The 72,089-nt window shown below is 35.3% G+C and overlaps 2 protein-coding genes across 3 annotated transcripts; both read right to left on the reverse strand.

Annotated features, from left to right (window-relative positions):
* Window positions 1–1,973: 1,973 nt before the first annotated feature.
* LOC104889064 (mitochondrial import inner membrane translocase subunit TIM50) lies at window positions 1,974–18,493 on the reverse strand. Of its 2 annotated transcripts, XM_010674205.4 has the most exons (10): window positions 18,112–18,483; window positions 17,418–17,512; window positions 16,784–16,820; window positions 8,080–8,141; window positions 7,871–7,984; window positions 5,657–5,761; window positions 5,472–5,570; window positions 4,078–4,237; window positions 3,879–3,981; window positions 1,974–2,428 (listed from the first exon to the last, which is right to left on the reverse strand). In XM_010674205.4, the coding sequence occupies exons 1-10, from the start codon at window positions 18,353–18,355 to the stop codon at window positions 2,383–2,385; spliced, it is 1,065 nt and encodes a 354-aa protein (XP_010672507.2). In that variant the 5' UTR covers window positions 18,356–18,483; the 3' UTR covers window positions 1,974–2,382. The 2 variants fall into 2 exon arrangements, with proteins under 2 accessions (XP_010672507.2, XP_048497180.1); XM_048641223.2 differs by lacking the exons at window positions 1,974–2,428; window positions 3,879–3,981; window positions 4,078–4,237 and adding an exon at window positions 4,721–4,933 and having other exon boundaries at window positions 18,112–18,493.
* A 3,087-nt stretch (window positions 18,494–21,580) lies between these two features.
* LOC104889067 (probable thiol methyltransferase 2) lies at window positions 21,581–57,763 on the reverse strand. The gene is given in 9 exon segments (XM_048641224.2): window positions 21,581–21,899; window positions 24,067–24,145; window positions 24,600–24,646; window positions 33,641–33,674; window positions 33,676–33,723; window positions 35,851–35,951; window positions 49,962–50,048; window positions 56,074–56,207; window positions 57,469–57,763. Coding segments are annotated over 9 exon segments (702 nt in total). The 5' UTR covers window positions 57,596–57,763; the 3' UTR covers window positions 21,581–21,854.
* Window positions 57,764–72,089: the final 14,326 nt, after the last annotated feature.

The raw sequence follows: 72,089 nt of genomic DNA on the forward strand, positions 1-72,089 counted from the left end.
ATCACAAGCGGCCAAATTGATCCTCATCAATTCCATACTGTTGGCTTCGATCGCTCACATTCTATCGTATTCTTGATTCCCACAACCATAGCAAACAAGCCATTCAATGCTTACTCGATTTTTCTGGTCTACTAGCTCTGGTAAAGGATTTCTTGGCGAAGCAAGGACATATTACATTTGCCCAAGGGTGCTGGGGGTCTGGGATTGCGGAGTATTACTTTGCACAATCGATCTCTATTGATTAAGAAAGTTTGGCGTATGCATCGGAATCCCAATCTGCTATAAGCAAAAATTTTCTGTTCAATTCCAAGGGCTAATGCCAGTACACTAACTAAGCTTCGGCCTTTACGAGGACAATGCTCTTGGGCTCGAGGGCTGCATCAAGCCGAGAAGGTTCTCTTAACAAATTATGTTTGGAAAATTGTTCTAATTCGGGGCTACTTGCGGGAAAGAGTGATGGGTCAATGGGGCAATTCCACTATTTCGGATGATGTCCCTCTAAGTACCGTTGCTTTGACAACAGTGGCATCCCTTTTGTTGCCCCAACGCCAAGGATGGAATGTGCCTCGTCTATGTCAACTTTTTCAGGCATCTACAGTTAGCACTATTCGTGGATTAGAGATTCCACGGTTCACTTCTCCTTCTGACAGTATTCTTTGGCCTTTCACAACTTCTGGCCAATATACCACTAAATCTGGGTACTTTTTCCTTCTCGAAATACAGATATCTGTAGCATGAACGTCCCTCTAAATTGAAGTTTTTTCGAATTTTATGGGGACTGCGCATCATGCCTAAATGGAAGATTTTCCTTTGGAAACTTTACCACAATGGGATAGCGACATCTGCTAATCTATCCTCCGGGGTCTTGCAATATCTGATACTTGTCCACAGTGTAACATGGCTCCCGAAACATCCCAACACATTTTCAGGAGATGTCACTTGGCTACCATTTTATGGCAATCAGGCCAACTGGGTATTCACTCAAATTCAAATCCTGATGTTGATTTCCAAGACTGGCTTATTGCCTGGGTCCATCATTCTACAACAAGATGGCTATCATGGTGATAGGCTGCCGATATTTGTGGCCACCTTATGGGGCATTTGGCAGGGTAGGAATAAGTATGTGTTCAACGGAGTAATTCAGGATTGGCATGTATTCGCTCTCTAGTAATCAAGGTATTCAGCAGCACTTCACGTATTTGGCTCAACCGATATCCAAAGTCCATGCTTGGTCTGCTGACTCAGGACCTCCAGGGTTCCTTTTCGCTCATTTTGGAGCATCGTTCTGCGGTAGTCCACAAGCATATATCCAAGTGGATGGTTCTTGGACTCCAACTTCTACTTCGGCAGGTATTGCATGGGTAGTTGACCATATTTCAAGCCACATTCGGGAAGGTCAAGGCAGTTGCATTATCGCTCCTTCGGCTCTATCTGCGGAAGCCAAAGCTTGTTTGGAAGCTTTGATTTGGGCTCAAGGACATGGCCTTCGTCACATCATGGTTTATACGGACTGTGAACAGCTGGTCCAGGGTTTACGGCATCAAGGCTCCCAACCAAATTCAATTGCTTGGACCTTGGACGACATTCGAACCATTGGACAACAGTTTCAATGGTGTAGGATTACAAAGGTTTCTCGTCTACTAGTTCAACAGGCTCATGAGCTGGCTACTCATATGCGGAAAGACAAAATTCCGTTTCAGGCTTTTTAGATTTGCTTGTTTGGTTTTACTTCTGTATGTTTTTCCGGTGTCCAAAAAAAAAAAAAAAAAAAAAAAACTATGAAATTTACATATAAAAATTAGCTAAGCACGAATTAACAATTCAGACATATTGATGCCCTTACCATTATACATGCCCAAACCATTACATGATGATGAACTGTACTTCAGAGAAAAATAATAATCTAAAACTACTGTTTCTACTGCTGATGCTGACGACTGTTTGTCAAATTTGCAAATGCAGTACTCTCGTAATTGCCAAACAGAATATTTATTGATAGATAGAAAATAAATCAGAGCTGGGTGGTCATATAGAGCTCAACCGGCTCCTTCTCATACTTGGCATGACTAATCAAAATGCCAATATTATCTGTACTCAGCTTCGGACCAAAGCACATCATTTCAATCCAATTTTTACAAAAAAGAAAACAGAGGGGAGGGAAGCAAATTTGTACAGCACGGTAACATTGCGCCAAAAAATAGTGCAAAAAATTGCCCTCTTGGGTTAGCTATTCAACTACTTGTGTCAAAATGGTTCTGCTTTGCAAACTAGATACTATGAAGCAGCTCATACTTGGTGTCTATATTATCCCTAGCTTTAATTTGCTAGGGATTATCAACTGTATCAAGAATAAGCCTCAGCGTCGGCATAAGACACAGTCGTTCACCGTCGCCAAAAACGTCCATGCTGTTTCGTTTCTTGCATTCGCCTGCAACATGAAAGACAAAGTACACATTTCATAAATAAAATAGGCTTTTCCTTCTTTTATATTCTTAACATAATAAGGTTTGGTGATTTTCAGGATATTAAGGTTGTGGAAAACTTGCAGACAACAACACGAAGGACCATATTGAGATATTTCAAAGTGTCCCAGATAGACGGTGCAGATTATCGGATGGGAGGAAAAGGGGGGTTGGGGCAATACCAATCCACCATACAAGAGGTCCCTTCAAATTATTGTCACATCCACAGTAAATCTTAGTTTTGGAAGCTGATGGAAACTTAATCTGATTTTTTTTAAGGTGCGAACACAGAAATAGTATCCATAAGAGAACAGAACGCAAACTCGCAAAGGATGTCCAGTGGAAGATAAACAATATTCTAATTGGCTATGAGATCTAGCGCATTTGCGCAACCCCACCACCTTAAGCAAAAGCTATGGACCCCACTTTTCCCTCTCTCTAGATGAATACTCTCATATACCAAGGACAACAAAGGTAAAAAAAGAGACAAAAGGAATATGCAAACAATATAATCAATAGTTTCTATGATGGTCTAGGTTCATATATTAGCCATTCTCAAGAGAATTCTCTATTTATTAGAGGGGAAGATAAGCTTACATCTCTTCACCCTATATCATGCCTCTGGGAAGTAAATGTCAAACTTCAGTACCAATCCAAAAGTCTAACATGCAAAATTATCAACATAATGACATACATGGTTGATAATATCTATATGCAGAATATAGATACTGAGATAGGAACATTAGACTGAATAGATGCATAAATTTAGAGGAGTCTTGGGTCTTTTATCTTTTGTTTTTTTTGTTTAATGTGGAGAAAAAGGAGTCAAAATCTAAAATAAATTGAGGCTACAACGAACAACAGATAAGAGACAGAGAACCCAAGCTTCGTGATTATCCCAATTGAATCTTCTGATTAATCCCCTCAACCCCACTACTGTTTCCATTTTGTCCCCATATGTCATAACTCATCACTATGCTTTTCTTTCTTTAATTCTTTTTCTTGGTTGGGGAAAAGCCTTGATGATTTCTCTCTGGCCACAGCAGGCCACCACAAGTATTAAAAACTCTAATTTCTCTTATTTCTTGACAAACGTAAACTTTAGGTCTCCAAAATTAAGTGAAATCTCGGTGTGGGAGTCATAGTATAGAGTAAGAACTATTACTCTTAGTTACTGCCCCAAAAGGGGATATTCTTTTATTCAATATGAGACCACTTTTGAGTATGTAGGGAAACTAGAGATAAGTCCAATTTCTATAATCAAAATGTGTCACATCCCCTTTAATTACGCAAGCCTGAGACATATACACTTATATCTACCAGGTCGTGTCATGTTGACACAGCTGAGTCCAGCCACTGCAGCTCCTAAGTTCAACACAACTACAGTCGCACACAATTACAAGGTTTAAATCTGACCTCTGGTGCTCTTTAGAGCGTTCTATAAACTCCTTTGGGATATCACGCCCTTTATAGGATGCTAGCACTTGGCGAATATCAGGTGGACCACTCCGAGCCACAACTGCAACCAAGCCAAACCAACATTTTAACAAGCTGAAACTGACTAGTAAGCTGAAACACACACAGACAATGTTGGAAAAGCATAAAGCATACTAACATTCAAGAAATGGAATAAAATCCAGCAAAGTAGTATCATTCAAATCATCACTTTTCCATGGCTTGATTTCAACACAGTTTTCCGGCTGAAGACAGTTCTCCAGGGCGTGGCCACTTAGATAAATAACCTTTGAAGGATCACGGTTCAGTTTTGAAAGATCCTGCACAGGAATGTAAAATTATAATTTACTCGCATCCTTCATAAATCTCATATGTTAACGAAATCCATAAATCATGGTAGCCAATTGAATCAGACAAGAGGAATGTCAGAGCTGACATGTACAGTGGCCTTGTCAAAGGGAAGATGTGTTTCCCAACAAAGCCTCCCCAAGAACTGCCTTTTAAGATGATTATCAAGCATTGCCCATACAAACTTTTTCCACTTACGGTGAAGCACAGAGCTACAGTTCTATAAGCTCAATCGCAGATGAGCGTCTAATAAATTACGGAGAGTTGTCCGGTACTAATCAGGTACAGATAAATCTTGCAACTGAATTTTGTCCCAAGGTACCATCTCCTTCAGACTCATATCAGGCAAAATGTGCTTTCGCATCCCCCATGCCATTATTCAATTAAGGGTGTCCTAATTTTGGTTACTGTGGGATGACAGGCAGAATCCTTTCATCTTACTGTGCCTTCAAAACAAAGAGAGCAGAAACCGGTTGACTTGCTACAATGCATAGATTCAAGATCAGGTACACAGAACGAAATCCCAAACAACTGACAAAAAAGCCCACGAAGAATTAACACTTAACACCTTCTGAGCAGTGGCAAAGAGAGGAAGGATAGAGAAGGAAGTAGGAAATTCTCTTCTTTTCACTTGGGAAAGGGGATGACTGAAGATGCATGATATCAAGCTAGTGAGAAGGGCAAATATAACTTATTAGATCAAAGAAAATTATATCATAAGCAAGTCAAAAGCAGCAAAATAGATAGAGGACAATGAGCCCGCTAAGTAAGATCGTTTAATAAAAAAAAGTACCAATCATATTTCACATAATCAAAGAAGGCTCCAGAAAAGCCTCGTACAAAATGACACCATAGAGATGGAATCACAAGGTAAACAACTCTGTACCACTAGGCTAGCTACTCATGTAAGGTTTAAATACAATGAGTTTAATCATTCCTCTCTAATCTTAGAAAACAAGGCAAATTTATAGAATAATAATCTAATATTTTTACATCCTTAAAACTTGTTTGCAAGGAAGCAAAAGCTGGTAGTACTTTCTTCCTCAAAATTGTTGCAGATGTTCCCTTCTACCTTAAATGTAACCAGAGAAAACATACAACAGATGATCATCCCTTAAACTGTTCTTTCCAGCATATTATAACTCAAAGGATCAGAGCATACTTAAAAAAAAAAAAAGAACAAGTAGATATATGATAGAGTCCTACCCTATAATGTTTCCCTCCCTCATATCTTGTTGCAGCCCTTGATAGTCGATGAGCTACGCAATGCTTCTCATCTAATCTCTCAAGAACCGGGTCGACATACTGCCATAAACAAATCCAATCTCATGAGCAATATTCAAACCAACACAGTGAATCAAGCAACAAGGTAACAAAGAGAAAAAAATCACCATTTGCAAATTGTCAGAGTACACAACAATTTCATAAAATTGTGCTAGGTGCTCTAGAAAGGAATCGACACCGGGCCTTTTAAATGTTCTCCATCCCCTTTCACGCTGCAAAGAATACAGAAAAAAAAAATGTTACTAAAATCAAACAGTTGCTGATAAAGACTCAATTTCTTGTAATGAAATTCCACCTCACTCTGACGATGGAGAATCGAGATATTTCTGTCTTCACTAAACTAAATATGTTTGGTTATAAAAAATTTCAGCAGAAATCAGAAACCCACCTAAACAATTATTTGTGATCTTGACCGAATTTCCACAGAAGCAAGCGAACCATAAAGTAAATACTAAGCCCCACCAGATTTATTCAGAAATATGCCACATAGCATGGAACTCCAAAAGATACCAATCTCAATTTTGAAATGTATATTTAGTAGAACTGTAGAACATAACATACATACTTTAATTAAATAGGCAATAACACCATACACTAAGTGTGCCTTTTTCCTCTTATTCTAGTTATGAGAGGAGGCTGGGGTAAGGTTTGGCAGCTGGTATTTCTATAGACACAATTTTTTTTAATGTAAGTGACAGGAATTTTATTGACAACAACTGTCTCACCCCTATAAAAGAAAAGGGGTACCAAGTAGAGACAATGAATCAGGCCCTTAAGCACTACAATTAATTTAACTACTGAAGACTGGAGAAAGAACTAACAATGGCACAAAGCTAAGAGTCACAAATCATATTTAGAACTCCAAGAAAGATGGTGATAACAAGGATCACATAAGACCAACTATTAGAAACCTCGCAAAATATCTATTTTGGATGTGGAAACCTAGGCACTTAAAATGCTATTGGTTCCTTTTCTTCTATGTAGACCACCAAACAGCTGAAGAGCGAACTTCCACACTTCAGAAATATAGCCTTCTCAAAATATTTAAGCCATATAGAACATTTGTTGAGCTTTGTCCTCAACACCAAAAGACCTTTGGAGAGAAGAGTACGTCACTTAGTCATGATAGTATGATACAATAGAAGAAAGCATTGCACCAGATACACTTTCAAGTCATATGACCTTAAAATCTTAGCAAATATAATTTCAGAGCAGCAAAGTGACAAGACCATAGAATTATCTCTCCCTCACTTAACCACTAAGCTAACATGAATGAACTATACTTTCTCTATTCTTTTTCTATTGCAACATATTGATATACCTCTTTTGCTAGTTTCATATCTATTGCAGCATTTCCTCTTTTGATAACAAAATCTACCCAATTGCCCTTACTAAGTCTACATAAATCCATCATTACTTACCCACCAACCAATCATATGGATTCATTTTGCCACCCCACCATCTTTATCATTTTTCTTAAAATTTTGTCCAAACCAAATGTTGCAGTAGAAAAAGAACGGAGGAAGTAAGTAAGTTTTCCTTTCCACCATTATTCTTCTTATTGGGTAAGACATTTTATAAGGGAGAGCATAGTTGGGCTATTCGAAATGGATTTAATTTCATTGCAGTGTTTGGTTGGGCCTTTTGCCACTAAAATCTTATACCAAGGACTTTTTAAACTTCTAAATCCATCGCAACCCCCTAGAATCTCAATCCTAAGCCCCCACATCCCACCCCCCCTCCCCAAATATTCTAACTCCTTACCTCCTAAATTTGAACCCTAATCACTCTTAGAGTGGTTGTTCACAGTTAAGCCAGATAAGAGGTGGCCATGGTACTTCAGCTCTTTGTTAGTTGTCACAATGGAAGATACAGCACGGAACCTGGCGGTAGTAGCATGCAGAAGAGAATGGTGGAATATTACATAAAAGAAAAGTATGGAAACTATTAAAAAGTATAAGGACTTTAAAGCCAAAAAAATCCAAAATATATTGATTCCATTCCAAAATTGAAACAAACTGTTGAGATAGGATGTATAACCCATTCCATAGTCAAAGTCGAACCAAATATATTAAGAAAGGTATGGACCATGGGGTTCTCAACCAATAACTCCCTGGTATGAATTTCCATCTCATTCCAACTTCATGAACCAAATGGCCCCTAAGTTATCCCTTTTCTTTTCTCTAGAACCCGGATGTGTAGCTGGTTCAACCAGTTTCTTCCACTAGAGTGGAGTGGTAGACATAAAATCTTGCCTGTGCTAGTTAAGAGCCACAATAGAAGTCAACTGCGTTAATTTGATTTCATCAATTCAGACTTACCTTCCAATCAGAGTATACTAAAGTCTCATTCAGATCAACAACAAGTGTAAACACATTCTGCATTCCAGGGGGTAAATCAGGAAGCAGCTTATCCGACAACGGGTCTCTGAAAACCTGCGATGGGGCGACAAAAAATTACGAAACAGATGACAAAATTTTTTTAAAAAAAATAACAAAAAAAAAATAATTTGAATTACAAAGTTGCTTACTCTAATATGCTCCTCTGTAGATCTCCTCAAATCTAGATAAAGTTCAATTGCTTTCGCAGGCACTGGAATACCACAGAAGATTGAAGCCTATTATTAAGTTAAGGATCTGACCAAGAAATATGCAAAAACAGAAGCATATCACCTTCACTTTAAAGCACAAGTTCAAAGGAAACTATACGGTTTCCTCTCGCCACAAAGTAGTAAAACAACTGTTACCTCAACTACAACCGTGCTACAGATTTATGAAACTACGTATAAGATTCAAAGGGTCAAATGGAATTGGCCTCTACGCGGTTGTGGGATAGAAACTATGTATAAGATTCAAAGGGTCAAGTGGAATTGGCCTCTATGCAATTGTGGGATAGAAACTATGTATAAGATTCAAAGGGTCAAATGGTATTGGCCTCTATGCAATTGTGGGAAAAGCCTAAGCAACTTTTGTGATTGTATGAGTAAGATTTGTACATATGTGAAACAAACCCCCCCCCCCCCCCCCCCCACACACACACGAATAACAAAGTATGAACTTAACGTAGTGCGATATGCGATATAACAACTTTGTCCATTCCATATTATTAGACATGGAGATAAATGCATAAGATATTTATGTTTATCTTACTACTTCCTCCGTTTCATAATATTTGCAACACTTTCCAAATTGCAGACTCCTAGGCAATTTTTCTTAGTATACAATTAGATGGGAAGGGGTATGTAACTAGACTAACTAATAAAATTTCAAATACATTATATCAACACCTAGGATCCACCGTCACCACCCTACCACGGCCAGCCGCCACCATCCTGCCATCACCACCACCAAAACCACCTCGCCAACACCACCAGCAAAACCACCTTGCTAACACCACCAACCAAACCACCCCGCCACCACCATCAGAACCACCACCACAACCACCCCGCCACCACCATCTTCCATTTCACGAAAATTCACAAAACCTCACCAAGATCTTCATCTTCTAACCAACTTCGGGAAAAAAAAAAACAAATCTTCATCTTCTAACTAAGTATGTGAGCAAATTCAAAACAAAAAAGCAGATCTAATCTAACAAAATTATAGAAAGATCTAACCAAATTACAGATCTAACCAATAACCAAAAACATATCAAAGACGAAGGAAGAAGAAGGAGATCGAAGGAGATCGAAGGAGAGAGAAAGGAGGATAAGGGTCGCGTCCGTCTTCTTCTTCGTTAGCTTTTTGTTCATTCTTCTTCGTCAGTTCGTCTTCTTCGTCGGGTCTTCTTCTTCGTCAGTTCGTTCGTAGCTGTGGTCGACTTTGTTTGTTCGCAGCGATGGTCGACTTCATTCGTTTGTCGGTTCTTTGCAGCGGTGGTCGACTTTGCAACGGTGGTGGATTCATCCCGACTCCGCAACATGAGGGAGAGTGGCTTTAGTGTTGTGTCGAGGGTATGAGGGTAGAGAGAGAGGGCGTGAGGGAGGAGAGAGAGTGGAGGTGGTGGGGAATGGGTTGGGTTTTTGTGGTGGGAGTATGGGTGGTGGGGTGAAAGAATGGTTATGGGTTGTGGGAGAAGAGAAGAAGGTTGTAATTGGACATCATAGAGTAGTTAGGCGAAAGATTAAGTAGTTTAATTGTTTTAGAGATTAGAGTAGGTAATCAAGTAAGGGTATTTAAGTAATTTCACCCCCCAAAACTTACTAAATAAGGAAACAGAAAAAAGTGTTTCATTTATTTTGAAACATCCCTAAATGGAAAGTGTTGCAAATATTATGAAACGAAGGAAGTATATGTTCATAATGATTTAAGTGTCTTGATCTTTTGGGTTACCAGAATGAATAATATACTTTCCAATCACTACTCTCTGTTAGAATTCTTTTTCCGAGAAATATATTATTACTAGGAAAGGAAGATAAGTGATCTACTCTCAGTTTGGAGTATTATTGATTTTATAAGGTAACAATAGCTAATCACAGAAAATTGTTTGACAGATTAAGCCTAACTAAGATCATACTTGTTCGTATCGGTTGAGATTTACATTATGATATTAACGTATGACACTGACATTTTAATGGAGTACAATTTTTGTATGACTAGTTCATTGTCCATACTCAATAGGTAATCTTGTATAGTGTCATAAGTGATTAGTAAGTTCATTTAAGAGAGTGAACTATTGTAGGGGCATTGTAGTATGATAAGTAAATTTTGAGTGTCATTTGGAACCATGATAGTTCAAAGGAAGCCTTTGAATAATTTTTGAGAGTCTAGTTATTAATCTAAAGTTGATAATTCTTCATGTCTGATAAATTAGATTAGATAAGTGATTGGAATCTTATGATTACATTAACCTTCGATGTGGGTTCAACATTGTCAAAACTTAGTCCTTAGCTAAGTGGCAGAACATCATGTGATCATAATTTACTATTATTATGTTTATAATATATATCTTGCTTAGTCCCGGAATGGACAATATTCAATTCAAAGGGCCAGATAGCCAATTGGATATGGTTTATGGTTGCATGGCTTTGATAGTCTTATATTCTTATTGATTAGGTTTGTGGTTGGTTTGACTTATTGGGATATACCTAATAACCAAAGCAAAAGGATGGTAGCTCTTTTTTTTTTTTTTTGTACTTTGAGTGTTAGTGAGGAATGATGAAAAATTTATAATTTTGGGAGTAGCAAATGCTTATAAGTTCTACTTTCTGTAAGTACTTTGTTTAGTTTATTCATCTCAATGTTAGTTGTTGGTTACTAAGCTTCCAGTGATTATGTGTCATGGGAATTCGCTTCCACTCAAGAACTATGGTGAACCATTAGAAGTAGAAGTGTATTTAGGACAGTACATATTAAAATGAATTCTACTCTATCTAGGATTCATTTAGCTTGGGAATTAATTTGTATATTCACTGTGCTCCACTTTTTCTAGATGCCTAGAAACATAAGTAATGAGATGGGAATGATGGGATTGTGGTGTGAAACAAAAAGATGTGAGCGCTAAGGTGAACCGCAGATTAGGGCTTGGTCAAGGGGATCTTTTATGACCAAGAGGATCCGAGTTCTATAGGAATCAGATTAGATTAAGGGAAATCTTAGAAGCATTATTACTTACGTTATCATACACATTGTAAAAAGTCCTAGTGCATTATTTGGTGGTTTTTCTCCCGATTCTCATGCTCCTATGTTGAATCTTCATGTGATGTTTTTTGTGTATGTTTTGCGTTATTATTGCTTGCTCATACATAATCTGATAGGCTACCGATCCTAACAATATGGATTCACAAGCTTTTGAGTTATTCAGTGGCTAGAGATTGCTAATTTAAAATATCAGTTATTAGTTGATGTATACTTTTTCTTTTATTAGTAAATTGTAATAACACAAGAGGTTCATTTGGGTTGTACTTACAAAAATTGTTGGTAGCGTTAGCACTTGACACTTATTTATGCTATTGTTTTCTCATAAGGGAAAATAAGAAAAATTGTTAAGAAAAATCCTGTGGGGCGTCGTCCTAGATTAATCCCAAGTTTTGATTAATTTTGAATAAATCCCAAATGTGATGAAGATCTTCTCATATTAGTCCAAGTGACGACCCACTCCGGTTAAAAAATGTGACGTGGCACAAAAAAAACAAATTCTTATATGTAGCTGGCGATACCTATAACAATCCGTGTGGCCAACCCATGTATAAAGACCAGCACGATGAGTTTCAGGAGAGAGCAACCTAACCCCGTGTCTGTCACTCCTCTCTTTCCAATCTCCTCCTCCCCCCCCCCCCCTCCCTCCTCATCACCATTCACCAAACCTAATTCCAAAATTAATCTACCTAAAGCTTTTATTTTTTATTGTCTGAACTAATAATTCTGATCTTTTTCCCCATATTACGTTCATTATTGATGCCATTTGAGTAACTTCACTTATATTGAACATATCTTGCAAATTACTACCAAAATTATGAGCAATTTGTTGATCATTTCAGTAAAATGGCAGTCTCCGAAGTTCGGATCAGAACTCCATGCTTCTGACGAAGAAGAGCTTTCTAAGGATGATAAAGGGTTTAAATATTATTTCACTTGTTTTTTTTTCAACAGATAATTTGATTTTCATAGTTAAATTGAGTTTATGAAATGAAGATTTTGAATGGCATGCTATTTTGGGGATTGTTAGGATGAAGAATTTGAGTAACCTTGTTCAAGGAAAAGTGATTTTGATTGCTATTGAAGATTGCTTTGGGGTCAGAGGAAGGTGCGAGTTAGAGAGAGCATTTAATGGTTTGGGGTTTTGACTTTGGCTTACCCTTTTATTAGCTTGGAAACCTCACTTAGTGATATAAGATAATGGCATATTAAGCTTTAACAAGTGACAACTAATCAGAAGAAATCCATAACCCTTTTTTTCAATAATGTGATAAAAAAAACCAGTAACCCCTTCATTTCCAGTTGAAACGTTTGAAAGAGCTCATGCTAGGCTTTGCCTCTTGTTTCCTTTTCTTTGTTTTACCAAAAGATTTTCAATAATGTGATTAAAATCCATAACCCCTATTAAGACAATAGAAAATACGTATGTATTTGAAAGATTTTTAGTAGAGTATAAGACCCAATTAACCTCAATTGTTCACAATAGTAATGCATGTATTCATACTAATAACCACATACATTTATAAGAGTGAATTGATTAGTTTCTAACTTTGTTTACAAAAGCAACCCCACTTTGTTTATATGAGTAATCCTTTTTATTGTTATGCGTAACCTTAAAATTTTATGAGTAACCCCATTTATTTTTTGGCGTAACCTCATTTAATTTTAAAAGTAATCTTTTTTCATCATATGAGTAACCTATTTTAATCATATCAGTAACCTAATTTAATCTTATGAATAATCCCATTTAGTCATAAACGCAACTTCATGTATTCATACTAGTAATCTCGTTTAATCATACTACCACAATTGTTCTCAAAAGTCACCACATTTGTTCATGCGAGTAATTTCATTCGTTCACATGAGTTCCCTCATTTAATCATACAACGACCTTATTTAAACAAACGAATAACCAATTGTTCACAAAAGTAACCCCTGTTTATCAGCACAAGTAACCTTATTCGTTCACAAGAGAAACCTCAAATGTTCACAAAAGTAACCCCCATTTGTTAATACGAGTAACATCATTCTTTCATAAAAGTAACCTATTTAATTATATGAGTAACCTCACTTAGTTCACAAAAGTAACCCTTGTTTACTAATAAAGACTAACCTCATTCGTTTATAAGAGTAACATCATTTAATCATACGACGATCTTATTTAGTCATATAAGTAATAATTGTTCACAAAAGTAACCCCTATTTATTCTTACAAATAATCTCATTCGTTTCATAAGAATAAAATCATTTAATCATACAATGACGTTATTTAATCATACGAGTAACTCTAACTGTTCACAAAAATAACTCATTTATTCATATGAGTAGCCTCATTCATTCACAAGAGTAAACTCATTTAGTCTTAGTATGACGACTCTATTCAATCCTACAAGTAATCCTAATTGTTCAAGTAACCCCCATTTATAATTACGAATAACCTCATTTATTCATACGAGTAACCGCATTTGCTCATAAGAGTAACCTCATTTAATCATATGATGACGCTATTTAATCATACGAGTAACCACTTACCGTTCACTAAAGTAGCCTCATTTATTCATACGAGTAAGTAGTAACCTCATTCGTCAATTAGAGGAATCTCACTTAATCATACGACAACCCTATTTAGTCATACGAGTAACCCCAATTATTCACAAAAGTAACATCATTTCTTCATACGAGTAACTTCACTTAATCATACGACAACCCTATTCAATCATATGAGTAATCCCAATTGTTCACAAAAGTAACCTCATTGTTAAGAAGAGTAACCTCATTTAATCATACGACAACCCTATCTAATCATAAGAATAACCCAATTGTTCATATAAGTAATTCCATTTCTTCATACGAGAAACCCCATTTGTTCATAAGAGTAAACAATGTATTCCCTTTTGCTATAAAAGTAACCATATTTGTTTATAAGAATAACACCCTTTTATTGTTAAAAGTAACCACATTCATACAAATAACTCTATTTGTTCAAGTGAAGGGATGCACAGACTGCAAGGAGGTTTGCCTAAAAGCAACCACCCCTGGATACAGCGCTCTCGCGCCGAAGATGAACAGGGTTAAGCGGTTTGTCGTGGGATGTAGTAAAGCATTGGTTGGGGAATGTTCCGTTTTAGGTGGAAGCTTCGGCATGACCCTAGACTCGAATTCCGCTGATACTATCAGAGAGTTACATAGCTTAGGTACAATATGACTAAGTACCCTATGAAAAGTTACAAATCCTTGTATAGCTTCTTCAATTTCTCGATAAAGAAATATGACCAACAATAGTTCGAATGTATGTAAAATATTTTCTTTTTTTACACTTCTTATTATTAGATGGTGCACATAAATCTCGCGATAAGTGCCTAAAGACTAACAGTGAACTTCAATGGGAGCTTCTCTTGGATCTATAATGCGTTGATTTAGCCGCCACCGCAGCCACAAAGGACTATCTAAATGGAATCTTTTCTTACGAAAGGTCTAGTTACATCATAGGAATTAACTTCATTTGTTCATAACGGTTTGTATACAAGGGTCAACTTGAAAATGCTATATCTCACAGTGTTAGGAAGATTCGAGTTGGACATGAAAACTTGGCTCGATGGCTTTCCAATGCCTTGTCAAAAGCTCGATTCCGAATGAAAAACGAGTGAGGTATGACCTTTTGAAAATGACATGACGCATTGATATGCGTGCACGCCCCCGGCCAAACCTATATTTATGACTTTGGGTAGTCATACGCAAGACGGGCTGGAAAAAAAATTAGTTTCCCTTTAAGCCTCATGTCACCCTACAACGACCTTCACCACCATCCACCATATCCACCGCCCTTGCACAACCACCTTAACTATCTTCAACCCTACTACCCTCCCTCACTCCCTCTCGTTTTCTTAGTCACAACCACCAAAACCACAACACCCAACCACCACCCTTACTCACCACCTCCATCAAACCAAAACCACCACTAGCCTCCTTCCCTTCCTCTCATTTTTCAGCCACCAAGCAGTCCACCTTCTCTCTTTCTCCTCATCCTCCAAAAACCTTAGCCACCACCCTCGATAACCCACTCACTACTCTTGAAACCCCCTCCACCCCAAAATCCACCACCACCGCGAAAAATATAAAGATATAGCTGGTGGGCCGTGGACTGTGAAGGAGGAGGAAGAGAGAGAAAAACCGTAAGGATGGTGTTAAGGGTGGTTCAGGCGACGATGGTGGTTGTGGGGTAGTGAAGGGGAAGGAGAAGGTGACAGAAAAAGAAAAGAATTATGAAGGAGGGTGGAGAAAAAAAGAAGACCAATAACAATGCGCCACGTTGCAAGTTAACCTATATTTTCATAAGTTACCAACCGCTCGTTTTTCACTAGGGACCAATATAGGAAAACTACTCACAAACTTAGGATTATTTAATAATAATCAAATTTTAGGATTAATCTTGGAAGATGCCCCAAAATCAGGATTTTTCTTAATAAGTTTTCCAAAAAAACATATGCTCTATTAGAGGTGTTATAAATAGCCTATATCAGGTTAACAAAGTTTAAGTAACGTTGCGCATAGTTATACTTCGCCTATCATTTGGACGTATGAACACAAGGACCAGGCAAAATATATGTTTTCTTATTAAAAGTCAATGTCCTAAACCTTACGAGACCAAGTGTTATTTAAGAACATTAAATTGGTAGCATCTAATTTACGAGTAAATGAAAAGAAATGCAAAGTTAGACGATTAGCCCATTCTTTTACATTTACTCTCGAAAAGTTAAGTGGACAACCACCTTAATTTCGCAAAACCATTGTGCCAAGCCTACTACGCAAAGTAAATGGGATGAACAGAGCAATAATACACTTAAAAAAAACATTTTTAGTAAAAGCTCATTTTCTAGCGCCCGTCATGTATATTGTGCATGATCTTTCCAAAATCTGGATCAAAGCATGGCAAATGTGCCGGACCATGCTAAAACATGATCAATTATGCCATTTGTGATGTCATACCAAGTGTCATGTATATCCTATATCAATAAAACCACCTTTTATAGTTCACCACTTCACCTACTACTACTAGAGCACAATATACTCCTCTTCCTAAAAACTGTTGAAATAATCAATAAGTAGAAACAATAATACAGTCATTCACAATACTTACTGCATAACACACAAGAAATAGTCACCATAGGACCAAGAGACCAATATCAACAGTTTGGTATTGTTCCATCAAAACAAATATTTGTTACTGTTCCATCAAAAAGGAACAGTTTCCCATTAACCACATAAACTGGCATTAGCTTGCAAAGGTATGATGCAAAGCAAGGATATATATTCCTCCTTCAACATATATTGCATTCCTATGTATGGCATAACTCGTAAGCATAGCATAGTCAATAGACAGGGTTGACAAGGTAGGTGAAGGATCCTAGTAACATATTAGTTAGCTAACTTAGTTTAATTAACTTGCACATAAAGAAAGCAATTTTAGCCTAACTTTATTCAAATATGAAATACCACACCAATTTAGAAATGAGAAACATCAAAATCACAAATTCAACTTTTTGCTTTTAGAAGATAATCCAATCTGAAAATGACAAAAGTGAGGAGAAAGAAACATACCACTTAAAGCAGCAGAGCGCAATGAAGCTTGAAGTTTCTACATGGGAAAACATATTCAAAATGTTTTTCATCAGAAATGGCCAAACGTTTTCACATCACTAATTATCATGAGATAAGTATAAAGCAGCAGAGCGCAACGAAACTTGAAGTTTCTACATGGGAAAACATATTCAAAATGTTTTTCATCAGAAATGGCCAAACGTTTTCACATCACTAATTATCATGAGATAAGTATTGTTAACTGAACATTTATGATGAGGTATGGAGGAATGATCTTAACCCCAACATAATAAAGATTAGATCACACGGACCCATGTCCGGGAATCCAAACTTCTCTGCTTAGTTCAGCATCATTGCCACAATCAAAACTGTTTATATCTCAGACAGCCTAGCTTCCATTATATACAAGCACACATTTCACATTTTGGACATGATTATTACCATGGCCCAATGTTACCTAATTCCCCCACGAATTGCGAATTGAGAAAAGCGAATTGTGGTCGGTTTTGGTTCATTTTTGGCTCATTTTGGGTGATTTGTCGAATTCAAAAGGCGATTTAGATAGCGAATTAGGTAACACTGCGGCATGGCCATCAAAAGTGAGAACTAACTAAAAATGTACTTTTGTACTCACATTAATAGTAGATTCATCTTCTAACTCTTCAATGGGATAATTTGCAGAAGCTCGGATTGATTTTGTCTTTTCATCTACTTCTTCTGACGTGTATGCTGCAAACAAAGATTACTTTTAATTCTGTATATTATAGAAGACGATTGACTATCATAAATTCATAGCCATATTTCCTACCTGCATACAAGTACCAAAATGAAAGCGCAGATTTTCATCTTAATATTCAATATTAATGTTGCTTTGTTGATTTAATACATATTTCACGCCGACTCTATAGAATGATCAACATGTTTCCAACACGAGGAAAACAAAAGCGGTACATAATTTTTGAAAAAAAGTGTGTAATTGGACTACCCAATAAACACGACAATGCATCTAGCATTCAGAGCAATAATCCTCTAAATCCTTATCTCCATTGTCTGATTTAGTATCTTTATGTTGAAATTAAGCCAGAAAACAAACCACCATTATATACATTCCCGTTGAGTTCAACATCAGAGAGGGTTTACAATTGCACAGCTATATTATAATAATATATTGCAACGCTAATTTAATACAAGCAATAGTGGAGATTTTCAACTTTGGTGCAAACAAAAAAACACCAAAACAAACTACAATTGACAGATAATCCAAAGCAAAAAAGTACACTAAGACAATAATTGACAAAAAAAATATTAAAATCAACGAGAAGACATACCGTAAGTAGCATAGCCAGCAGTTGCTGCAACACCGACAAGAGTAGCAGTAAGACCGAATTTGAGCGCAGTTAAGAAGGTGTTCTTCTTCGGTGGAGACGATAATGGAGGTTCTATAGGAGGTTTAGTACAGAAGAGTCTTTGGGAGATTATAGTGTTAAGATTGTTGATGTTGTGGCAGTTGTTAATGGCGGTGTATTTCGAGAGTCGCTGAGAAATCCGAGATCGTAGTACGGAGAACGACATTACTGTTGATGTTCGGAAGATCGGAGTCGATATACTGAGGGGCGGGGAATTAGCACTAGGGCTTTGGCGGAGAGGCAAAATTATGAACCGACTACTTACTCTATTCACGAACTATGGGCTATGGACTATGGTTATGTTTGGCACAAATAGCCGAAAAGAAGCTGAAATTGATAAGGTTGCTGATTGTTCAAATCGTTTGAAATAATAATTGCTTATGCTGGTAAATTATCTTGATATTTGTTACTTGTTGCATAAGAGTATAAAAGGTAATTGACAGTTGCTTTTTCTCTATATTTTCTTTTCCTTTATTCCCCTCGCTTTTTATTCTCATAATACGTTATCAGCAACATTGCAAATTGATTGATGAGATAGACAGGCTAATCTTCTTCGATTATGAACATGAAAAGGAAATTCAATCATCCATTACCAACTGATAGTCAAAGAGAAAAAAGTATATTTAATTTGATTGATAATATGATCCAATCTTTCCATGTTCTTGGCTTTCCTCTTTTACGCTCCACTATTATGTAGAAGAAAGAAATTAAGTATACTTGAAATAGGACCATAATAATTAGCGAATGTATTGTGTCAGACTCGTCCGACCATAATATTTGGTCGGGCGACTTTCAGTTGGTTTCAATTTTTTTCAGTTGGTTTCAAATTTTTTTCAATTGGTTTCAATTTTTTTCAGTTGGTTTCAATTTTTGTTCAGAAGACCAAATGAAAGAAAAACAACACAAGCTGAAAAAATTTACACACCAACTGAAAGAACACAGAAGACCAAATGAAAGAAAAACAACACAAGCTGAAAGATTTAACACACCAACTGAAAGTCAACAGAAGACCAAATGAAAGAAAAATAACACAAGCTGAAAGAATTTACACACCAACTGAAAGAATTCAGAAGACCAAATGAAAGAAAAACAACACAAAATGAAAGAATTTACACACCAACTGAAAGGCAAGTAATCTCTCACCAAATTATTACTGTCTTCTTCTCTACTCCTACCTCACACCAACTGCTATGTCTCACTCCCACTCTCTCTCCTCCAAACTCTCGGATCTACTGTGAAGATTAGCAAATGACGTGTCGTTACAGAATTCTTCTGGGTGGAATCCACTACAAGATGCGCTTTGTCGTCGTAAATTGGAAGTTTCTAGAATACTTGTTCAACATCATCATTTATCTACTTGGTCTAAATGGCGTCGTCATCTTCCTCGACTTCTTTCTGTTTTGAGAACAATGAGGGATTTTTATATGGAAATTCAGTTTCATTTTGAATCTTCTTTTGTTCCTTTTATAGGCAAAATTGCTCAATCTGATACTTACCGGTAATTCTTCTAGAATCTACTGTTTTAAGAAGAAGAAAGCCCAAAGAGGGAGTCGTCCGACGGAAAGTATTGGGTCAGACGGTCTGACCCAATACTTTCACTAATAATTAAGTATAGGATTTTATATCAAATTCATAATAATCATCAGAGTAATGGCGATTAAAGTCCATCCTCTTCTTTTAAATCAACTATAGGATTGTGCATCAAATTCATAGTAATGGCGGTTACTTTCATTCTTATCTTTTAATTTAACTATAGGATTTTATATCAAATTCATAGTAATGGCGTTTACTTCTAATTTGATATCAGTTGTATACTTGTATGGAATTGATATCATGGTTGTTTCTTATCATTAAGTTGCATTGTTAAGTAATTTCTATTCTTTTGTAAATTATTAGTTTGCTATATAGATATCATATGGGATGTGCAAATTGTTAGTTTTTCCTATTAATCTGCAATGTCATGTAATCATCAAAGTTTTTTTTTGAGAAAAAATAATGGTGAAAGTTGACAAGAACATATAGTCGTTTAATGATAATAAATTTGATACTAAACTTCCTTTAAGGTCAAAATATGAAATAACTCATGTAACTATGTAAATATCATTGTCGTCGTAATCATCTAACAACCCAAAAAAAAATTGTCAAAGCCTTAATACCAATAAGAAAGTAAGTATCAAGAAAACTATAATTTTCCTTCTCGCAGTAGCATATTTATGACAAAACCATGACAAAAATGAAGTCTAACTTCAAAGTTTACACTTTAACATTTAAAGTACACTAAAACGCTGATAAGTGATGAAATTACATACTGTGGAGGCTTTCTAAGGCTCTTTGTGATTTAGGTGTGAGTGTGGCACTTATGCCGTTGTCAATATGCATGAAGTTAGGACTAACTGATATAAAACGCACTACTGTCTCATTACAACTTGCTGACAAATCTATTAAATATCCTTTAGGAGTAGTCGAAAATGTATTAATGAAGGTGGATAAATCTATTTATTCCTGTTGATTTCATTATCTCTATTATATAAGCCAAGGGAGGAGGTGTGGTGTCCTCTTTTGAAGTGACTAAAATACCCTTAATGATCTAATTAATGGAATGCAAAAAATTACAAAAATAAATCATTTAAAAATTCTCATTCCAACTTGCCATTTAAAACAAGTTTAAAATGGTATATGCATCAAATACTTCAATCAAAAATTAAATGGACAAAATATTTATACCTCATAAAAAAAAGATGGCATACATAACGTGCACATGAAAAGTCTAAACATTCACATCCTTTGATATTCTTTAATTCAGTTAAACCAACTCATTATTTTTGTTTTTTCAGTTCAATATTCATTCACAAAAAATTAATGTTAACAATCACTCACAACCTTTTTATTTTCTTACATTAGCGAATTAATATATCTAAATTCATCTAACTGTTGAATTTTTCACATTTAAGTTTAATCATAGATAAAGTACGAATGAAGTATCTAATAGAATAACAAATTTTGAAAGTAACGCATGCATCGCGTGCATATGAAGGCTAGTTCTTGATATGGATGAGGATGTTAATGTACCTATAATTTTGGATAGTCCGTTTTTAGCTACGGCTGGTGCTATAATTGATGTTAAAATTTAAAAACGGTAAGTTAACCTTTAAAATTAGTGAAGAAGAGGTGCAGTTCAATTTATTCCAATCTTCTAAATATCCCTCTTTTACTGATCATGTATTTCGAGTTGATTTGCATGATGAATTAGATGCAGAAGAGTTTAATAAGGTTACTTTTATCAATCTTCTTGTAACTATTTTTAATAGGAAACAAATTCAAACGTATAAACACACATGATAGATACTTTACTCTGGCATTAACATCAACCATAAAATGTAAACTGTAACTATTAAAACAAATCCAAACGTTTGATTATTTCAAAGGAAGGAAATACAGGTGTGATTGTGCTTATATAAATATATAATATTCCACATAAGAAATTAGGAAACAAATTCAAACGTTTAATTATTTCAAAGGAAGGAAATACAGGTGTGATTGTGCTTATATATTCCACATAAGGAATACGTCTCTTTTATATTGATTCTCATAAAGAGCTTATTAGAAGAGTCTAAGAGAAATTATATTATAGTAACTTATATACAAGCATAACAAAGCCATGTAATTTATAGATTTGGAGTCCTCTTCCACCTGCCAAGCTTCTCATAACCCTGAAACATAGTATTAAATAAAATTGTAGTCATAATATGTATGTCCCAATAGCTTAGGCATAAAGAGATTTCTTTGAACATGTACATGTCAATTGAAAAAAAACAAAAGGATGTGGATAATCACTATACATAAACGATATAAATATACTAGAGGTGATCAATATTGGTCGAGCACAAAAACGGACGGGTTTCGAGCACATTTTTCCAACTTGTGGTTCGGGCCCAGCCCGACCCAATTTTTGGGAAAAATTGGGCCACAAGTAACTTTAATATGGAAATCAGGCTAAAATTTAATTTGACTCGAAAATGGTACTAAAAGCCCGCTTGATCCGGCCAAGGACGTTAGGATTTTGAAATTGGGTGCTCCTAACAAAACCAAGGAAATCTACAATGATCATAATACACAAATGATAAGTTGAGTTTTGACCATAACAAAACAAAACTTTATATTATTTGAGTCCTTTATTAGAAATACCTTCATCATATCGATATTTCCATACTATCTCCAATTTACTGTATTGAAGTTAGGGCCTGTTCTCTTCGGCATAAAACAGCTGAACTGAACTGAACTGAACTGAATTGAACTGAACTGAACTGAATTGAACTGAACTGAATTGAACTGAACTGAACTGATCTGAACTGAACTGAACTGAACTGAATTGAACTGAACTGAAATGAAATGAATAGTGATATGTGAGTGTAAAAGTATTGTCAAGAGCTGAACTGAACTGAACTGGTCTGAACTGAACTGAACTGATCTGAACTGAATTGAACTGAACTGAACTGAATTGAACTGAACTGAACTGAATTGAACTGAACTGAACTGAACTGAACTGAAAATAAGCTGGAGAGAACAGGCCCTTAATGTTGTGGGCCAAAGAAAATATAATGATAAGGTAAATATAATAGTAAACAATTGGTAGGACGATTCTTTAAAAAACAGAAAAAAAGTGCGTAAACTAACAAGGTACAATTCAAAAAGAAAAATGGGAGAATTACTTGTTATATTACAAAAAGAAGGTTTAGAGTTAAAATCTTCAAAAATAATAAAATGAAGATTTCAAATAGAAAAGAAAAAATGTAAAAAATAGAAAAAGAAAAGAACAAGAAGTATAAAGTAATATAGAAAAACAAAGGTCATCAAGTAGAGAAGAAACAAAATGAAAAAAAAATAAAAAATCTGAAAATGGTTTTTAGGGGATCAAATCCGTGCAAAAATTTAGCGCATGCAAGAGGTTGGTAGATAGTTGCCACTAGAGCAACTCGCATATTGTCGTATAAAAGCGCATATACTAAAGTTAAACAGTAGTCTTTATTACGTTAATAAATACTCCCTCTGTTTCATTTTAATTGTTACACTTTGACATTTTACATTATTCACAAAGTGCTCTTTAACCTTCATTTGTGATTTATACGTGAATAAAACCATAGTCATGTGAGATCTTGTTAGATTCGTCTTAGTATATATTTTATTAATATGTACTGTTTGGGCCCAATCTTGCCTGGTGGGCCACTACATGCTCCAAGGCTCTAAGGCCTGCTGCCGGCATGGAAGCCCTCCAGTGGGACCCACCTGCCTTAAATTCTGTGCCAGCATGGCAGAGACATTCTTCACACATTTCAACACCTATAAATACTGGGCAGATCCCCATTTATTGAGGTAAGGAATTCTAGACAATCCACTTCACAAATCCCAATTAGTACACGTCAACTGACTTGATCGTTGGAGGGGCGATCCCGGATCCACCCCGGGGGTAGTCTAACTCTCGTCCTGTGCAGGTCTCCCAGCAGTCTCCGAGCATCCGGCCCTCATTAATCCTAATCTCGATCCATCCCACCTAATACAAGTTTTTACCCGAAACATGTACTTTTTATACTTTTTACAAATACAAAACTAGAGATATATATCGTCAAAGTTTTGCATTGACATGCGTGAAAAATTTAAGTGTAACAATTAAAATGAAATGGAGGGAGTATATAGGAAGCTGATTTTTTTGATAGGATCTGAGCCATCCAGGACCTTTAATAGATCCCCTGTGGATCCGGCCCAAATTATCGGGAATTTTGGCCAGACATTTGGCCTGGCCGGCCGAGTCTATAGCCCGAGATGAACCACTTTTTTGGCCAAAGTTAGGCCCGGCCCGGCCTGATTACTTCTAAAATATACCTTGCGTGGTTGAACTGCCAGTTGGTTCTCTGTTACGGAAGCCGCTTTAAATCCAAAAGGTGCAAGCACTTCTTCATAGCTGCACAAAACATATAAATCGTCAAACGTTAAGAAAATTTTACTGAAAATTTTTACTAATATAAAACTTCAAAACACTATGATCATGTCGTGGTACTAAAATCATTCTAATTATGTATTTCCATATCAATACATACTTTTACAGATATATAATGAAAATATTAATTTTATATATAAAACATATTGCTCATATATATCCGGGTGTACCATATGCATGATACACTAAATTTTTTTTTTGCTCATTTACTCATTAACATCTCTTTCTTTTGTATATATCTTACTTATTTGGAGGATTTAAAATGAACAATGAAAAAAAAAATGAGTGTATCAAATTTACGATACACCCGAGTGTTTGGTAAAAGTTGCATACAATGTACTTAAAAATCGCGAAAAAAACTGCGTAAGCTAATTCTAGAACCTCCAAAACTGTAAAGAAGTAAATAGTATAAAATTACTCTGAAACAGAAACTTTATATGGAGGTCCACCAACGTGATCGCTTATCTGTAACCAAAAATAAAGATAGATAAGTAATTTAGTATATAGTCTACTCTAGCACTGTCAAGAACGAAGAATATGGCATCAATCCTTAGGTGAAAAGATGAAATTGTATTTTTAGTGAGAAATTATGCACCTTAATTGTTATTATTTTTTAAACAGAAGAGGAACAAAATCCAAAAAAAGATAAAGATAACTAACTTTTTAGATATTTAACAAACAAAAGAGTTATCCCTAGTATAACCTTCTTCCATATCATGGTTAAAATATGAGTTAAAGCAATTATTTGGAGTCCGCCAACGTAATCACTTATTTGTCTTCAACAAATTAAAGAAAAGAAAAGTAATTTAAGTAGCATATAGTCTACTCTAGTATTTTTTTTTACGTCAAATGACAAGTTCCTATTTTCTCAATTTAGAGGTGATTAACATGGACCTGTCTTGACTGCCCAATCCGACCTGACAACACATGATTGGATTAGAGTTACAATACTAATATTGAAACTCTCTTTTACCTACCTCTCTCTCTAGAAAAAACCTTTCTCTATCTCATAAGGTCTCTTTTACTTTGATTTCATGATGGAGCCACCTGATGTTGCTCCTTCTCATGAGGTTCTTATGGAGGAATTTGCTCCTTCATTTGTTCCTTCTAATGTTTTAATTTCCTCTTCTTTTTGCGAAGCTGTTGCAAATTCCAATCAGTGGTTTTCAGAAGCAAAGAAAATTATGCTAAATTCTCTTAAATGGGAAGACTCTTTCCCTCTTCCTTCAGAATCGCCTAATGTTATTAATTTCTCAAAAGAAGATTTGGAGTCTTTACGCAAACCATGGCAACTTACACTTATGGGTAAATGTCTTGGCATCAATATTCGATCCTCTTTCATGATTCAACGCATTAAAGCAATGTGGCGTCCTAAAGGGCATATTGAAACAATTGATATTGGCAGGATTGTGTTCCTTTTTTGTTTTTCTAAGTTGGATGATTTAGAAACAACGCTGTTTGGAGGGCCTTGGTTCATCCTTGACCATGAACTAATGCTAACCACATGCAAACCTAATTTTCGACCTTCAATGAATCTGTTCTCGAAGCTTATTGTCTGGAATAGATTTCCTGAACTTCCTGTTGAATATTTTAATAAGGAAGCCCTTTTCAACATTGCCAAAGTTGTGGGTAAGCCTATTCGTGTTAATTATGTGACAAATTCAGTTTCTAAAGGTCAATATGCTCGAGTTTGTGTTGAAATTAATCTCTGTGAAAAGCTTACCACCTCAGTTTGGGTGGGTAGTGAATGGCAACAGACACAATATGAAAATTTGCATTATCTCTGTTTCTCATGCGGGAAAATTGCTCACCTGTCTGACACATGTTCGATGAGCCCCCTAATGCAGCCGAAGTGTCTTCTTCTAAATCCCAGACTTCGTCGGCCCCCTCATCTGCTCCACATGTGGAGACTGTTTCAAAAGCTCCTGTTACTAGTATGGGCCCACCTCCTGTCTCTCCTCCAGAAAATTCCTATGGGTCTTGGCTTGTTGTTAATAATAAAAAATCAGGTAGGAGGCCCAATGAATCTACACGAGGTCGTACAACTCCTAAAGTCCACTCCACTATTGACACTAAAAAATAACCCACCAAACATTCTCTATTGGCTTTCTCAAAAAGTCTTCCCTCTTCTCCTTCTATTCTCAAAAATGTCCGTTCGAATTCCAAGAATCCTTCCCCCAAAATTACTAATCATTTTTCTGTCTTAAACACTATTTCCTCCTCTGATATTACTTTACTTAACACGATACTACCTTCTCCACCCCTTGTTACTTCCTGCTAGTTGGCAATAATGGATTCATCATCTCCAGTTAACTCCTCTCAGCATTCTCTTTTTTTTTACCCTTCCTCTCCTTCTCCTCTTATTTCTGGAACACCTTCCCCAACCCCCTAATTTACCACATTGTCCTAATGTTTGAAAACAATTCTCCCAAACTTCCTCTGCCAACCAAATACCTTCCACTCGTCCTCCACGTTCTCGTATGGAGAACGATCGCCACCACCATCACCGTCCTCCTCCACGCCTTCGCCGTCATCACCACTCATCGGCATCAACCCTCACTTGTGCCCTCCCTGACCAGTCATTCTCCTCTCACCTTGTACTCCCCCAATCAAAATCCCTCTCTTCAGACCCATCTCTTTCTCTCTCCATCCATCCTCAATTTCGGCCAATTTCCCATTGCACAACCTCTGATTATGCATACATGAAACCATCCCTCCCAATCCCCCACTCTCCTCAGTCTGTTACCTACTCACCCCACCCCGATGTTATGGGCATCTCTTCACATCCCTCCATCCCCGGAATCCATCAGTCTCATGCATCAGACTCTCAAGACCCTTGCTTCTTACCATTTATCCCTTTAACCTCCCTCCCCTCTAACTCCTTCTCCCCCTCTCCCGCCTTCATCACCCGAGCACCCAACATCCCCTCCTCCACCAAACCCCCCTTACAACTCTCTCAATCTCGTAAGTCTAGGTCACGATATGGTCCTTACCAAAAATTGGTTGAGCAGTTTCACAATCTAGGCAGGAGTGGTGGGTCTGCAACTGGAAACCAGGTATTGCCAGCTTTTGGAGAGACCCAAGGAAATATTCAAGTATCTCACTCCGCTCTCCGTGATGGAGATTTGGTCAATGGACCAGAGTCAACATTGGAATGAGTGGGAAGACTTTGTTCCAAAGTCTCATAGGGAAGGTAAAGAGGTACATGTTCTGATGCCTGATTTGAATATAAAAATTATTTTGTGGAATATTGGGGGGGGGGGGAATTCGGATACTTTTATTCCCCATGCACTGACCATCATCCGAATTCAAAACCCAACAATTTTCATTGTTTTGGAAACCAAATTTGATGAAAATCGAGCTAAGGTTGTTTGTCGACGTCTAGGTGTTGATGATTCCCGAGCCATTCCTTCTTCTGGGCTACGTGGGGGTATCTGCCTTTTTGGAAGAGTAATTTGACTTGATCCTCTACAATGAAAGATCAAACTGTTTTCACTCTCTTTTTTATTTTAGCCCTCATAAGCCTGAGTGCTTATTATGGGTCTTCATGCTCCTAGCTCAAGTACTGCCAGAAGAGGTTTTTGGAAGTCCATGTAACAGGACCTGCCTCCTGAAGATACTCCGTGGATAGTTTTAGGTGATCTTAATGAGGTCACTAATCAATCGGAGAAATCTGGGGGTCGTCCTTTTCGACACTCACAAAGTCACAATGCCAGGATCTTGACAATTTCACTGATGTTGCTTCTTTGGTTGATATTGGATATCAAGGTAATCCTTTTACCTGGAGTAATGCTAGAGATGGCCTTGCTTTGATTCAAGAGAGATTGGATAGAGCTTTGGTTAACCCTGCATGGCTTGACCATTCTCCTGATACTAAGGTAATCCATCTCCCTAAAAACTCACTCTGATAACTGCCCTATCCTCTTTTGTACTGATTTTGATAATTTGAGGGGCCAACGCCAGTTTCCTTTTCGTTGTAAGGAAGCTTGGTTGTCTCATCCTGAATTCAGAGATTTCTTCCTTGACAATTGGAATCATCCTCTTGTTAACTTCCTGCATGAAAGTGATAAATTCCAATCTTCTATCCCTCAATGGAACCAAAATGTTTTTGGTTGCATTCTCAATCAAAAAAAGAAAATTTTGGCTCGCATTAATGGTTTTCAGATGTTTTTGGCAAAAAAAAGATTCTAGTTTTCTTTTGAATCTGGAAAAGATCTTCTTTCTAAGCTTAATCATCTTCTCAATCTAGAAAGGATCATCTGGGCTCAGAAAGCGAGGCTTGATTGGCGAAAGCGTATGGACTATAATACTAAATATTTTCACATTTTAGCTAAAATAAAAAAACGAAAAGTAAGATTGCATGTGTCTTTAATGATAATGATACCCTAATCTCGGATAATAATACTCTCAAATCTATGGTTGTTGGCTACTTCAAAAAAAATTTCACCACTTCTCATTTTCTCCACCCTTTTTTGACTTCTCCTTCTTCCCCTATCTACCCTTCTTCCCTTTCTATGGCTTGCCTAGGATCTTCTCGTTCAAGTGACGAATTTTATTCTTGTCTTGCTCAAATGCCTTCCTCTAAATGCCTAGGCCCAGATGGGATTCAACCTATTTTTTATAAACAAATCTGGGCTGATCTTGGCTCAAAAATCACTGACTTTATTTCTCAAGTCTTCTCTTCAGGTGTCATCCCTCCCCACATCAATAAAACGTATCTTTCCCTTGTTCTCAAGGTCCATCACCCCACTCATATTAAAGATTGTAGACTTTGTAATACAATTTACAAGCTTATTACAAAAATTGTGGCTATGCGCACGTCTAAAGCCTTTCATGCCCTCCCTTATCAATCCCCTCCAAAGAAGTTTTGTGCCAGGTCGCTCTATTGAGGAAAATGTCATTCTCATAAAAGAGCTGGCTCACATATTTCATAAGGCTAAACGTGCAAAAAATATCATGGCCCTCAAAATTAACCTAATGAAAGCCTTTGATATCCTTGAATGGGGTTTTATTCATGATACTCTCGTTGGTTTTGCTTTCCCCCCAATTCTGATCAAACTCATCATGTCCTGCATCTCTTCATCCTCTATTTCCGGCCTTTGGAATAGGAAGATTGCTGACTCTTTCCAGCCAACTAGGGGTATTCGTCAAGGTGATCCTCTTTCACTTTATATTTTTGTTCTGTGTCTTGAACGTTGGTCTCAGATCATTGACTCCTCTATTGCTAATAATGAATGGAAACCTGTAGCACTTTCGAGAGATTTGTCTATCTCTCATCTTTTTTATGCTGATGAGGTTTTCCTTTTTAGTCAAGCTTTAAGTTCTAATCTTCATTGTATGTTGAATATTCTTCATCAATTTGGTACTCTCTCTAGTCTCTTTCTTAACCAAGCTAAATCTCATATCATCTTCCCTCGTAGAATATCTCACCCGGTTCGAATGGGTATCATTAGAAACTCTCCCTTTAACTTCTGTTCTTCTTTTGGTAAATATGTGGGAATCCCTATTACTCCTACTCATTTGAGGAAGGGTGATTTTTTGGTCTTACTTGATAAGACTATAATCCAGATAAAAGGTTGATAAGCTAAACTTCTTAACATGGCTAGTCGTACCACTCTCATAAAATTTATTCCGAATACTTTTCCTTTTTATTCTATCTAGACTACCATTTTACCAGCCTCTGTTATTTCTTTGCTAGATCAGCACTGTAAGAAGTTCTTGTGGAATAAGGTGGACATATCTCGTTACAATCCTCGTACTTATTGGGACATTGTTACTAATCCCCTTATTGTTGGTGGCCTTGACATTAGGAAATTAAAAATTTGGAACTTATGTTTTATGGCTAAGTTGGGTTGGCGTATGTTGTATTCTCCTATGAAACTTTGGGTTAAGATTTTATCTTCTAGATATCTTAAAAGATCTGATTTCCTATCCTGTCACACTTCTCCTAGTTCCTCTCCTTTATGGAAGGATATTCTAAAAGGTCGGTCCATTGTTTCCCGTGGCATCATGAAGCTGATTGGAAATGGTAGAGATACTAGTCTTTGGTATGATCATTGGGTTGGCGAGGGTCCTCTCTATCTTCACGATCATGTCCTTATTCCCTCTTCTATGGAACACTAGAGAGTTGCCTCCATTATTGCCAATAATAGATGGGATCTCTCTCGCCTTATCTCTTGCTCCCCAAACTATGTACTTAAAAAATCAAATTCTTGCCATTCCTTTTGGGATGTACAAGACATTTTTATTGAAAATACACCAAAAATGGGAATTTCTCCGTTAAGACTGCTTATTTTAATATGCTTCCCCCCCATCCCCCTTCTTCTTTCCCATGAAAAAAGTTATGGAAAACTCCTGCTCCACATAAGTACAAAATGTTGGTTTGGAATTTGGTTCATCAGATTCTTCCTGTGGGTGAAATTTTGCATACAAGAATTCCAAATTAAAATCCTATGTGTGCTCATTGTTCTTCTGCTCCGGAATCCCATCACCATCTTTTCAGGGAATGTCCTTCTTCTGCCCTTCTTTGGACTACAATCCTTTCTTCTTCTCATACTCCTTCTCACTTTGACCACTCTAAATTCATGAACCTCCCCTGGCATGACCGGTTGCTTTTCCAATTTTCTCTTCCCTCATCCTGGCTTCTGGTTTTCTTAATTGCAATTTGGCATATTTGGAGATATCGAAACAAGGCTGTTTTTGAAGGACAAATGACCCCTGCTAATTCCTTCATTAATGGTTTTTTGGTTTGATTTACACAACACTAACCTCATTTCTCAGGATAAGCCTATTAATGTTGCTGCTGCTACCCATACTTTATGTCCCCCCCCCCTGCCCCCCGCCGACGGGGTACATAAAGTTGAACTTTGATGGTGCTGAGCGTAACTTGGAGAATGCTGGTGGAGGTGGTGTTTCCCGTCATCCAGATGGATCCTGGTTTCTTGGGTATTCTGTCAAGTTTTTCGCCTCCTCCCTTGTGGCTGCTGAACTGATGGCGCTTAAGGAGGGGCTTGCTCTTGCCAAAATTTATAAGATTGAATGCCTAATAATTGAGACTGATGCTTTGGAGGTCAAATCCATGCTCATTAACATTGAGGATCATTTGCATAGTGTGCTAGCTAATCTGATTAAAGACATTGGTTTCTTTCTTTCAGACAATGCCTGCTTCTCCATAAAACATGCGGGACGCTCAGCTAATGTTGTTGCTCACTTATTGGCCAAATCAGGTGCTCAATCGTCTTTGGGGAAGTAAACTTATTTCTCTTTCCCTGAGTTTGCTAAGAGTGTTTACTTGGAGGATCTTAAAACTTCCTCAAGTTCTCATGCAGGCTCTGCTGATCTTAGTTAATGCTTCTCTCTATCCTCAATGTCGTCTGTTGGATGTTTTGTTCCCTTGTTTATAGTATTGTAATGTGTGTGACAATCTTAAATCTGACGGCTATTCTACTAATCGTCTATAGTTAGTTCATGACTACTTTTCTTTATAGGATAGTCATGAATTATCTTGTAACATCTTTTGTCCATACCATAGGTATGGTTTATTAATAATATTCTCTCCTTTTTACGTTAAAAAAAACCATGAATAACTATTGTTTGATGGTCTATTAGATTAGATACGAGTAATCTACCTATTGCATAGATGTATTTATGTCCTATAAAATGATTATGATGATAGGAAGATAGAGAAAGGATAAGAAGCTCAAACAATCAGACTTGAAAATAATGAAAAAGAACAAAAGCTTCATAACCAGCCTAAACTATGACTTAAGTAATGGCTAAAAATAAATGAGCATCTCCTATAGGTCATGAGTCCGTTTTGAAGAGACGGTCTGACATTAGTGTCAACGTGAGACTAGCTGATGTCATGCTGACATCATGCGAGTGCATCAAACCAGTAGCAGAATTAGTTAAGCTTGGACCTATTCAGTTATGCTAACATTAACTTGCTTCTGGATGAATTAGTTAAGTGCCGAAATATATTTGTTAATTGTTGAGTTATATTGGTTAAGAGCTTGAAGTATATTAGTTCTATATATTGTAGAAACCAGATTATAATGCATTTTATTTGCCATAATTTCATTATCACGCATAAATCATTATCTACTTCTTCTCTGATCCATTGAGACGTCGTTAAACATGCATTGTTTTCCTCCTTCGTTCTCTGGCACAATATGGCGATTCAATTACATGGGAATTACTATATAAATCATTAAAAGTAATCAGTGGTTTAATTTGAAGAGTGGAAATCAGTAACGACCACTTTCATAAGTAAACTATAAAAAATGTTAACCAATTGCAAAAATTGTGCAACTACTTAATGAAATCAAGATATGTTAACTAATAAACTAAATCACATAACTATTAACCAATAAACCATAACATCAACCATACCACCATAATCATAGCCCAACTATAATAACTTTTTATCTAAACCTATAACTAACTATCCAAAACAATAGCTATTAACCCGAAAATCATAATTATCTAGTATCCACCCAATACCATATTTTATCTCGAAAACTTTTACTAATAACATCAAAACTATAAATTATAATGTATAGACTATTACTAATAACTAAAACCATAACTATTAACCGTAGAAATATAACCATTAACCCGGTACCAAAACTATAAGTAATGACATGAAAAATATAACTAATAATGTGTAAACAATTACTAATAATAACTGAAGACCATAACAATTAACCTTACAAATATATATAACTACTATCCATAACGATACAATCATAACTATTTACCAGGAAACGATAACTAATTACCAGAAAACAATAAGTTCTTACCCAAAACATATATAGCGATGAAATTTGTGATTATCTACCTAAAAACCATAACTCATATAATAAGAGATACATTATAGTTTAGACTCATTGATACAGGAAAACAATGAGATTTGAGAATTGAGAATATACTTGACTTTGATGCAACAATGCTGTCGTTTAAGTGAGAGAAACTAAACTAACCATCATCAAATTTTCATCATTAAGATTGTAGAAGACATGAAAAAGGATATTAGTTGAAAGTTTCAAATAAATATTCGAAAAAGAAAAGAATTACAAAGAAAGAGATGTAAGCTTTACATATAAATGGAAGTTAGGTGGAGGAGAGGGAAATGGCGGTGCAGATTAGAGAGAAAAGGGAAGGGTAGAGGATTGGAGAGAGAAATGAGGGTTGGTAGAGTAGAGAGAAACTATAAATCGAGAAATTTGATGGTTTTATTAGCATAACTAATAGGTCCATCCAAGCCCTTAACTAATTCCACTATTAGCATAAAATCAGTTGGTCTCACGTTAATACGAACGTAAGATCGCCTTTTTCAAGAATTTGTGATAGGTCATCATACTTAGTTGTGAGATGTCTAAATATTAGTTGATTAGCCTTTTTCTCAATATATATATATATATATATATATATATTATATTACCGCCAAAAAAAATGTACCGGAAATATGAGAGTTAGGAGCTCTCCATCTGGGTTTAGTAGCCCAAGCTGACCTCATATTTGGCTCAAGCGCACAAAAGAATCTGCATATCGCACTTGATTTTATTAGCTTATTTACCACACAAGATTATAGCATATTACTCCTTTCACCATATTGTTAACAAATTTTTCATCAAATATTCTTGAATTTTATAAACTCACTCTATACCATTGATATCTTCAAAATTACCATATACGCTTGATGTTTCAAAATTCACCATACATTACTAAATTTTCCACAAATACGTCCATTTGCTATTAACTAACGCAATGGTTTGTCAGTTTTTTTTTGTTTGTGCAAAAATTTAACTCATCGTATACCACTATAATTAAACTTTAATAAACATTGTATCGTTGTTTTTATAATATTAAATGTCATTGTAAAACTTAGATTTCATTTGAAAGCTACTGAGTTGCATCTTTGTACATATACAACCGCAAATAGATTTTAGAATTTCTTAGCCCACTTGTTTTTGTTTATCTTCTTCTAGTCATGAGCATATTAAAAAGAACCTTCACCTTTATGAATATGCATCTATGTAAGAGTCTCAAATTAATTGTGCACCATGAAATAAGATTCGCAAGATAAGAACCTCTAAGACATCATTGAATACAACAAATCAAAGGCTTTATTATAGTCGCGATACATATGATAATTTTAGCTAGTGTATAGGAAAATCTGAAATAATGGATTTTGTGTTGTTTAAGAGAACTCGATTGCAAAATTTCTCCCACGTACATAGGCAAGATATATTTAGGTTGTCACTCTTTTATATACATATTCATTGAGTGAGGAAGTTGTGTTAAGGAGAAAACTCATGATCAAAGCTAAAACTGAGAAGTTGTAAAATTTTGTCAGAGGTGTTGCATTATTTGTAGATAAATGCAACAAATAGTGAATGACTATATTTCAAATTAAGAATCTAGTTCTAATAATGGTATAAATTTTAACATAAAAATAAGGGTATAATTTTTGTTAAGTTTTAATATAGAAGTACATGATGAATTAAGTTTTGCACAAAACTCATGGATGTATGGTAAATTTTCAGAACATCGAGGATCTACGGAATTTTTTAGAAACTTGCAGATATGTGGTGATTAATCCGTACTTTACACATAATTATCTTAACTTATTAAAAGTACTAATTTATTATAATGATAATTTTCTTAACTTAATAATTAACTTGAAAAAAGAATACTAATTTAAGTAGATAATAATGGTACTAGCGAACATATTATTAAACATTATATTAAATATAATTATTTCATTCTACTTTTTAATGTTATCATGTATTAATGATTACACTCCTTTTGCTCCTTTTGTGACTTACAAGTTGCCAATGCACAAAAATGATTATTAATATATGTAATTATGTATTACTCTCTCCGTCCCATAATAGTCTGAACACGTTCATTTTATTTTTGTCCCAAATTTGTTTAATTTGAACACTTTCATTTTTGGCGTGGTCGGGACAAGAACTTTTTCGGTCCACTCCAGAATCTGTATTTTAAAAATCTTAACAACAATAATCCTAAAGGTAAATTAGATACCTTAAAATTTGATACTCTTAACAACAATAATCCTAAAGGTAATAAAGTGTAGATTCTTAGCTTTCTAAACTTTAAACTTTCTTAACCTCTAAACTTATTTTATTAAAAAAATACAGAAATTCGATCCACCAGTCTGAACGGGCCGGCGAAAAACCCAAAATCGTGGTTTCTATGGATCGAGGATAGGTCCGATTTCCCGGTTTTGATTGTATATGATTGTTGATGTTACCTTTATATAGTTATATGTATCTAATTTACCATATAACTATGGTCATAACAGATATTACATATAATTGTGTTCATAAATATCAACAATAGTCCTAAAGATAAATATATAAACATAGTTATATGAGATATTATTTGATTTGTCTTAATGTGGAGGTTTTTAATATCTTATTAGCAATTTTGATAAATACATAAGTAAATTTTTAAGGTCAAAATTGTGCCTCGACAAGTGTGAAAATACAAATACAAATTTAGAGATAATAATGTTCAACCATTTACATTGGCAAGCGTAAAAAGATAAAGTTTAATTATTAAAAAAGAATGAAAGGAGTAGTATTATTAATAAAAGGAAAGGAGGATCAAATATATCAAAACTTAATTTTGAAACTGCTTACGTGTAGTCAAAAATGATATCGAATAGTGCATCTGGCTTCCAAGTGAAAAAGTCATCGAGTATAAAAGTCATACTGTTGACATTTGTTGATGAAGCTGCGAGCTGATAATGACTCATGCGTAATGGAAAATGAGCTTGTTAGACTGAAACTTTAAACAACCTTAGAAATTAAACTGCTTTACTATTAAGGATATTGATTCTCCAACTATTGAAGATCAGTAACTAACTTCTGAGTTAGTTATAAGTTGGTTAGCTCAGCTCAACAACATAACAAAATAGTTTGCCAGATCATTTCTTCTAGAAAACTATGATGTATAAATAGCATTTTAATACCTTGTTCTAGTTAGTTTTTCATTCTCAGTTTTCATACAATAAGATTGTATCTTTCTCTGCCAAGAATAAATGAATTAGTTTTGGCTCCTGAGCTCAAAAAAGTGAGCAGTGATGGATAAACAATGATGTCTTATCTTTCGAGCTTCTTTTACATTTAAATTGTAACATGGTATCAGAGCGCAAGTTTACAATTCTGGAATCAAAGTTCTTCGATCAACGATTTCTCAGATTCAATCCATTTCTCACGTTCAATCGTTTTTCATCTTTTGTTAAATTATAACTTTCTGCTACGATTTCTTTTGACATAATTCATGAATATCAAACTTGAATGTTGATTGTTTGATTCAATTATTCGAATTCTGAAATTTGATAGTTAGTTCAATCAAAGTTGTTGATTTTTTCTAAGGTTAATTCCTCGCAATTCTTATGTGATTCTCTTTGATTTCTCTCATATTCATCTTTGTTTCTTTTGTGATTCTGTTTGATTTCTCTCATATCTTCACATATCTCAACATTGAAAATATCTGAGACTCTTGAAAATTCTAATTCAAATTATGGAAATCATCATGTTGTTGATCCTTCTCAAAATCATTCATCTCCATATTACATACATCCTTTAGACAATCCTGGTATGAGATTGATCTCATTATAATTTGATGGAAGTTGCTATGGTGAATGGAAACGCTCTATGTTGATAAGTTTGTCTGCTAAGAACAAACTTGATTTTGCTGATGGTAGTACTCTTGAACCATATTCTACTAAATCAGTTTACAAAGCATGGCAAAGATGTATAGCATGCTCAATCCATGGTTGCTAAGAGTTTCAGATCAGCACATTGCTAGGATTGTTCTGTATGTTCCAACTACTCATGAAATTTGGACAAATCTAGAAGAAAGATTTGGCCAATCTTCCGGTACATAATTATTTTCACTAAAACAATCTTTGAACGATATAAAATAAGGTAAAGATAGCATATTTGCGTATTATACTAAGATGAAGATGCTATGGGATCAGCTAGGTTTAGTAGAACCTCTTCCTATTTCTGAGTGTAAGAATTATGCATTTAGCATCACAAGGAAACCATTGAAATATCACCAACACACCCTAACAAAATGGAATGGTGGAATGCAAACATAGACACCTCTTGGAAGTGTCTAGAGCACTGTTCTTTCAGGCCAAGTTGCCAGCTCAATTCTGGGGTGAGTGCTTTTTATGTGTTGTACGTGCATCTCATTAATAGGATGCCACTATATGTCTTGAACCATATGAGTCCCTATGAAAAGTTATTTTGTTCTCCAACATCTCTTGAACATCTTAGGACATTTGGCTTCCTATGTTATTTATCTACACCTAAACAATAGAGAACTATGTTTGAACCTAAAGCCTTGCCTCATGTTTTTCTTGGTTATCCATCAGGACAAATGGCTTACAAAGTGCTTAATGTTGATAATTTATAGATCACAATATCCAGGGGTATTGTTTTCCATGAACAACACTTCCCCTACCATTACCTTTCTTCTCCATCTCAACCACCTACTCCATTCTTCCTACCCATAGCCACTAATCATACACCTCTCTCTTAACTGACTGTCCTGATGACTTTCAGTTTGACAATAACCAACCTACTTCTTCACCCACATCACCAACTCCTCATTGATTCTTCTTCACACTCTTTATCTCCTCTGACCTTTCAGACTACATTTGTAGTTCTACTTATTCTCACTCTAATTCTTATTGCCTTCTCTAAACTCCTTGCAGCTCATATAGCTTCTATTTCTCTTACAGGTTCTCTTATTGAACCTGTCACTTATAAATAAGCTGTTACAGACCCAAGATGAGTTCAAGCCATGGATAATGAACTTTTAGCTTTTACAGAAAAATCATACTTGACTCCTTGTTGGCTTACCTCCTTCTAAAAAGCCTATTGGTTTAAAACGAGTTCTACAAGATCAAGCTTAAAACTGATGGTTTGTAGAAAGATTTAAGGCTAGGCTTGTGGCTAATGGATACCACCAAAAGTTGGGGATTGACATGAAGACACTTTCTCTCCTGTCATTAAAATGACTATAATCAGATGTTTGCTTATTACTTTGGCTGCTTGTAAAGGTTGGGATCGTTTTCAGCTTGATGTTAACAATGTCTTCGTCCATGGTGATTTAAAGGAGGAAGTGTGTATGACTGTTCCTCAAGGGCTTCCTAATCCCCATAACAACATTTGCGAGATCATCAAATCCCTTTATGGATTAAAACAAGCTGATAGGCAATGGTTTGCCAAGCTTGTGGGGGAGCTATTACTCAAGGGTTTTGTTCAATGAAGCAATGATTATTCTTTGTTTCTCAAACACACTTCCTGTAACATTATTATTCTTGTTGTGTATGTAGATAATATAATCATCAAATGTGATGATTTGCAAGAAATACATGATATTAAAACTCATTTTGATTATGTGTTTAATAACAAGGATCTTGGGAAGCTCGGTTATTTTTTAGGGATCCGAAGTAGGATACTTGCCATCTAGGATTTTCCTTACACAAAAGAAATTTACTAAAGAATTACTGCTTGTTACTGGAATATCAGTAACTAGAAGTGTAGCTATACCTCTTCCTTTGATTCTAAAGCTGTCAGCAACAGAAGGGGTCTTATATGCTAATCCTAGTCACTATAGGTGCTTGGCGGGGAAGTTGAACTGCTTATCCCATACAAGACCTGACTTTTCATATACAGTATAACATTTAAGCCAATTCTTACAGACACTTAAGGAACCTCATTATCAAGCCTTGTTTCATGTGCTAAAATATGTTGCACCCACTATAGGACAAGGTATACTTCTCCATGCTTCATCAACTTACTCTACACGCCTACTCTGTCTTAGATTGGGGAGTATGTGTAGATACTAGGAGATCTATTTCAGGATATGTATTACTCCTAGGAAAGTCCCCAGTTAGCTGGAAATCCAAGAAATAAAGCATTGTTTCTAAGAGCTCCTCTGAAGCAGAATACAGAGCAATGTCTGCTGCTGCTGCAGAAGTAACTGGCCTAGCTAGTTCGATTGTTATAAGAACTTGGTGTGTCTAAATTGAAGCACGTTACTCTACAATGTGATAACCAAAGCTCTATTCACATGGCGAAGAATCTTGTACAATTCACACGAGATAAGATTCTAGAAGGGCTTCTATAAATCACATATTTGCCTACATCATCACAGACAACAGATGTCTTCACAAAGGTGCTACCCTCTACACAGTTCAATCACTAACTTTCCAAACTTAGCATGGTTAACACATTTCCTAGTTTGAGGGAGGTGTTAAGGATATTAATTCTGCAACTATTGAAGATCAATAACTAATTTTTGAGGAAGTTATAAGTTGGTTAGCTCAACTCAACAGCATAACAGAATAGTTTGCCAGCTCATTTTGGTCCTCCCCGAAAAGTCCCTTCTTTTTTTCAACCTATTTTTAAAGAACTCGCCAAAAAAATTCTATTTTTTCGAAACTTAGAAAATGAAAGAAAAAATGGGATTATTGAAATCCTTCTAGGTTTTTAAAAAAATGTCAACCGTAAATCCAATTCTAGTATTTGGATTGAGAGAAGAATTTAGTGAAAGAAAAAAAGAAAAAGATTCGATAATCAATAGGCATATGGCTATTGAATCATCCATTCAAACCCGATTCCTAAATCGGACAAATTCTTCAATGACAGAACAAAAAATGAAAGATTTAGCTAATAGAACAAGGATAATCAAAAATCAAATAGAATTTTAATACATTGTTCTGGTTAGTTTTTCATTCTTAGTTTTCATACAATAGATTGTATCTTTCTCCCTCAAGAATAAATGAATTACTTCTAGCTCCTGAGCCCAAGAAAGTGAGCAGTGATGGATAAATAATGGTGTCTTGTCTTTCAAGCTTCCTTTACATTTGAATTGTAACATGATATTAAAGCGCGAGTTTGCGATTCTGGAATCAAAGTTCTTCGATCTATTGATTTCTCAGATTCAATCAATTTCTTAGGTTCAATCGTTTTACATCTTCTGTTAAATCATAACTTCCCGCTACAATTTCTTTTGACATAATTCATGAATATCAAACTTGAATGTTAATTGTTTGATTTAATTTTTCTAATTCTGAAATCTGATTGTTAGTTCAATCAAAATTGTTGTTGATTTTTCTGAGGTTAATTCCTTGCAAATCTCTGTGATACTCTTTTATTTCTCTCATATTTATCTTTGTTTCTTCTGTGATTCTCTTTGATTTCTCTCATATCTTCACATACCTCAACATTGAAGATGTTTGAGACTCTTGAAAATTCAAATTCAAATTCTGGAAATCATCATGTTGTTGATCCTTCTCAAAATCCTTCATCTTCATATTACATACATCATTCAGACAATCCTGGTATGAAATTGATCTCACTACAATTTGTAGAAAGTTGTTATGGTGACTGGAAATGCTCTATGTTCATAAGTTTATCTGCTAAGAACAAACTAGATTTTGTTGATGGTAGTACTCTTGAACCATATTCTAATGAACAGTTTAGAAAGCATGTAAAAGATGTAATAGCATGCTCATTTCATGGTTGCTGCTAAGAGTTTTAGATCAGCACATTGCTAGGAGTGTTATGTATGTTCCAACTGCTCATGAGATTTGGACAAATCTAGAAAAAAGATTTGGCCAATCTTCTGGTATGCAATTGTTTTCACTAAAACAATCTTTAACTGATATAAAACAAGGTGAATATAGCATATCTGCTTATTATACTAAGAGGAAGATGCTATGGGACCGGCTAGATTCAGTAGAACCTCTTCCTATTTGTGAGTGTAAGAATTCCGTCAGTAGCATCACAAGGAAACTACTAAAATCTCAGCAAGACATGCGCCTGATTGAGTTTCTTATGAAGTTAAAGGAAGGCTATGAAGTTGTAAGGGGTATTATTTTGATGATGTCTCCACTACCTCAAATTTCTCATGCATATCGTTTGTTTATGCAAGAGGAACAATACAAACAACTATCTTTAACTCACACTACAAAAGAAACCATGGCATTTGCAGCTAATAAAAGAAGGTTTTCAAATTATTCTAAGAAGCCTAAATACAGTAACAACAATTATGCAGACAACAAGCATGGTAAAACACCTACTCTGATAGGTTTTCTAGTGGTAATGATTTTAAGAGATGGAACAACTATTAGTGTGATCATTGTCACATGAGTGGTCATAGTAAGCAAAGGTGCTGCAAGATAGTGGGGTATCCGGCTCATTACAACAAAAAAACTGATAAAGGTAAGAGAGCAGTTGTGACTCAAACTAAAGATACACCTATGTTTTCTAAAGATAACATTACTATTTATGCAAAATAGTATCAATCGTTCACTCAAATCCTGAATCAACAATGTAAATTAAACTGTTTCTAATGATAACATTACTATTTCTGTATTCTCCAACTATTTCCTTTACATTTGAATTGTAACAAGGATATGAACATTATTATATATGTTAATTATTAGTTAGACTTCGTTTCTTCTTTTTGGGCGTGAAAGAGTTATGAATGGCAACAATAAAGCTGTAATTGAAACTTAGAGGTTCAATACAATCTTAAATATTGTAAATTAAACTAGTTTTTGAGCCTAATAATTGATGTCTCAGGGTATTATTATATATTTTCATTTAGTTGTTGACCTAGGGCACTACCTCGGAGGCTTGGAGGTTTCGATCATTTTATTTACTGACCTGCGAGATTAGCTTTTATAATATTATAAAATAATATTAAAACATCACATTTTTGTGATAGTTGTAGTAGTATAATAGAGTAACTTGAACCAATTATCCATGTTTCATTACTAAGAAAAGTCAAATCCTAATATATATTTTTTGATAGTTTGATTTAGTTTCATTACTTTGGCCAAAAAGGTTGAGCATTAGAAAATTTGATGGAACATAATAGGGAGAGTGAACTACACCTCAACCTATTGCGCATCAGAACATAACTAGCAGTGCTTATTTGTCAATGGGAAGGGATTGAAAAATCCGAGAAAATTATGGACGTATGAAGCCCATATTTGTCAATAACCACCTGTCACCATAATGCATTAGGCTCTTGAAAAAACCTCCAAAGCCATGTGAAGAGTAAAGCTACATTTTGATGTAACAAATTTTCAATCCTTAATCCACCCAAAGTCTTTGAGAGGTCTAAACAATGACAAGCAATCAAGGGAAAACGTCGCTTGCCATCAAACCCACTTCATAAGATATTTCGTTGAATTTTGATGATGCTTTCCATCACTCCAATAGGCATCGGGAACAATGACATGTAGTACAACGGAAGGCTTGAGAGGAAGGAATGAGGGTAATCCTACCCCCTAAACAGAGCATTTTCCCCTTCCATGTAGCAAGTTTCTTTTGCATGCGGCTTATGATAGGATCCCAAGAGGAGATTCAGGAAATATTGCTCCCAATTGGAAGCCCTAAGTAAGTGATGAGAAGTGATCCTACTCAACAAAGTAAGGCTCTAGCCATTAACTCAATCAAAGAATCTTCCACATTAATACCAATAAGAGCAATCTTATGGAAGGTCACCTTAAGCCTAGAGGCAAGGTGGAATAGTATAAGCGCCTTTTTTATGTTGAGAAGGAACTCGAGATGAGGGAGAAAAATGATCGTGTCATTGGCATATTGTAGGTGAGATACCATAATCCCATTTTTCTTCAAAGAAATTCCCTCCAAGAGGTGGTTATCTATCCCCTTCTTAATCAACAATTTTAATGACTCTACCACAAGATTGAAAAGGAAAGGTGATAGTGGATCACCTTGTCGAAGTCCCCTATTTAGCTTGAAAGGAGGAGTTGGTGACCCATTCACAAGAATAGAGGCCGATGCCGACATAACAAAAGCTTTGATCCATTTGCGCCGTTAAGAAGGAAACCTTATTTGGTCAAAGGTACAATCTAAAGAATCCGATGAAATGCTGTCAAAAGCTTTATGGAAGTCAAGCTTTAGAATCACTTCTTTAATATTATTCCTCTTGCATGAATCAATCATTTCACCAGCCACAAGTGCACCGTCCAATGTGTGCCTTCCTTTAAGGAAAGCCGATTGGTATGGACCAACAAGTGAATCCATAACCAATTGCAAACGCCTTGCTAGCAACTTGGTTGATGATTTTGTATATGCATCCCACCATACTAATGGGCGTAAAGTCTTGAAAGCTTTTCATATTTCGATAAATCTTTGCAATCAAGGTGATGAAGGCAATATTACAGGCTTTAGGAAGAGTTGCGGAAGCCCAAAATGAATCAATTATCATATACATATCATGTTTGATCATATCCCATGCTAACTTGATGAAGAGAAAATTGAATACATCCGGCCCTGGGGCCTTGTTGCTATCACAAGAGGCAATGGCATGGTCAATATCTTCATGACTAAAAGGTTCAATAAGCTGTGAGCATTGCCGTTGGCAACAAACGTTTGAACTCTAAGTTCTCAAAAATAGGTTGCGGCTTAATTTCTTCATGGAATATGCTCTTAAAATATCAAACCGCTTCCTTTTGAATTCTTGCTTAATCCATAACGTTAGTGCCATTAACAGTAATAGATGAGATTGTATTTTTTCTCATTCTCATGGATGCTAGAGTATGAAAGAATTTGGTATTTTTGTCTCCCTCTTTAAGCCATTTAGCCCTAGAGCTTTGGGCCCAATAAGACGCTTTCCTCTTGTGCAATGACCACAAATCTAACTGGGTTGCCTTTCGATCACTCAATTTGGCTTCGCTTAAGGTTCGGTTGTTGGAGATAACAACCAACTCATGAATTTTGTTCTCAAGACCACTAAGTTTTGGTTAATAAGGCGAAATTCAGTTTCATTCCACGCCTTTAACTCTCCTCTCAAGAATTTTAGTTTATCGAGGAGAAAGAGATGGGAGGCTACACTACATGCTTTCTGAATATTTCTTAGGCAGTTAGGGTGTGATATCCAGCAATTCAAAAACCTGAATGGTTTAGGACCCCAGTTGATCCCCATTGATGACACTAAGAGTGGACAATGATCCGATATGAACACAAATTCTGGGTTTATAAGGCAATGATCCAACTTGCTTTTCAAATTGCCTCTGAACCAAGTATAGAACCCATTGGATGTGGGATCTCCGTCAAATGAGTATCTTGTATGGAGTTTTGGAATTAACCAAATGCCGAATTGAGAGCCCAGACGACTTCCGCTATCGAAAGATGATAAACCTTCATTAAAGTCACCCATGATCATTGTTGGGAGATTCGTGCCATGCCAATATTCAGTAACATCCTTCCAGACAATGGACCTCTTTTGAGCATCACAAGGGTCATAGATGTTTATGAGAGATCAACTGAAGTTTGAAGGTAAAAATACTCCACAAGTTGCTATCCAGTTATTATAAATATGGTAAGATTTGACCTTGAAGGTTGAGGTCTTCCAGAGGGAGATAATCCCTCCTAAATTGCCGACGGAGGGGCATCGCACAACATCATCATCAACCCATAATGATTTGATAATTTTTTGGCTTAATTGCTCAAGTTTGGTCTCTTGAATGAAAAGGAAATTTGGATTGTGGGAGAAACTTAGTTTATTCAATTGATTGCATTTTATTTTGGCACCAAGGCCCCGATAATTCCATGAGATAGTTATCATTGGGAAAGGTTTGAGATGATGGGAGTGTAGGTGGGTTATGCACAGGAAGCTCAATCCTCATATTGATGAATGAGGTTACATGAAACGAGATCATGAAGCTGAGAGATAGGTCCATCATACTTGAAGCCAAGAGTCTTAGAAATATCTAAAATTTCATCTACTATTATAAGATCAGTTTTTCGAGTGACAGGTTGAGGGGGGGTTTTATTGTGTGATGGAAGGGGTTTTTTTGGACTTTTGTTGGTGGAGGCTTTGGAATTAGATTTGCGCTTTTCTCACATTTTGAGATGCCTTAAAGCATGGGATTCTTTGATTGGAAGGAGAATGTCATTCTCAAAACCAGGAGGGAGCATGGGCCCGGAAGAAATGGAAGAGATTGAGGAATTTTGCTTAGGCTTTAGAAGTGGACCAAAGCTATTCTAGGTTGGGATAGAAATCATAGTAGAGGGAATATTTATTTGAGGGGGCTAGACTTGGGTTGGCATTTAGGAGATAGTGGGATTTGAGAGCCAATAAGGGAAGGCCCGCTTTCTGATATTGGCTTTTAGAGGCAAAAGTAGGAGATAAAGGATGGAAAAGAGCATGTGCGCTATTTCACTGAGAAGTGGCGGCTAGGAAGAGGGGATTTGAGAGGGTTGTCCATTGGGAGAGAAGTGAGTTATGAGTGCTTGGGAAGAGGCATCATCATTAATGTTATAGAGTTCATGATTGGCTTGTTTTTTTCAATCAATCGAGGGAGAATTTAATACAGGTGGCTCAAGGTGATGTTTGGAATTGTTATTGTGAGTTCCAAGGAAATTAGAGAAGGATTTGGACGGATGTGATTTTCGGACGAGATCATCTAACTCGAAGTCAAAGCAAGTAGTGTCAATTTCACCTCTCACGATCCCTTTTGCAAGGAAGATGATTTTTTGTTCCTCCGTTATCCAGATTTTTGGATTTTTGTCGTCGATATCAATGATCATTTTACAGATTATTGAACAAACAATTTGTAGTAATTAGAACTCTAGAAAAATCATAACTGGAGTAATTAACAGATCTAACCTGCCAAACACGCGTCCGATTCTATAGAATTTTTCGTAGCTCCATCCACCCAGGGGAACTCCATAGATTTTGATACAGGCTTATTTCCATAGAGCACATGATGATGTAATGTATCTTATCTCCACAAACCATTTTTCCAACCATTTACTCTCCAGCATTACCTATTTTCCATTCATTGAAAAGAAAGTTATAATATGCAAAGGTCCTCCCATTGGTTAAATTGTAAGGCAATTTACACCTTCGGCAAGCATGCTATCAAGAATCTGTTTTGATGATAAAGTTGGGGATGGAAGAGCAACTACACTTCTTTGGAGAGTATCCTCATCCTCTGTTTTCTTGATCTCATCAACAACTATGATTTGCTCTCCTTCAAAATCATGCACGTGAATTTCGTCCCTAGTTTTCTCAGTATCTTCACCAAGCATTATAGCACTCATTCTTTGAACAGAACATGGTTCGAATTGAAAGCAATCTAGGGTAGGGTCATTATCCTGGGGGATTGTCTAATGAGAGGGAGGTTGTTTTTTGAGGGTGGAATGGGTTTTTAGGGGGATCATTTTGGGAGGGTTTGGGAGTTGTATGAGGTTTCAATGGTGATGAGACCTACTTATACGATATGTGGTCCCCGTGGCTAGGAGGGAGGGGAATTCTATGACGAGGGATGAAGGGGGTGTTTCTTCGAGAAGGTTGAGGAGGTATGGGATAAGTTTGCCTGTTAGTCGAGATCTGATGGGAGTTAAAAGTGCGGTCTCTTTTTGCTGGCAGCACTATGATACGTGATGATCCAATCATACTACCATTTCAAGAACGGGTTGTGTTTGGAAAAGCTGTTAGGTTTTGGTACTAAACGAAAGCATATTGCAAATTCCGATGGGTTCTCATTTTATGGGGTATGAAGATTTTTTTTCAATTTCTCCAGAGAACTTAAAATGGTGCTCAAGCTCCATATATGAGATGTTCCTAGGCAAGGCATCAACGAAGCAGATTCTATAGGCCAAAGATTGTTGGTTCCATAGGTTGGGGTTGGAGTTGAAGGTTGGGTTTTCTCTTTCTCGCACTTTGATCGCCTTCTCTCTCTCTCTGCGCTCCATTATACTCTCTCTCTCTCTCTCTGTGCTCCATTATACACCTTATTAAGTTGAATCTTAATATTACGAGACAATCACTAAACTTAAATCTTTGTTTATATATTTTTAGTTAAATCCAAATTAAATCCTTCCAACCAAAAAAAATGACGATAAGTCAATTTCATACAAACTTGTAGATTTTAAATTAATAAGCACCAGTAGCTTAGTTTGTATCCATTTTTTGTTACTGATCTAGCAATTATAGTTAAAAATCTTATTAAACATGATGATGAAAACTAAACATATAATTGATGGTCATTTAATTAAAAGACCAGTTGTCAGGAAAGAGATTAAAGGAGTCATCATACTTTCAAATAAAAAAAGATTCATTATAAATTTATTTATTAAAATTATTTGGTTTGTGTTTAAGATATGAAATTGTCGTTTTGCGATACTGGGATGTAACTGTGAGTCTATTTGTTTATCAAATAACGAATTCAATAATTGTGGAGTGTATGTTATCTTGTCTTTAACTACTTTTTTTCCCACTAATATGATAATTTTTTTAGATCATTTGGTAAGTGTCTTTGTATTCTAAATGAGATGTTATGGGTTTGAGTCTTTCCACGCAAATTTAAATTTAGGTCATTCATTTGGAAAGGGGATGGAGCAAATGTGGCAGCATTACAAATCCTTTGCCTTGGGCTATATTTTGATATTTGCCCCTTTCATTTTTAGACATCGCTATCAAAATCCCAATTCGCATCTTACAATCTCGATCCCGATCCCAATCCCAATGCTAAGTATAATCTTAATTTTGTAAGATCTTCCTATACTAACCCAACTACCAATAATTGACATGGTAGGATTTTTATACAATTCTACGATCCTAAGATTCTACGATTTTTCGATCCTACGTACCATAAAATCATGAAGTAATTTGACATATTATCTTTCTCCAATTAAATTTTGATTGCATGTTACTTCAATCTTAGAGTATTTAACTATTATCACCATTTGCGAATGAAAAAAACCAATTATTAATGTATGTAAGTTTTATCACGAGTCTTTACCATATTTTAGCATATATAATTATTAATATATTATCCAATTTTGTAGGATCTTACGATTATATAATTCGATTCTGCCGATTCGATTCCGCCGATTCGATCCTACCAGCCACTACCAAAGTAAAATTATGATCCTGATAACATTGCTCTTAGAGAAGTGTGTGTAGGATTTTTTTGTCTATGTTTTTGCCCATTGTGTTGCTAGTTTAAGTTTAATTATACAAGCAATTTGGGTCTTTTGATCATTTTCCCGATTATACATTTAATTTAGCTAATCGAAATCTGCTCAACCACACGGTTGATTAATAATTCGTCTTGCCTTTCGCGACTAAAAAAAAAATTAAGTAATGTCTTCTCATTAATTGACAAATATTAAAATTTGATATACGTAAGTATTTTCAAAAAAAAAAATCGCTAAGATATAATATTTTGATACTTGCTTTTATGAAATAAGTAAAGTAAGCTCGGTGCTCAAATTATATCCGCATCACATAATCAAAGTAGTTAAAATCATAGGTTATCAACAAATATTTGGCAAAACAAACTCTACTCGCAAAACCAGAATTCTTTCTCTCCCCAGCCAAAAACTAAGCGACACCTAAAATCCCTAGAGGCTCGATGGCTGCCTTGGCACGGTGGCCGTCGAGCCCCTCCCCCTTTTCCCTTTCCCTTTTCGGTTTGCTATTTTCGTCTTCTGGTGGTCGTCCTTGTTTACTTTGTTAATCTCACGTCGTTCCCCCTCTAGTAGTCACTGGTTAGTAGTCCTTCTTTTCCGGTGTTAGTAGTCCGTCTCGCCCGTCCCACCTGCAATGTTTCCTCGTCCCTTTGTCTCCTATTTTAGTGTCGGGCCTCCCTATCCCTCCCCCTATTTTACGTCGGGCCTCCTTATTTCCTTTCCCCTGTTCTCGTCGGGCCTCCCTGCACCTCTTAGTCGTTAATTTTCCTTTGTTTTACTGGTGGCATAACTATTCCCTTCCCCTATTTTCATGTCGGGCTTCCTATCCCCTTCCCCCTTGGTTTAAGTCGGGCCTCTCTTTCCCTTCCCCTTTAGTCTTTGGGCTTCCCCTCTCCCTCCCCTTGGTTGTTAGTTTTCCCTAAGTGGGTTAATTTTAAGTATGTTTATCTGTATTTTCAGTTTATTTATCTGTTTCCTTTTATGTGTGGTACTTCTTACAAGTTTAGGAGTCACTTGGTTGGACAAGGCATGGGGTTTCATAATAGTAGATTTTGTGGTTTTTTTGGAATCTGTGATGTGGGTACAGGTAAATCAAACGGATTGTGCGCGAAGTCGAGGCGATGCACGTTTTTCATGGCTGGGATTTCTGTTTTCCGGTGTCACAAACCGGCGAAGTATTCGAGATCAGAGTGCACTTTATTTAGCTCTCTTTCTAGCTTGACATTGATCTTTATCATCCTTGCCTTAAAAAATTCAAATTTGAAGGCGGCACACCAGTTTCATCTGGTGGTTTTCAGCAAGCTCACTTAAAAGAGTTTCTCCTTTTCATTTGGAGAAACCTGAGATACTCTCGAGTGAGAGTACTGAGTCACAAGGGAACATAACTCTTCACAAGATCATGAGTCAAGAATCCCAAGCAATAGCGGTTTGTTGGGATTACTCATGCGGCGCGATGCAATGCTCATCGTCGGTTGTGCATTGTCCGAATCGTGAACGACACTCCCTTTTCTTACCACTGCCATCAGTCATCACCGTTTTGACTCCCCCATCACCAGCATTGCCCAGCGATGCCCTTCGTCACATGCGACTCTTTATGAGATTTTGTTGTTTTTGTTTTCTATGGATTGTACGAGCTCCTGAAACTCCTTTAGGTTCGGTTGTTTGTTTTAGCATTGGTTGTATTAACATTAGGCTGTACTTCCTCTTTAAATTAATGTACGATTTCTCGTTGTCAAAAAAAATAAAAAATAAAAATCATAGGTTACCTTTTTCGCTTTTGAGATGGCAACTTCAGATAAATCCAATCCAACAACGTAGCAATCAGAGGAGGCCATTGCTATCACATCATATCCCTGCATATGCCATAATGTTAATTATTTCATCCTCCAAAAATTCTATGGAACAAATTGGTAAAATAAGACTAACCTTTATCTAGTGATACATGAAAGGTTAAAGAAAGGTATTATTGAACACCATTTACTTTCACTTACTCATAGTTGTTCGCCTTTGCTCAATGAAATTCTCTTGTGCCTTTATCCAATTCTCAAATCATTACAATGTTTTATATATATTTAGACTCTGTTATTTTATTTGTTTGAATAAATTGAATTGGACTTTATTTGTATGCATTGAACTGAACTGAACTTATTTTGCCTGAACTAAACTGAATTGAATTAAACTGTGAGAGAAAACTAACTAAACTTAATTTACTATTCCTGGACTGAAATAAATTTTTTCGAACAGAATTTTCATTAATTATCCAGTCCAAAAGAACAGAACCTTAGTATAGGAGTATTAATTTTTCATGTTTACAATCTTTTTGAAAGACAAGAATAGTCAAAATAGAGAGAGCAATTGAATTCAAAGTACTAAATTATCATTTTGATATCAATTGATCCTCAATATATAGATTGCACAATGGTTTTAATGTTTAACTAGTGTGTGTGTGTGTGTGTGTGTGCGTGTGTGCGTGTGTGCGTGTCTGCGTGTGTGCGTGTGTGCGTGTGTGCGTGTGTGTGTGTGTGTGTGTGTGTAAACAATATATCTATTAGTTGCTAAGATATATTTGTTCTTTTATATTAAAAAAAAGGTAAGATTAATTAGAGGTGATCATTTTGGCCCGGCCCGTTTTTGGGCCGGGTTTGGGGCTGAATTTTTCGGCCCGCGGGCCGGGCCGAGCCCGATCCGACCGTATTTTTTTTGCTTTTGGCGGGCTTTGGGCAAGCCAAAAACGATTTTTTGGCCCGCAAAAGCCCGCTAATTTAGGCCCGAAATAGTGGGCTTTGGACACAAAAATTCAGCCCGCAATTTAGGCACGGCCCGGCCCGACCCGACCAACGGGCAAATTTTTTTGGCCGCGGCCCGGCCGGCCCATGATCACCTCTAAGATTAATACCACAAGTGGGGAAAAATTGGAGATCCCACTTTGTAAGGAGTAAAAATTGAATCCTTGTCACAGGGTTGGAAGGAATCCCTCCAACCAATTAAGCCAACCTTGATTCTTATTCTATAACTTATTTTTGGAATGTTCGAATCTTACTATACATAATTTTGTAGTACATAATTATACTATGTGACAACATATACTTTATTAAAATTAAATGCCTTTTCATATATAATAACTAGTCTCGTGTACATGCAATACTGATAAGTGCATTTCAAACGTACTTTATGGACTCTTTTTAGATCATTTTGATCCTCTTTATCCCCTTTCTTCCCTCTTTCTTCTCCATTTCCCCTTCTATTTCATTCACTTGATCATAGTGACATTTTGCTAGATTTTTAGTCATTTTTGACCGAATTCTAGTACATTTGCTTTCACCTTGTTTTGCCATGTTCTTGATATAGGGAAACTACTAAGATGGCTACGATTTGTAAAGTTGGAAAATAGCAATAAAACAAAGCACACTTGAGAAATGTGCGCTTGCACCATTCCCATGTCGCTCGCACAAAGGAGCACATTGCACAATGAATCTTGAACAGAGAACTTCAAATGGACATAATTTCAAACCACAAATCGATGAAGGTAATTCCAGTTGGAGTGAAAGCTCTTTCAATATCTTTCCAAATACTGGTCATAAGCTTCATTTGGATATAAAACGAAGAAGTTATGCTCGTTTTAAGTTGAACTGTCCAAGTTTGAGGCATAAGGGTGAGGTGTGCCCGCACCTGATTTTGGTGCGCCTGCACCTCTGCTTGGTGCGCCCGCACCCTTCCTTTTCGGAAAGAAAAAAATCGAGCCTTCATTAAAAACGATAGTTTTGTTTTTTTAGTTTGGACTTATTATGCTTTATTCTAGTTTTTAGAGAGTACATTATTAGGGTTTATACTAGAGAGAAAACACTAGAGTTTATTGAGATTTGAGATCATTAATCATATTTTGTAATTCAGTTAACATTGAATGTACTTTCCATTGAATTTAATTTGAAGTTTCAGTTTTTATTTCATTCTCTTCGTGTTTGTTCTTGCTTTTAGTTACTTTTAGATCTTCATTCTCATATTCTTATAATTGTGATTTCTATTAGTTTAATTACTTTTAATCATGTTTAACCTTAGATTAGTCTAGATTTTATGTTTAATTGTTAGAATCCATGATTAGTGAGTAGTTTCATATCTAGGGTTAGGGTGAAAGTATCAATCATGGGTTTAAATGTTTTGTTAATGAGATATGTGATGTTCTAAAGAAAGTTATGCATTGATCTTGGTGTTTTGAAACTTAGGATAGATATTGATAATTTATACTTTGGTATTTTGAATTCAAATATTCTTAAATCGAATTTTGAACTCTTTTATCATCACCAAGAATCAACTTAATTTCTATGCCAAGATATTGGGTAGAAATTAAGGGGATTCTTTATTAGGGGTTTTCCGAATTTGTTGAATCTCTTAATCAATTAACTAAAGACCATTCGTGAGAGGATTTAGTTGATTGATTAAGTGCTTATTCTTGAGGACTATTCGAGAGAGAACTCGAGTATTTTAGAGGGAAACTAAAATTCCTTCACAATCGCATCAACAATCATTGTCCGTTCTTATTCATACTAGTAAGCTTAACTCTAGTGTCTTCCTATTTGATATTTAAACTCTTGTTGTTTGCTAGTTCTAGTTTTTAGCTAGTCATAATTGTTACCGATCCTTTTCAAACCCCAAATACCATTCAATTAGGTAGTCTGGACTTGATAGACTTTAATTAATCTCATTTTCCCTGTGGATCGACCCTTGACTTGCCCTTACTATTTTCTTAGTAATTGCTTGTTAGGATTTAGAAATATTGTTTAGAAAATGATTTTCGGTGTCTTAACGACACACTAAAAACTCCTTATTAGATACGTGCAATAATATATTAGTATTAATACTAATATTTGGAATCATAAAATATTAATAAAAAAATAAACATTTACTTCGTACTTGCAATTTATCTTTACAAAACATAGCATTGAAAACGGAGATAAGAGAAGTTGATTTATGCTTACTTTCTCTCATCAAGTTTAACTATTTCGATTGAACAACATCTTGAATATGACAATTATGAAATCAAAAAATAAGTTACTCTTTTTTTCTCGGTAATTTTATGATTTTTTTATTTATGTTTTCTGCGATTGAAACTGAATTTTAGGTTTGTATTTTTGGCTTTACAAATTTTGGAAAATATCTTTGTTATGTTAGTTTTCTCATTGTAAGTAATCTTTTAATGACAATCTTAAATATTTTTGAGTTTGTCTTGTAAGAGACCGCCTACTTTTAAATTAAAATTAGGTAATGGTAGGCCCAATATTAAAAAGAGAATTATCCCAATAGTGACTAGGTTATTTTCTTTCGGTGACTAGTTTAATCCATTTAGTGACTAGGTCTACTTTTATATTAAAATTAGACCGTCTCTTTTAATAATTTTTGTAATTTTTTATGTTAGTTTTCTCTTTTTACAATTTTTCTTATTATGCATAATTATAAATTAGGAAATGAATGAGAAATTTTGAATAGTTTTTTTAATATTTTAAATTTGGGGTATATAAGTCTTTTCAGAGGTGAACATCATAGCTCTACCATTAGGTTATATAATAGAGATATTTTGAATCATAAAAGATATTAATATTAATTCAAAAATTACACATTTAATTTGTACTTACAATTTATTTTTACAAAACATAGGATTGAAAATGGAGATCAGAGAAATTGATTTTTGCTTACTTTGTCTCATCAAGTTAAACTTTTTCGATTGAACAACATCCAGACTGCGACAATTAGGAAATCAAAAAATAAGATACTCTTTTTTTCTCGATAATTTTACAAATTTCTAATTATGTTCTACGCGATTGTTATTGAATATTTAGGTTAAAAAAATTTTATATTTTGGCTTTACGAATTTTAGAAAATATCTTTATTATGTTAATTTACTCATTGTAAGTAATATTTTAATGGCAATCCTAAACTTTTTTATGTTAATTTTGTCTTTTCACAAGTTTCCTTATTATGCATAATTATAAATCATAAAATGAATGAGAAATTTTAAATAGTTGTTTTTATGTTTTAAATTAGGGGTATAAAAGTCTTATGACACCGTAACTCCTCCCTTGACTAATATAATAGAGATATTTTGAATCATAAAAGATATTAATGTTAATGTAAGAAAATAAACATTTACTTTGTACTTACAATAATTTATATTTACAAAACATAGGATTGAAAACGGAGATAAGAGAAGTTGGTTTATGCTTACTTTCTCTCATCAAGTTAAGTTGTTTTGATTGAACAACATCGTAACTATGACAATTATAAAATAGAAAAATAAGTTACTTATTTTCTCAGTAATTTTATGAATTTTGAATTTATGTTTTCTGCGATTGTTATTGAATATTTAGGTAAATTATAAGTTTGTACTGTTGGCTTTACAAATTTATGAAAATATCTTTGTTATGTTAGTTTTCTCATTGTAAATAATCTTTTAATGGCAATCTTAAACTTTTGTATGTTAGTTTTCTCATTTTACAAGTTTCCTTTTTTAAAATATCTTTGTTATGTTAGTTTCCTTATTATACATAGTTATAAATTAGGAATCGAATAGGAAATTTTGTATAGTTTTTCTTTTATGTTTTAAATTAGGGGTATATACGTTTTTTCATAGGGGAACATCATAGTTCCCCCGTAGCTTATATAATAGTAATAGATAAGCATCATCGTATCATCATTTTTTTGTAATAAAACTGCTCATCTGTTTATTTTGAATCCATTCTTAAAGTCCAAATTCCATCTCCAAATTTGTTTTGGTAAACGTCATCCTATATTTTTTACAGCAATATACTCAATGGCGGATTATAAGAGGGGCGAGCAGGGGCCTAGCCCCTCTTAGTTTTATACAATAAATGTGAGCTGCAATTTATCTTATCCAACCGAAGTTGGCACAGTGGTACTACAAGGCATTTTCTCTTTCCTCTTTATGTATTTTTCTTTTTTTCCCTTTGCTCTTTTCTCCTTTTTTCTCCTTTTTCTTTCCTTTTTTTCCCTATATCTTCGCTTATCATTTTCCTAATTTTGAAAAATCTTTTCCATTTATTGTTAGTATATTCTTGTTTTTTCTTTCCAACTATAATCAATACTTTTTTCTCTCAAATCATTCTTAACGACCATAGAAAATAGTTGTACCTTCTATTTTTTTGCCGTGACTCCAGAAATCAGTTTGATAATTGATTTAGTTACTAATGATACTAATAAAATATCGCTTCAATTTCTTATATGCTTTCAATTTCTGGAAGATTTGATAATGGTCGAATATATAAATAAACAAAACTACTTAAAAATTAAAGTGTTGGGAATGAAAACAATTACATTGTCTGCAACTTCTTTATAGCAACTGATAGTAGTATATTTAAATTTTGATGTGCTTCTATTAGTGTTCTATCATCTTTATAATTTAAACTTTCATTTTTTCTACTCGGCTCCTGTAACATAGTTGGTCAAGATCCACCACTGAATATACTCCCTACTTTTTTTTTTTTTTTGGCATTTTACACATACACCTTTTGGCTTCACCAGTTTATTTTCAAATAAAGTTTTGCTCACTTTCATTTTGTTAATAAGGTGTGAGGAAAAAAGGGAAGGGTACTCTCTGGAATTGTATTTTTTTGGCCGGACTCCGGTTACAAGGTATGCATTTTACTAAAATGTGTCATATAAGTTGTTTACTGCAAGAAATATTATATAAGATGGTTTTAGAAAAAACAAAACAGATAAGATACTTTTTCACAAAATTTCCAATATGGGAAGAAAACACACTTTTAGAGCTTACGCAGCAGAGTTGAGCTCTAACCTTGTCAACGTTATAATTAAGCAAGATAATTGAAGAAAAAGTATACATAAATAAATCTAGCAGGGAAAACTCACACTGCCACATCCGGGTACCAAAACCCTATTACCGTTAGGAAAGGCATCAGTTTGGACAAGATGTTGGATTATAGGAGTAGTAAATCCCAAATCCCATGGAGTCATTTCTTCTTCCCAACATTTTTGCCAACCACCTGATTATTGATTGAATACAACTATTAATAATCCAACTAGTTATTAAGTAGCACGGGATATGCTTTGGGTAAGAAAAAAATTCATTTATTAATATAATACTTTATGATAATAACACTAAATACAATTTAATCTAATGGTTAAGACTTTAATATATGTACTTGAGGTGTCGGGATCAAACCCTATACTACACTATTTCTAAAAAAAATTATTATACACGCCTATAGATATCTTGAACTGATATGTAAACATTATTTTCAAAAGGCTCATATATCATGACATTTTTGTTTGACTTACATGCTTATCAATTTACAAATTTGATTATTAATATATTATTTTTATATTTTTAATAAATATATTTGAAATTATTTTTTTGTAAATTTACATTGAGACAAACCTAATAACATTTGACATAATACTCTACTCTCTATCCCATTTTAATTGTCATACTCCGAAAATATGCAAAAATAAAGGAACATCATATATTGTTATGCTTCTACTATCTATATTGCTTTTGACCAATAAAAATTGAGTTTAGTGACACATTTTATGTTTTTGTTGTTTATTAATGGAAACCTAACAACTATTTTGGACTTTCTAAAAGATGAAATTTTGACCAAAACAATGGGTATTTAATTTTGTACATAACGAAAAAAAGTTTAAAGTGAAGTATGTAAATATTGCAAAAGCAAATACAATTTTAAGAAAATTGAGGAAGTTTATATTTATCGATCTCAAATTAGTTATTTTATTTAATTTGTTAAAATGAATTGATATCCATTAAAAATTATAAAAATCTTAACATGAAGTATTCAACGAATTGATTTCAAACAATTAGATAAAATGATTAAGATGAAACTAATACTCCCTCTACACTTTTTTATTATACCCAATTCTTAGTGTCGATTAAATATTAATGAAATATTTATTGGGATCAATTAAACAAGATTTTAGATGAGTAACACTTTTCATTTATATATTGAGAAAAATTTAAAAGATTATCTATTATTGTGAATAGTGTCAGCCAAGTAAGTAACAATACATATCGAAAGTATGATTTTAGAACACAAGTAATATATTTTTCCTTCTCAGTTTATAATATTAGTATCAAATACAATCAAACCGAACAGGGAAATGAAGTAATTAGTTTGATGCAGTATGAATTTATTTTATTTTATTTTATTTTTTGAAGGGAATGCAGTATGAATTATTATTATAATGTAAACGAAGCGAATTATGAATAAAATCGAGAGTAGAAGGTACCTGTGGGTTGAGACTGAAGCAGTTGCCTGAATGAGTCCCAATGTGGCTTCATAAAAGGAAGAATCTCATTGCTTTCCTTGTTAACGTTCTCCATCTTGTGAGTTTTTTCTGTGATTATGGAAGACATTATTTATTTTTCAGAGGTGATTATTATGGAAGACTTTGGGATTAAGCGCGGTCCTATTACGGTATTAATACCATGTATACGAGGTTTCATGTTTTCATTTGTATTTATTTTGTGCTAGTTGTGGAACGTTGTAAGATTAGGTAGTGATAAAATAGAGAATTTTAGAATGGAATAGCCACAAAATAAAGCTGATATCACACCACCACCAGATATAATACTACAACTAATATTGATTAGGAGAATCTATGGTCCCAGATCATTGATTTCCCACGAATTAAAAGTATTGTGGAGCTCTAACATAAAACCAAGGGAGTCCAATTGGGACCATGAAAAGGGCATTTGGTCATTTTGCTTAAACCATATGTACTAAAATGGTAAAATTTACGAAAAGTTGACAAGGACGGTCCCAACTATAACCCCCTTTCACAACTTTCGATTATTACATAGCAATTCTAATTTTGGGGGATGCTTTACGAAAATGGTCATATCCGGTCACCTAACCCGCTACAACAAGTAAACCTCCTAAGTCATCATCCTTACCATCACTGCCACCCTCATCGCTGCACTCTCACCGCTCCCCCGCCCTCGAAACCTCCTCTCATGCCCTGCCACCACTCACCTGAAACCGCCACTCTCTAACTCATTGTCGCCTACTCATCGGAGCCCCGTCACCCTCATGTTAGTCACTGCAACACCGACCCTCTGCCTCCTTCCCTGGCCTCTATCCTCACGCAACACACTCTCTCTCTTCCCCTTCCAAGGTCTATTGTTGCACCATCACCCACAACTAGGGGTGTGCACTGGTTCAGGATCGGACCGGAACCAGCTAGACCGGTAAACCGGATTCTGGAGTTTTCTTGGACCGGACCGGAATTTTTCCGGTCCGATCCGGTCCTGGACCTCTTGGACCCGAATTTTTTTTCCCAAAAAAAATATCTTTTTTATTTATATTTAAATATATTTATAAATTATATACATTAAAAATTAATAATTTTAGTAACACTAATCCTAAAAGAATAAATAGTAGGTTTTTAAGTTTCTAACTTTCTACCTTTTAACATATAAATTTTAACATATAAATTTTTTTTATGAAAATAATAGAAATTCCGGTTCGGATCGAAATTTTCGGGTTTGGACCGAAATCTTGATATTTGGCGGACCGGTTTGTGCACACCCCTACCTAGGGGTGATAATGAGCTTGACAAGCTTGCGAGCAGCTCGGGATCGGCTCGGTTGAAGCTCGGTCAAGGCTCGGGTCATTGAAGTTCGGCTCGAGACTTAAACGAGCCGAGCCGAGCTAGGCAAAGCTCGGCTCGTAAAGCTCGTGAACAGTTCGATTATTATTTTATACTAGAAAAAATATTTTATATTAAAAAACTGTTTACATATTAAAAAATTATTTATATATATTAAAAATTATGTTAAGTATTTCTTTTAAGATATTGACTAAGGTATATAATAGAAGAAAGGTAAAAAGAAAAGGTAAAATCAATTAAAAAGGGTATTTTCATTAAGGTGTGATTATTGTTTGATCATTCTCACACTTGAAATAGAAAGAGGGGAGAGAAAGAAAAAGTGAGAATAATTAATGAAGAGAATTCACGCATGGACAATGGGGAGCAATGTTGCAAGATGGAAGCAAGTGAGAAAGAAATTTGGCTTTCTTCAGCCCCACATCGGTGGAATAGGATGAAGGTCTTAGTTAGAGGCTTTATAAAAGAAATCTTTCACTCCCTAACTCTCTACCATTGACCTGCTACTACTTGTTTGGCTATGCAATAACAAGTGTTAGATATTGGGCCTTCGAACTACTAAACGCTCGGGCCTAATGAACTATGACCTTAGACTTGCTTAGGGTTAACCTTGAAGTTATATTCGAACTCGATCGGAGTTACAATTTTTGGACTCGAGCTCGAGCTTAGTTAGATTCGGTTTTGGTTTGGCTCGTTAACACCCCTAGCCGAGCCTAAACGAGCTCACGAGTCGAGCCTAAAAGAGTTTACGAGCTGAGCCTAAATGAGCTCACGAGCCGGGCTTGAGCCGAGCTCGGCTCCCCAAAACTCGGCAAGCTCACGAGCCGAGCCGAGCCCATGAAAAGTTAAACGAGCTCAAGCCGAGCCTAGATCTGTTCGGGCTCGGCTCGGCTCGCTCAATAAGCACCCCTACCCACAACCAATCTTTGCCTCCCTGTCATTGGTTTGTCGGAGGCCGACCACTATCCCATCTAGGGGTGAAAATTTGGTATGCGGTTTGGATTAGGGCCTGATCCAATCCGATCCAAACAAAATTTGGATTTCAATTTTTCAATCTGTATCCAATCCAATTAGGGTTTAAACCGGTCCAATCCAATCCGAATTTTCGTACTCCATATTGGTTCCGATCCGAAAATCCAATTTTTTAAAAACACTAGTTTTTCATGAAATAAATTAAGCATAGCAGCAGCCTGGTAGATTTAGGAAATGAGGAATTAAGTGCAAGTGTTTTAGGCAAAGGGTTGAAGTGCTATGTGTATTGGGCTATGGAGTAGTTTTTTTAAAAAAAAAAATCAGTTAAGCACTTAAGCCTAATCCATATACATAGTAAAGGCATATTACTTTTCGGTTATATTGGATTTTTGGATCCAATTACCCTCAATCATATCCGATCAGAAAATCCAATTTTTCAAAATGTCTCAATCCGAATCCAACCCGAACACAATTCGAATCCGATCCGAATTACTAATTCGAATTGGATTGCATTGAATTTTGGATTTTATCCGAATAACTTTCACCCCTAATCCCATCGGCCACTACAATATATTTGACATGGTCCCAATAATATTATGTTAGTTTTCGATCACCTATTGGCCCACACTGTATATCTATCAATAAGAAAATCATCCAACTTTCTTCTTTCTTTACATGAAAAAATATTTGTTGATTCTATCATATTTACTTTTTAGTAAAATAATATTTGATAACCACACTATAACTTATCACATTAAACTACGTGTTTCAGTAAGTGTTCAAATCTTTTAGGACGGAAAAAGTATTATAGAATATTTGGGTTTTTACCTGAAAACGTTAACCTTATCGTAGAGAATCTGTTAAGCAACCAAATATGATACTTGTTTTTCATATCTCTATTATATAAGTGTAGAGGGAGGCATGGTGTCCCCCAATTAAAGGACTATAATACCCTTACTTTTTTAATTACATTAATTTTGTTTAAATTTTAAAAATAATAAAGGGTAATCAATCAAAATATTTGTCATTTTAAACAATTAAAATTAGAATAACTTAAAAAAGTTGGTTTTAAAAAAGGAAAGACTAAAAACTCTACAAAAAAAAAAAACAAAGATAACAAATTATCAAAATCTTCCATCAAAAGAAACATTACCAAAATAAGAAAATCAACAATATACTTCCACAAAATTATAATCATGTAAAGAAATGATTATTTTAATGGGTTTATATAATTTCAATCTGTTTAAGTTAATTACATACTCCTCTGTATTTTTTTATCTTTCCTACTTTGACTTTACACGTTTGCCAATGCATTTATTCTACATTAAATACCTTTCATTAGATATTAATAAAAATTATAATAATTAAATATTAATAAAGTACTCATTGAGGCGAAGCAAATAAGACCCCACATGACTATATTTTTTCTTATATATCGAGAAAAATCTAAAAAGATTCTCTTTAATTGTAAATAGTATCAAGATTCTAAGTGAGAAAGATCAAAAAATACAAAGGGAGTATAGGATAATAAGTTATAAGGTCAGATCTATTACGTTTGAAGTTTTTCCTATACTATCAATGATAGATAAATAAGTCTTAGAATTGAAACTTGCTCACAACTAAAAAGGAAAGCACAAAAATATGAAGGTAATCTTTGTCATTATGGGGAACATAAATTTGAATCAAATTTGGGAATCAAATTTGGGAATCAAAAAAAACAAAAGATATAAAATAAAGATTTATTTTTTTATTTGAGTTCCACAGATAAATATATTTGTAATTATGAACTAATTTGCTAACCGGATTAGATAAAATTGACAAAAGATCGAGGTGATTATGCAATATTCTTATGGACATTTTTATTTAGTACTATGTTGAAAATAATAATTAGAAGTGCATGCTTTCTTTAACCATGTTGGTTTCGTTCCATTCAACTTATTTTGCTTATCTGATCAACTGATCTGAACTTATTTTTTCTGAAACTAAATTTTAATAAGTTGAACAAAACAGAGCCTTTATTGAAAAAAATTGCCAACTTAAACTACCATAATGAGTTGTCGCTGCATGTAAAACTAGCTACTCGACATTACAAAATATCAGAATGAAAAAATCGCCATTACACACATTGTGTGCTTAAAAAGCTAGTGAGAAAAGAGGTCAAGAGGTATCCCCACGTGATTATGGAAAGGAAGTTCTATATTAAGTTTGAAAAACTTCATTCACCTCGAATTAGTTGCTATATTTACCTTTTTATAATCTTCAAGACACAATTCTAACCACCAATGTATTTAAGGGAAAATCTCACTTTTAACTCTAAATTTTTGGTTTTTTCCTTTGATAGGCAAATTTAATTTTAATTCTCAATGATAACCTAATGTTTATGGTTATACTTGATAATATAGCATCAGCAACCATATTTCAGAATAAACAATTGCTAAATAGGTTATTTTCAAATTGAGTAAGATTCTTGTGAATATAGACATGAAATTCCTTAAAAAACCTTCGTTCATCTCTTACTAAAAAGGGAAATAAATACGTTTTTAATGAGAGACAAAGGAAAAATAGTTTTTTGAAAGGAAACTTATGTCATTCAAATTTAAAAAATCTTAATAAGTTTGAAAACAATCATTTTAGTAATTATTTATAACCGAAAAATAGCCAGTTATGTGACATTCTCAAGTATAACCATAAATATGGTGTTACTATTGAGAATTAAAATCAAATTTGGCTATCAAAGAGAAAAAGCCAAAACTTAGGATTATCATTGAGAATTTTCCTACATTTAATTATGTACGATCAAAAATTATAAAGCGTTTTTTTGTACATCAACGAAATTTGCATTAATTAAAACATGGATAACTCACACAAGCTACAAACTGAAAGCAAACACTAAACTGGGCTTTACTAGGGTCGAATTTTACATTTGGCGAAGAAAGCACTGCTGAAGTGTAATGGAGATAGTTGAAATGTCAACAACAACAATCTGCAAGGATGGATTGCCACACTTTATCCTGTAGAACCATATGTTCACAAGACAGTAAATCCTAATGGCCTTGAAATGAGACACCTTCTTGGAATTCTATAGATTTTATTAACAACGAAACCACATTCTTTTGTGACTTCATATTATGCACAAAGGGTACCTTGAGTTTGTCCGATCCTTAAAAGGCAAAAACTTAAAATTTGTGGAGGTCGGAACTTTCCCCTAATTAAATTGGAGAGACTCCCACAAAATATATTTTTAAAATGTGGTGAGACTTAAAGCCATCACATGAACTTAGGTGAATTAAATTTCTTTATTTCTTCACCCATGAACCTAATCAAAAGATTGTACACACTAAAGCCTTAAGTTATCCCTACTAGGTTTTGGCAAACTTGACGACACTATAGAAACAAAGTCGTCGCACAGACATGGGGTTGAACATTTGATGGAATTCATGGAGCGAAGCACTTGATTTCACCATTAGAATATGCATGACTTAAAGTTTGAATTTATGGAATTTATCGGAACAAAATATGGAACATTTGAGGTTTAAATCTCGTAACTTAAAGAGCAATCCCAGTGACCCGAAGTAATATTGGAATGGGATTCTTGGCTCATTACCATATTTTGAGATACAATTGATTGTGACTCAATATTCTCAAGAATGGTATCCATAAAAATGATGTGATAACTGATACCGGGTACTTGACAAGATAAAAACCTTTCTCTCTCTAAATTTTCATCCATTGCCTTCTCTCTACAAAAGAACACGCCTAATCCTAGAACTCGCTGGAGATCCGGCGCCGCGCAGGTTTTTGGCGAGTCTCCGGCGAGTTCGATCGTTCTTTTCTTTACCTTTTCTGTCGGTTTTCCATCGATTTTCATAGCATTCGCCCTTCAGCCTCGTCGCCTAGGTTTCCATAGGTCTCATCGGGTAGTTTTTCGGTCGTTTTTTCGTCGCTCGTCGCCTTGCTTTCCGGTAGCAGCTTCTCCCTCAAGCCACCAGCCTTTGCTCCAGCCCTGTCTCCGCCGTCTCCACCGACCATCGTGTGTTAGTTTAGTTTGGGCTCCCCCTCTCCCCTGTTTCGTGGTTAGGTGTCTCTCCCCCTCCCCTTAGTTATTAGTTTTGGGCCTCCCCTCCCCCTCCCCTTAGTTATCAGTTTCGGGCCTCCCACTCCCCTTAGTTATCAGTTTTGGGCATCCCCCTCCCCCTCCCCCCCTTAGTGTAGTATCAGGAAAAACCTCAAGGTACCGGGCTTTCCCCTCCCCCTTAGTGTTATCTAGGCAGTTTCTCACTGTGGTCGTGCTTTTCACCCCCTTCACCTGGTGTTGCTTTGGATCTTGGAAGTGTGTTCCCCTTTATGTTTAGTTAACTGTTTTTCGTTGTTGAGTTTTTGGTTGGATTAGTATAGTGTTGCTAATTAGTATGGTGGTGGTGTTTGTTAAATCCATCTGCCTAGGTGGTTGGTTAGGGTTAGAGATTTCATGTTTGGGGTTTGGTTTATCCGATTTTCATTATCGGATTGTTTTTCGAGATCTAACCTTGGTTAGATTTCAATTTCGCTTGGTAATGATTTCATTTATCATTGCCTTAACAAACTGATATGTGAAGATGGCTCCCCAATTTGTCAATTGGGTTTAGCGCGTCAACTCATTTGAGCTTCTCCGTGGTGGAGAAGTCTCAAAAAATACCCTTCCAAAAGGGTATTAAGTCACACACGAATGTGACTCTTTCAGGAAACTCGGCCTGGAATTGATCCTGTTGCGAGTTCATAATCTCGTTGTTCCTTGGTTGCCCCGCTCGTGAAATCAGCCCTCTCCTCCCAATGCTTTTAGCAGGGTTCTGGCGCTCGTCATCCCCCAGAAGAAGCGTCATCCACCAGATCGAGTATTTTTTATTATAGTTTAAGTTATTTATGGATTTGTAGTTGTTGTGTAAGAGCGAGTCCAGCTCAGTTTAATTTCTTTATGTTCATTTGTTTGTTTTTTAGCATTAGGATGTAATTTTGTTTTTAATTAATGCACATTTTTTCGATGTCAAAAAAAAGAAGAAAAAAAGAAGGGTATCCGTAGCTTCCCCTTAAAGGAAGAGAGCTCAATTTCATTGGAGCATTGTCCAAGAGCCTCTTCCGTATATAATAATAAAAAATTTCAATTAGAGTAATGACCCTACAAGTCATCACTACAACCTCCCTTCATTTTTCAAAAACTAGCTTTTTATGCACGCGATGCGTCTGACACATTAGCCTTGTTTGACAATAGAGATTAGAGTTTAGTTGTTAGAGTTTAGAGTTTGCTGTTAGAGTTTTAACTTTTCGTTTAGCAAATTTGACTGCTGATTCGACAACTTTTTTTTATAAATGTGTTTGGTAAAAATTAACTGATTACTAAAGCTTATGGTCATTTGTTTGTGTAAAATGACATTTATAGATATTTTAATACATATGGGTAGTATTATTATTAGAAGCAAAAAAGTCATTAAACATATTTCTACATAATCCTCTAAAGAAAAAGCTCCTAATAGGAAGTTTTTCATTTTGTGAGTTTTTATTCCAAAACTCTCTCTCTAAAACTTTCTTTTACCAAACATCCCTTTTAGAGTTTTTGACTAGTCAAAACTTTAAAAATGGGCCAAACCTCTCCTTTTGCTCCAAAATTCTAATTGCCAAACACCCCCAATATTGGACATAATTGTTACTTGGTAGTAACATAAACCAAAAACAAAAATTCGTATTTAAGTAAATCTTCATTTTGTGAATAAGATTTTTTGAGATACTTGCAAATAGTATTTAAAACACTTTAATAAATATATATCTAAGATTATAGAACCAACTTAGAGTAGTAAGATAAATCTAAATCAACCAACTATCATGTAGCATAATAATTTTAAGTCAATTACCACTATCAATTAGCATTACAATTTTACGTTAATAAGAGTGCATAACAATTTACAATTTTAATTACCCTCACTACAATTCTTTCATCTCTAGGTATCGATCTTGATGGTTTTTCTCTATGGTGGGAAGCGATTGCGTAGGCGATTACTAGCCGTTGTAAACCGCCATGGGTCGTCGAAAAAAACCTCAAATTTCACCGCAGTCTTTGCAAATAAAAGAGGGAGTGAATAGGGGAGATACATCTACACAAAGAACACCATCCAATGGAACAGTATCCAATGGAACAGTATCCAATGGAATAGTAACCCGAGTGAATGAAACACCGAAAAGTGCGATTGATGAGATGAATGAGATTTTTAAAGCTCAACGCTCTGCTCATTTGAGTGCGAGTAGACATGGAAATGCGACTGAAACAAGGGAAGTAGCCAAAACCACCTTGATCGACCTGGTAGAAGGAGCTGAACAAAATCAGGGAGTAGGAGGCGCTGCTAGAAAGTTGAATCTTACAGAAGGAGGTAAATGGGTGATTATTGTTGCAGGGAAGACTCTCACGGCTAAAGGAGCTTCTCTCACTTATATTCCGCCATTAGTGAATGATGGTAAGCCTATAGCTCAACTTTCTCACTCTGAGGTAGATGTGTTAACAGAAGTGTGGTCTACAGCAGTTATCTTGTATGTTGTGGGGCAGACCCCTTCCATAGGAGCCATAACTAGATACATTGAGCAAGTCTGGAATCATGTTGCTAAACCTAAAATATTCTTACATGATAAAGGATATTTTGTAGTTAAATTTGTGTCAGTGGACGATAAAAATGAAGTGATGTATGCAGGGCCTCATATGTTCAATAGTAGACCTATTATTGTGAAAGCTTGGACATCTGATTTTGACTTTCAAGCTGAGATTCTTAGAGTCATTCCTCTATGGGTAAGATTGTATAATCTCCCATTGAATTATTGGGGTAAGGAATCGTTGAGTAGGATTGGAAGTATGATTGGTACTCCACTATTTGCGGATGAATGTACAACACAACAATAGAGGATTAGGGGCCGTTTGGTTTTGTTGGAGGAAAGGGAAAGGGTTAGAGAAAGGGTTACTAGGAGAATGGAAAGGTTCACCCTTAGATTTCATAAGTTGTTTGTTTAGAAATATCAAAGGGAAACCCTAAAAGTTCCACCACCACACATTATTCCCTCAACAACCACCAACACCACCCTTTCTCTTAGAATTTATCATTTCTACGTCGTTGTCCCTTTCGCCTCCTCCGGTGTTGCCGCATCCCCCTTCCTCCTCCTCTGCTGCTGCTGCAACCCCTTTCCCCACCGCATCTGACGCCCAATTTCCCCTCAACTCCTTCGTTCTTTTGTAAATTCGGTGGTTATTCGGTGGGAGGGGTGGTATTTTCGTGTGATGAGTGGTGTTTTCAGTTGGTCTGGTGGTATTTTCGGGTTTTGGGATGGGGTTGCGTAAGTTGTGCGGTGGTCTTGGTGGGTTGTGGCTGTTGTTTCAGGTTGCTGCGTTGGATTAGGGTTGGCTGCACCAGAATTTGCGGCTGTTGGGCTTGGGTTTGGGGTGGCTGGGCCAGGGTTTACGGTGACTGGGGCAGCGTTTGTGGTGGTTGGGCTAGGGTTTACAGTGGAGAGGCGGTGGTTTCGGGTGGCTGGCCGGGAATTTTGGTGGCTGTGCTGGGGGTTTCAGGTTGACAATCATAATTTCGGTGGAGGGGTAGTGGTTGTGGTGGCAATGTGATGGTTGTCAAGGTGACCATAGAGTAGAGGAGAGAAAGGGTAAGTGATACCTTGGGTAGGGGTGGGGAATCAATGTAGAGGAGTTAGGGTGTAACCATGGGGTAAAGAGAATGATTGAATACACCTACCAAACAACAACTAAGAGAATCAACTTACTTAATTCCCTTACCCTTTCCTAAACATCCCATACCAAACGCCCCCCTTACTTTTGCTAGGTTGCTGATTGAAGTTGATGTAACTAAGCCCTTGCCTCAGGAGGTTACTATTGAAGGCAGTAATGGTAAGATTAGAGCACATAAGGTTCACTTTGAGTGGGAACCTTCTTATTGTGGTAAATGCTCCATTGTTGGACATGATTGCTCTAGCTAAGACAAAGCCTAGTAAGGCCCCTTTACAAAAAGTGAAGAAATGGGTGCCTAAACCTGCTGTTTCAGTGGGACCTAAAAAGGGTAATGATGCTGATATAGAGGTAGGTGCACATGTTGTTCAAACATCAGGTAATCAGGAGGTAATGGAGTCAATGGTTCCCACTACTGAAGCTGACGGTCACATTGATAAGGCCATAATTGATTCAGGAGATCCTGTTGTTACCGATAAAACAGGAGTTGGTACCAGGGCAAGTGAACCAATCTGGAACATAGTTACTAGGGGACAAAAAGGCAAAGAATTGGTGGATATGGGAGGGCCTAGAGTGGTGACTCACATGGTGGATGAGGCTGGGTCAAGCTCATTCACTGTTTCTCCAGGGTAATGATTGTGTGCACATGGAATGTGAGAGGGTTAAATAACCCTGTTAAGATAGGAGAAATAAAGCACTTTGTGCTGAGTCATAAACTATATCTGTTTGTCTTACTGGAGATCAGAGTTAAGGCTCATAATCAAGAGAGAATAATGAATAAATTTGGTAGACAATGGAAATGGGCTCATAATTATGTTCGCTCTAATAGAGGTAGAATTTGGATTGCCTGGAATCCATCTTTGGTAGGTGTCCAAGTTCATTATACTTCGACACTAGTACAAAATGGACAATTTGCGTCGGATGCGAAGCGCCCATTTGCGTCGGACATGGGTCCGACGACACAGGTCTCGATGCAGATCGTGATAGAGGATTTGCGTCGGACAACGATGCGACGCAGTTGATATGCGATTTGCGTCGGACCATGCCCTACCTGCGACGCAAATCATCGATCATATGCATCGCACATTCATCAACATGTGACACAGATGGAGACAGCATCCCAACAAACCAGACCCATTTGCGTCGCACATTGTCTTACATCCGACGCACATGGGTAAAAAAAAATTCACGATACATGAATACCTACAATAACAATGGAATACAAACTGAATCTACACAAAAATAATCCTAAAATACATAAAACGCATACACAAAAATAATCGAAGGCAGAATATTATTGAACCAACTCATACACAATAACAGCGATATTAAGAATGAAATTGAATCAACTTCCTTCACTAAAAATGAAATTCAACAAAGCTAATAAAAATAGAAAAACAAAAGCAATCAATGATAATCTATACAAAATTAAAAAGTTAAAAAACGAAATTAAAAACTTAAATATTCAAATCTAATACAAAAATCGAAATTAAAAACCGAACCTAAAAAAAAAATCAAATCTATACAAAAATGAAATTGCACTAAATATATTTTAAAAAAAAAACTAAATCGCCAAAATCAATAAAACTTCGTTTTCGTTGTTCTTCAAACCTCGTTCTTCTTCAATTCTCTTTCTTGAATTTGAGAAAATAGACGGCGAGAACATCACCCTTCAATTTGGGGAAAGAAATCGATGAAATTGAGAACATCGTCGATAGCAGTGAACAAAGTCGCCGGACTCGTCGGTGTTTGTGTTGTCGTGTCAGTGCTATTCAAATCTCGAGTTTGAGAGGCGGAGAGAAGAACGGAGATGGGGAGGCCTGAGAAACGAACGGATCTCGAGTTTAAAGTGAAGAAGAAAATGGAGAGAGTGAAGGCTGAGAGTGGTGTAACAAGAGATAAAATAAATATTAAAGTAGAAAATACATCACTATGTATCGGCATTTGACAAGTCACCAATGAGAACATATAGCTCCGAAACAAATGTATTGTTTCAAGCGTTCCCATAAAAAGTGTAAAACATTATATCTACTAATTTTTCTTATAACTAGCTTCGTTTATTTTAAAGTCTTGGAGGTGGCGTCCAAGATCTAGGATCAAATTCTATTTACATCAATTATTCTTGTGGCTCTCTCGCCAAAAAAAAATTACATTTTTATTAAGGAAAACAAAAAAAAAAATATTATTTAGTTTTTCTTTTTCGAAATCAAATTATTGTTTAATTTGGGTTGAAGTGTTGTGTTACAATTTCTCTGTGGGGCTAGTTTTTTTATGTTGGCAACAGTGGGGCTAGTTTTATGTTCCGTGATTTGCATCCACCATCATTAGCACTGACCAGCGACGCACTTTCTATGCGACTTTGTTTTGTTTGTATTTATTTATGTATTAGGTGGAATGTACGAGCTTATAAGGCTCCTTTAGGTTTATGTATTTGTTTTAGTTTGGATTGTATTAGCATTATGCTGTACTTTCTCTTTTAATTAATGTATGATTTTTCGATATAAAAAAAAAAAGTGGGGCTAGTGTTATGTTACCTTTTTTCCTGTGGGTGCTAGTTTTATGTTCCGTGGGGAGGGGTATTAAATATTAATAACATCAATCTCAGAATAGGTCACCGCTGATCTCACAAACAACGGAAATAAGACAATAACTACTTCGTGATGAACATGGAATATGTCAATTGTCAAATGAAAGTTCTCAAACTCCAACCACATCAGTTAGAGATCTTTGCTTTGTCATATCCTGAGGATGTTAGAAAAAAAAACTGACATATTATTTCTTAACTAATTCTTATGTTTGAACATTGGAAATCATAAATTATACTTCACTATGTATTGCAATTTGGCAAGTCACCAATGAGAACATATAGCTTCGACTCCGACCACAGATTACAGATGCATTGTTTTAAACTTCCAATTATTCCAAGAACTAACTTCTACAGTTTGAGATGTATTGTTTCAATTATTTTAAGAATGATTTCTACGGGTAATTTTGTAATTATCATCTGGGGGTGGGCTCGCAAGTAAAGTATTACTTTCTTTTTTCCATGAATATTGTTTTTTGTCAATATTTTGTGAATCCTATGAAAGACTCAAAGTAAGATTTGTAAATAGTGTTAAAAGTCAATATAAAACAACTAAAAAAAAATGAAAGTATGGTTATTATTGTTTGGTTTAATTCCAAGAAAAGGGCCTAAATAGACTTATTGAAAACACTCCGTTTAGCACTATTATCTCACGGACAAACTCATATTGTGTTTTAATTTATTTGATAACCCAGACCATATATTGATAATTTTAATAAAATAATTAATATTGGGTCAATTCTTTATATCAAAAAAAAAAGAAAATAGAAAATGTTTTTGATACAACCATAAATGATAAAATAGAAAGTCTATTGGAGACGGAGCCATGGAGGGAATTTATGTTAAATGGATCTTATTTTTAAAATATAATTCAAGCTATATATAATGGTACAAACACTACTATAACATAATACGTTTAGTTCAGATTATGTAACAAAAGTTGCATTATTTTTCATATTAGCATTATCTTTGGTCGTTTATTGAAATTTAAGCTCCTATTTCTTCACTTATCCTTAATTTTATACATCTAGATGTATCAACTAAATACTCTTTCCAACCTACTTCTATTTTGTTTCTTTAGTTGGCATGCTGTGATTTTGGCACTATTCACGTACTCTACATTGACTATCTTTTGCCATTTATTCTTAAGAAAAATAATAGTCATGTGAAATCTTGTTAGATTTGTCTTAATGTATATTTTTCAAATATTATTTTTTATAATTTTTCTTATTATTAATTAAAGATTTTAAGATTTGAAGAATTGCATTGATAAATCAGGCATAAAGGAATAGGTAACAACTTTTTTAAAAAAAAAAAAATTAAATCATGCAATGCATTAGCTAAAAGATGACTAATTACACATACATTAATTTAGATACTGGGATGAATTTGGACATGACAAAGCTAACCCCACCGAAAAGAACTGACCTGAATACCTAATTGTACATGAAAATAAAGACCTAACGTTAACCCAAAATCTACATGATCCAAATCAACCTAACTCGATTTAGCTAAACTCAAAATAAACCTAAAGTGGCTACACCCCATCAAATTTAACTTAACCTGAAATTTTCATACCTAAAATTACCTGAACAATAATGACACATACTAAAAAAGCAACAAAAAATTTAATGTTTTGTTTTCTATTAAATTTTATTATATTTGATCTTTCATTTATAATTAATTATTAGCCCATTTTTCAATCATTATTTCATTTTTTTTACATTTAACTAACATATAATTATAATCAAAGTGCAAATTGTCTATCTTTAAAAAAAATCTTAAGCCTAAAATAAAACCTCCACCTTCTCTCTAAACACAAAACCCTCCCCACCTCTAACCCCTAGGAACTTGTCGGAGTTCCATCTCCACGTAGGTTTCCGGCGAATTCTCCTGTTTGTTAATAGCTTTTTGTGTTTTCTTTTCGCTTTTTTTTCCTAG

The sequence above is a fragment of the Beta vulgaris genome, chromosome 3 (genome assembly GCF_026745355.1).
Source record: "Beta vulgaris subsp. vulgaris cultivar EL10 chromosome 3, EL10.2, whole genome shotgun sequence".
Taxonomy (NCBI): Eukaryota; Viridiplantae; Streptophyta; class Magnoliopsida; order Caryophyllales; family Amaranthaceae; genus Beta; species Beta vulgaris.

What these genes read in the sequence shown, in the direction of transcription:
- LOC104889064 (XM_010674205.4), bottom strand. Translation starts at nt 18,355, where the DNA reads ATGTCGTTCTCCGTACTACGATCTCGGATTTCTCAGCGACTCTCGAAA. An exon ending in AGGGAGGGAAACATTATAGG is followed by an intron (nt 4,238 to 5,471) that starts GTAGGACTCTAT and finishes ATTCCTGTGCAG; the next exon opens with GATCTTTCAAAACTGAACCG. An exon ending in CGCTCTAAAGAGCACCAGAG is followed by an intron (nt 2,429 to 3,878) that starts GTCAGATTTAAA and finishes TTCATGTTGCAG; the next exon opens with GCGAATGCAAGAAACGAAAC.